We start from the raw sequence: 72,089 nt of genomic DNA on the forward strand, positions 1-72,089 counted from the left end.
TATGTGCAGACTCCACGCATGGCTGCAGGCAGGCGTACACATCGGTGCCTATAACGTACATGACGAATGCATGTACGACTTACCTTGTCATTGCACACCCATGCACACGCACGTAAATGCATCTGCTTGCACAGGTCATCAACTGAAACTACAAAGCTCGCGGAGTTTCACCCGATCGGTTCGGCGGGTATATAAAGTGACATTTTCCTACGTCCAAGTGCAGTGCAGCTCATATTGTGAACATAATTGTCAATGGTTTGGGCCAAGAAATTCTCAGGTAGATCCACGTCGGATCATTCCGAAGAATCGTCATGGACCGTCATCTCCTCTCATCTGCGTTAGTCGGGAGAAACACATGACCAGAATAAGGAAGAAGCGGTATAAGAAATTGAGAATAAAAATGTTGTGGGTACAAGACATCGTTTTGTATCCTGGAATCGGCTTCGAGGTAAACGGGTTTGACCCACCAGAGACCCAGAGCTGGCCCGTCTATCCTAGAATCTTATGGCGCACCTGCGCACCCGTGGTGCAGGTATTGTACGTACATGGATGCATATTATTTCTACAAGTACGCACATAGGTCAGGCTTATGTAGGTCCACATGCGTGGAGAAATTACATTTGCGTACCCGAGCTGGTGCAGCGAGTATTACACGGTCGTGTCTCCGTTATATATTATAAATTTTGCAATTCAACGTCTATGCGCGGTCGAACGCGTATGCAGCACGCGGGCAATCCGAAAAAAATTGCTCCCCACCCCCGCCTCGCGCAGCTCCCGCCCTCTCTACAACCGCGACTGGAAAGTTTATCGTATAGCGACATTTTCCCAACCTACGCAACAAAGTTTCTCGTTCGATTTCACCGAGAGGTTGTATATATATACACGGTTACGTGTACACATAGTTACCGTATTACATGTATGCTGTATATCATATACGCTACATATATACATATATATACATATGTATATACATGTACACAGGAATAAGGAAAAGAGGCGAGAAAACGCCGAACAAGAGGAAAGTAAGAGAGCGAGACGGAAAGTGTGCGTATGTGCGCAGGATGCGACAGATCTTATAGTAGGTATAGGAGAAAAGGCTAGAAGGACGCGTATACGTATACAATATGAATGTAGGTACGTACGAACGTGGTGTATGCGAAGTAAAAGGTGAAAAATAAAAAATCAATCGACGTTATCGAGGCACGATCGAGTTCGGTAGCGAACGAGAGGTGAACGGGAGCAGCGGGGGCGCCTCGCGGCTGGTCCCGCCTCTCCTAGCGAAAACTTAAAAATGCCGCCGCAGAGCGGCCCGAATCGATATCCGCCGGCCGGGTCACGTGACCCCGCGTCGCCTCGGCCCCCGCCAATCCGGCCTCCGTCCGACCTGTCCCTGGCCCCGCCTCCACCCCCTCCGCGCCGCTCTGACCCCACCGCCACCTGGCCGCGCGCCGCGCGCTGCGCTCGCCGCCAAGTTCGAATGCGGAGCTTAAACCGCAGTACGCGACTGGAAGCGCACCCGTTAACTTCGGCGCCATGTCGCTCACCCCAATCCACGACGAGTGACCTCGCAATCACTCGCATACTCGTAGAGATCGCGCGTTTCTCTTCCCCGTTAATATATGTATTTTTCCTATCCGTAGTAGCGCCGCTTGTGTTTGTGAGTTCTCGCAGGCGTAGTTGTGTGGTCGCAATTCGATCGGTTCCGTCGCGTCCACCTGATATTGTATGACGACGTGTCGTGTAACTCAACGACGAGTGGTTAACGTGACGACGACGCGACTACGTGAAACTCGGCCCATCGCCGTCAGTGTGTCTTCGGTGTGTTTCGACAGGTGTGCGAAAGGATTCTTCTTCTCCCGCTATCCCACGATCAACGGAAGTGTCTACCCTTGTGGTCTGTTTTTCACTGTGCAGGTTCGGTGTCGGGGTTGGAAAAAAACGTGGGCCAATCGTCGTAATAGTGCCGTGTGTCGGGTCCACCTCCGATTTAGCTCCGTCCGTCGCTGCGGCATGCGAACGGGAACGACACCCGGATAGCTATATAGGCATAGCAGTGATAATAATAATATTCGTACAGTGCCGGATGTTTGAGTGTTGATCGAAAGTGACCCCCCCCGGATACCGGAGGTGGCGTAATTCCGCGAACGGCGACGGTCCGCCTCTGAAATGACCCGGTGAATACTAATCTGCAGCTGATCGCGGAGGAGCGGGTTGTCCAGAGACCGCGGTTATTATGCACGGGATAGACGGGAACCGGCATCGTTGCTCCCTGCAGCATTGAAGAACGAAGATGGAAGAGGGTCAGCTGTTGCTGACCGAATTACCGGCCCTCCCGCCCCTGAGAGGCTCGACGGTATTGCATAGGCCTCAGTACTACCAGCTCCACCAACCCCACCTCGCCCTTCCGACCCCCCACAGTCAGACGATACAGCACGCACCCTCGAACCCACCCCACTACGGCACCGGGGCGACGAATCTTACGACCAACCACCAGGGGATACCGAGGCAGCTCCCTCCCGTCCCGAGAGGAACGTCCGCGGCGAGTACCCACGTGTCCAGCCTCTATCCCGAGATCCTCGCCCTGATATTCAGCTACCTAGACGTCAGGGACAAGGGACGAGCCGCCCAGGTATGCGCGGCGTGGAGGGACGCCGCCTATCACAGGTCCGTCTGGAGAGGCGTCGAGGCCAGGCTGCACTTGAGGAGGTCGTCGCCGGCACTCTTCGCAAGCCTCGTTCGCCGCGGGGTTAAGCGGGTCCAGGTCCTCTCCCTGAGGCGTTCCCTTCGCGACGTTGTCCAGGGGGTGCCGAACCTCGAGTCGCTCAACCTCTCCGGATGTTACAACGTGACGGACGTAGGTCTGGCTCACGCGTTGATCCAGGAACTTCCATCGCTCACGGAGCTCAACCTGTCCCTGTGTAAACAGGTGACCGACACGTCACTGGGGAGAATCGCGCAGTACCTGAAGAACCTCGAGGTTCTCGAGCTCGGCGGGTGCTGCAACGTCACCAACACCGGACTCCTCCTGATCGCGTGGGGCCTCAAGAAACTCAAGAAGCTCGACCTCCGGAGCTGCTGGCACGTCATGGACCAAGGCATCGCCCATCTGGCCGGTCTGAACCGCGACACGGCCGACGGCAACCTAGCCCTCGAACACCTGGGGCTCCAGGACTGCCAGAGACTCAGCGACGAGGCTCTCAGGCACGTTTCCGTCGGCCTTACAACCCTCAAGTCCATCAACCTGTCCTTCTGCGTGTCCGTAACGGACTTGGGGCTGAAACACCTCGCCAAGATGCCGAGCTTGAGGGAGCTGAACCTAAGGTCCTGCGACAACGTAACGGACATCGGCATGGCCTACCTGGCCGAGGGCAGTAGCAGAATCTCATCCCTCGACGTCTCGTTTTGCGACAAAATCGGGGACCAGGCCTTGGTTCATATTTCCCAGGGTCTGTTCAACCTCAGGTCCCTCTCCCTGTCCGCGTGTCAAGTCAGCGACGAGGGCATCTGCAAGATAGCCAAAACCCTCCACGAACTTGAAACCCTTAACGTTGGCCAGTGCAGCAGGCTTACGGACAAAGGACTCACCACCATTGCCGAGAGCATGAAACATCTGAAATGCATCGATTTATACGGTTGTACGAGGATCACAAAAACCGGATTAGAAAGGATTATGGAATTGCCTCAGCTAAGTATATTAAACCTTGGACTATGGCATCTGCGGTGATGGCATTCCCAAATGAACACTAGTGTCTAAAAGGAACATTTCGCTTAAGGTAACACGCACGTTCGTTGAAGGGTGAAACGAAAACGGAACAAACAAACAAGACAAAGAAAAGATAAGAAGCACCTACGCGACTTGCATCGTGATTATTATCAATTAATTATATTTTTTATTGTTATCAAAAACTATTACCTACCCGCTACATCGTAACCATTATCATTGTACTGTTACAACCGCGCATCGGTCACATATGTATTAATTTCCATTGAACTAACACCGGAATTTCTCATCGTGCATGCATACGTATGATAGACGAAACGATGAAGAATAGTATAATATTAAATAGTTACTCTACAAACAAAGAAAGAGAGAAACGGTGAATCACGGTACCTATCACTCTGTCATGACTCCTTATCGAGGCACCGCACACAATACCGTACAGAGACACCGACGTTTTCTCCTGTCTATTATAATCCAACTACATATACATATATATATAAAGAAAGATACCTCTTACACATTTACACGCTCCGCGGTGCAAGGAACAAGAACTCTCTCTACGTATTTTGCCTCGAATTTCAACGTGCAATGTGTGTCTGTCCCCCCACCCCTCGCGTTCTCTCTCTCGCTCTTTCTCTCGCTCTCTCTCTATCTCTCCATCCGGATAGCTGCGAGTGAACGTATCATACCTACCATAGCTCTGAACAAACTTACGATATGCACCTATATAGATGCACAGGCATATCCGTATACGTGCATAGAAGGCATAACACACGCGAAAACGTTGATGGTTGCGCGCCTACGTCCTCGTCGTACATCTTCAACCACCCCGGTAATGTATAAATATGTATAGCTTGTACACTATGTGTACGTATACACGCATATGTATATATATGTATGTGTGTATATGTATGTATACAAATGTATATCTGCTCGGTAGCGTGCGCGTGGTTGTGTGCATTTACGCCGAAGCTACGTACGGCGCGTAACCACAGCTACGTGAAGATACGTAGCTGCGTGCATGCATACGTGTACGCCGGGGATATGTAGGAGGAGGAACGATATTGTGAAATCGATTCGACTGTGTTGTACGTCCGTACATACACTCCACCCACGCTTTAAGCCGTTTTGCCACGTTGGCAACGCGACCCAAACTCTCCGACATTCTCCTTTTGTTCCACCTTCGACACCAGTTACCATCACTATCGTCAGTTGCTGCTATCCCGAGTCAGTCAAGGGTCGGGAGTAAAAACGTATAATATACATTAAACGTAGTTTCCAGGGATTATTCAGTATACATGTCGAGTCCGATTTGCTGTGATAGATAGTTGCATCCAGCCTTTGGCTAACGGAAACCAGCTTAGGTACACTCATTATGTCCACAAAATTTACCAACACTTCGAGCTTTGTTTGAAACATGGTTAAACGACTCCAACTATGCCCTAGACGTGCGTTTTCATGCTGCTGTTCTTTCATACTCGATACCCACCCCGATCAATTTCGATTCATCTTGGTGTATTAAATCATGCGGTTGGGTTGTCATGACGTATTATAAGCGGGCTTCTATGCCATGTATTAGATACCCGGTGAAGATACCATCGTCAGTAAAACAATATTAAGTCGAGCGATATCCGTGCGAAATACAGAAATTCAGCTCCAAGTTGGGCACAACAATATTTTGGGATTAACGGATTAACGGTGCTGCCTTGTCCTGGAGGTCATCTATATTCTCAGATTTCGAAAACAGTACAATAACCAAAGCCTCGCATAGAAACGCGTAGGGTTTTTTTTATCGCGTAGGATACAAACGCTTAAATCCGAGTCATATATATTCCCCGAAATTCCGCATACCGAGAGTCCTTTTCAAAATTCAATACTTTCACCTAATTATTCAAATTTAAGTAACAAACGTCTGTATTGCTAATCAATTTGATAAAAAAAACAAAACGTCTTCTAACGTACCGAATTCTCTATCATTGTGCGAGCAAATAATCCGAAGGTCTTTCGAAAATATTGGAATCTGTAGATGTTTGAATTTTAACAAGGAAAATCAGAAAAAAGACAGACTTTTCCACGCGCTTTCGACATATGTTTTACGACATACCTACCCGCACAATTGACATTATTGCAGATAATTGTGACAAAATATTGAAACCTGCATGTATTTTGGAGTTCTCATCAGCCGTCACAGATGTCCATCTCTGACAAAAGTTGACGTACAGTTAAATAATTTGTTTTCGCTTTCGTAACGGTGAAATGACGACTTAGGGAAGATAGCGATGGATGTGATAGTGGTAAATAAAATGGTAAATCGACCAATTTATAGTGTAGGAAAGATAAGTAATCATGGATTTTGATCGCGTATTGCAGAGTCGCGGTGCTGGACGGACACACGTGCGTTCGTGTACCTCGTGTTTATATGCGTGTGTGTGTGTGTGTGTTCGTGTATGTTTACATACGTACCCGGGCGTGAAGTAGAAACGAAGGAGGCAAAGGCTCTTACCCGTCGCGTCAATGCTGCGCCAAGGTGTTAGGTACTGTTGCGTTAGCTGTACATACATAAATTTAAAGCGCAGTCTACCACGCGTGTGCATAGGTACTACGCGTGTCATTTCCGAATCGGCATTCGAGTGTAACCAAGTTTTCGAGTTAATATCAAACTCGGCATGCCTGAAATACAACCTGAAGAGGCTTTATAGCTCAACCTTTTGTAGGAACAGTGCGATGAAAGGAAATAGCGAAGCAAGTTCCGAACTGAAACAGTTACACTTAAAGTATCACAGATTTGAGCCGGTTACGCAAGACCGAAAATGGAAAATCGGGCTGACAAACATCCGATCAAGCCTTGTCCAGCCTTCTATAGGTTCATCTCAAGATCGTACTTCAATATTTACAAACACTTCTCACGCTCATTATCTCATATTTTCGCCATTTAATTAGGGCAATTCTTCTCTTGTATCTGGCGGTTAAGGCTTACACGTAAAAAGTAAAAGGCGATCGGAAAGAAAAGCGTATGTATTGCGGCTAATCGTAAATCGAAAAGAGAAGGAATCTGAAAACTTTTCCGAGCGACTGTACTGGAAGCAGAGTATATAGTATATATATATATATATATATATATATGTAAGGGACCCGTCGTCCCAAGTCGAGCCGAAGGGCACCGGGCCAAAGAAGGGCTTGCAGCAGCCAGCCTCTGCTGGAAGTTCCGAGGAGAACCTGAATTTCAGCCGAGCTCGACACCCGTATAACGCCCGACGTACACACACACGCAGAACTTCGGTCACCGACTGAATACGTGCCTTCTACCTGGATACCCGACAGCACTTGGGCCCTAAAAACCCGAATCTTGGGGCCCCGCGCGTCTCTGCACGACGCGAATATAAAAATAAAACTGGAAATACAGGCTCGCCTTATTCCTTTGGAGAAGCAAAAATTGCTTTCCCATACGGGTAGATATGTATTCATTTTGTACGGTATTATTCTGAAGGAATTAGACCTGGTTGTACTTACGGAAAAAAAAATTCCACACACTTTCCTTGTTTGTGGCTTTGAGCAACAAGCGGACAAATATTTTTCCCCGATTCGTTGCCATTAGTAATCCACTGACGAGAAGATTTAATCGATTCTTTCCTGTAACTTATCTTTATCCGTATTAACATCCGTTCATTTTATTTTCCTTCTTTTGGTTTGACGTACCGGGTCTCATACCTATAACCGTCACGTGACTGAGAATCAAAATCTTTTCTTATCGTAATGAAGAAGGAAAAAAGACGTTCGACGAATGGGGCAAACGGAATGATAAAAAGATCGAAGAAACTGAATTTCGATCCAATTTTTAAAATAATATTCAAGAGACGCGAGCCGGGCGAGAAGAAATAATTTCAATCTGTTTGCGCACGAAAATGAGCATTTCGAACGATGAAGTCGGGAACGAACATTTGACTAAATATTGTTTCAATCGCCGTCGGTGTACACAGGCGAAACCCTCGCACAATAATTGCTGATGAGGATTGCTACAAGAAATATTGCGCGAAGTTGGAAAGCGTGGATGAAGCCGACGCCTATCTCACACGAGTATATCTGGATGTATGATAATTGAAGGTTGCACTTCGAAAAATTATAGCTTCTATGATAATTATATGTGTTGTATTTCCGATCCGTTTTACCCTGTCCCAATAACTTTTTGAATCGCTTCTACTTTCGATCGATTTATAAGTTACACCTTTGTTTACGCATAACATCAACTGTTATAATACACAGACGGCGTCGAAAACTGATCGCTTACCAACGCTCTCGATGTTCATAAATATAAATCTTGCTACAACGGAACACGCGTAATTCTTTCGCCTCCATTTTCGTTACGTATATAATCACATACACGAAGCAAAATCCCTCGCTGTATCGGGATGCGACGCCATTGTACAAATGCTCAGGTTCTTGCGTTCTTCAAGTTTCTTCGTTATAAAAACTTTTCCCCGTGCCTATCGTCTCCGTTTTTCCGGAGGCGAAGCCTCCGCTCCAAAACCTCCCGTTCTTTTCCTCTCTTTTCCTCCTCCTTTTCTCTCTTCAGCTCCAACACGCCGCCCTCGCCTCACATTTTTTATCCTTTTTTTTTTTTACGAAAGTACACCATGAATTTTACCAGGTTGAAATTTTTGTAGTTTCTCCCGCGCAGCAAAACGGAATTCACTAGTGCTGAATCAATTCGATACGCAAATTCTAGAAAAACAAGCATCTTGATTGAATCGCTTCAATAAGACTTTTCAACTGTTTACGTGACCTAAGTAAATTTCATCGAAAATAAAATCGTTTTCTAAAATCCATAGGAATTGCTATCGTTTTGTTTGGCGTAGGTGTGCTGAAGAGAATCGTACAACTGAAACGAAGTTTAAAGTTTCAATTTTGTGTCATCGAATCGATTCGTCGGTCAATTTTTTCAAATTTTTTTATGTGAAACTTCCGTAGCGGGTGTATCTACGAAATGATGTGAAACGCAATATTTTGCAATGCTCTGCTATGAAACGCAATGTTTAGAAACGCTCTGTTATGAACCAGAATATTATAAAACCCCCAAACGACCCCTATCAGCGGTCGTTCCTCTGCGCGGATCTTCGTGCCCGAACACACAAACTTATTTGAGTAGCTCAAGTTACGGTAAATTATTAATATAAATTTCAGAAATTTCACTTCTGCCTCGCGTGATTGCCGCACACTTTTTTTACAAATATTTCCCGACTCATCTCAGTTTTTCCTTTATCTGCGCTATATTCCATGCCTGCAAGCATGTGGATCTGAATAACCCTTTTCACACTATAGTTTGGATTTTGAAAATATTCTGCTGTTATCGATCAGCGATCATATATCATCCAATCCATTAATTCACTCCTAAATCCTTTATCGCCCGGCAATACGATCTCACATTTCACTCTCAACAAACGAAAATTGTCTAGGAACAGAGATAAATAAAAATACCCGAACCACTCGATTTTCGATTTCGATTTCGCATCGTGTAGAGAAAAAGAAAAAACTGACTAAAGAGAAAAATACAAAGAGAAAGAACAGGATAAAAAAGAGAGAGGTATAGAAAACAGGGAAACGAAATAGTCAAATTAATAGCGTTGGTCAGGTTCACGTGACCTGGCGCCGCGGGGGTGGATGTAGCCTCGGCGAGGGTGCCGCGAGGATAGAAGTAGGAGGGGTGACGGGGCGACGGGGGGACGGGGGGACCCCGCATGACGAGGGACAGCGTTGGCAAAGGCGAGGGAGTCACCCTCCGTAGGCTAGGTGCTATTGTAATCGATTGGAGACGGAGGTAGGGTGCCGAGAAAGGGTGTGTTCCCTAGGCTCCCCTGGCGGTGGTCCCCTTCGCAGCCCCGTTACTCATTGTCTGGCCGCCCCATCCGCGGCGGAGGCCCCAGACCATAGCCAGACCCTCGTAGACACTGCCTAGTGCAATGCTGTATATGGGTGGGTATAGGTGTGCGATCGTAGCCACGTTTCCCTTGACGTGTCGAAGAATTTTCCGCCGGATGTACCTTCGCCTAACCGCACGTTTCATTCGATCCGCAAAAATTTCTCTTGACAAATTTTCTAAACGAACGACGCGGTAGTTGATTATTGCCGTCAGAATTTCATCACTTTTTTATATTATCACGAATTCACGACATCGCGTTCAAGCGGTCGTTTTCTTTCGATTTGAAACTGCAGTTCTGCACAGAAACTATTGCCGGAATCGTAATTTCGATTGTATACGCGTCGTGAACAACTTTTTATTAGGGGAAATTATTGAAATTAGTTATGATATTTACGTTTCAAAGACATGCTAGAAATTAATATGAAGCAAATATGAATAAGACTTTTGAAAGCAATCGGGAAAAATAACGTATTTCAAGTATCCGAATTTAAACAATAGAAATACCTTAAGAAAATCTTCAAAAAACTTTCGTTCACTTATTATTTTCAGCCGTCAAATAGGAAAATCCTCGTGTTTGCTAATTATGTCAACGAAAGATTTCTGCCATGGTAACTCGATGTTTCGAATCATGCCTCGCAATGATAAATTCTTTACACTGAAATGTGTTTTTTCGCGACAAAATCTTGCCATTACTATAATTGAGAGCAAAATACATGAACCGTTCAGTACGAACAAGTAACAAAAAAATATATAAAAAAAAAAAAAAAATTTCCCCATTCTTTCGTTAACGTTTCAGCCCAGGTGAGGGCCCTCCTCAGAACAACATTTTATTAAGTAAGTTGCGTCTGTTAAAATTGACATGAAAAAACAAAAAAAAATTTTATTAACGAAAAAATGGAAAAAATTTTTTTTTTTGTTTTCCAATGACCTTCATATTCACGAATTAATATTCACAATCAAGAATCAGAGGTCAAGAATCACCACTACGAAAAAATATATACTTCAACGCAGATTTATTCAATTTTCTTGATTGACAAAAAAAAAAAGAAACAACACCAATACCTCGTTTTAATTTCGATTCATTCACTTCGCGGAGCCTTGGTGAAATTCACTGTATCTTTCGTTGACATTTCGAGTATAGAGTATAAATACTGCAGCTGAAAGATGAATCCATGAGAAATAGCAATAAGGAAATAAGATGAAGGTAGAGAGAAACTGCCCGTGGCCCAGATACCAAGGGGCTTTTTGGCTTTGGTGAGGGTGAGACAGGGGAGGAAAAAACTTTTGGATTTTATAACTTTACGACAGGGTGAAAACAGTTGAGTCACGAAGGGAGGCTATCGGCCGTCGGCACTCGAGGTGTACCACCCCCTTCTCCACCCCCGCCCCCATCCCCACCAACACCACCACCGAACTCGTGTAAACGGCCACCTCTCCAACTATAATACCGGGCGTCGCAAAACTTTGACCCGAGGCGAGCAGGCCAGGTTCGTTGTCACCGACGGTATGGGGCAGCACCTTTACACGACGAACTTGGCCCGTTAAATATTTATTTCTCTTCGTTTTAGGGCAAGCTCGGACTCCACGTGTGGAGAAAGCGACACCACGGCGTGAAAACCCGTCACTATAACTAGGTGCCCGAACCTAACGGGAATGTAGCTTTTCTTTTCTTGACGAAAAACAAAATTGACAGAATCGAGTAAAGGGCACGACCCTTCCTTCCGTTTCGTCCATTGCTGAGAAAAGACCGGAACAGCCATACAAGCTTAAATGAAATCTGGAGCAGTTTTTCCTTTTCGTAAAATACAATTGAGTCGGACAGTTTTTAGTCGTAATTGTAGCTGCGCGGTTATCTAAGAACCTATAAGATAAACTCAACGCACTCACCATTGGTGAGATCATCGTTTTTTAAGCACTTCAAGTTTTTTTTATACCTCTTTTTTGTGCTCATCTTGGATAAAATTCCAGCGACTTTCCTTGAGCTGCGTCAAAATCAAAATTTATGTATCCGGTTTCGTTTTTGCGCTTAACGGTGGATGTAGAAAGGCAACTTTCTTGCTATTAGGAAACCTTGTTCTTATATACTCGTTTTAATTTAATGTCCTCGGGTAATGACTGGAATTATTGGTACTGTAAAATGCCCAACATCTGAAAGAGAACACCATTACATCCAGCATAGCTGTATCGATGAAAACTGATTACAAAACTATTGTCTTCAACGATGCATCGGAGTACGCACTTAAGCCAGCATACCATACAAATGCCAATTGCTTGCCATCGTGTTTTTCCTCGAACATCGCACATATCGCGAAGTAAACATGAAAAATATTTGGCTTTCTCAGCCAAGGTTTAAATATCGGGCTTGCTTATCTATGACGCGTTAATTAGTTGTCTATACTCTAACCTTTGGAAGTACAACAACCCATTCGATTATCTCAGTAGTATTTGACTATGTTGAAATAACTTCGAGCCGAGAGAAAACTATACCCAAGGAATATATACGTGAAGCGTGAAACGAGTTGATTTGGCAAATTAAATTCCCAATTTTTAGGCATTCGTCGAAGGTGAAATCGTAGCCCAACTATTTCTACAGTCATTTTGTTAGGCGTGAAATGTGAAATATCGCTGAATAACTCACGGATGCTGAAAATGATCGTATAGCTGGAATTAAACTACGAGTTTTTCAATGGCAGCCACACCGAATTTCTACCAGCGTTAATCGAATTCACCTATCGAATATTCTACAGTTTCGTTGTTTATCACAAATTAATTTGACCAAGCTGCACACGACTCGCGCTACTTCATACTAAACATTTCGACTGACGGAATTGAATTCTCGCGAATCTATCATAATACACATATAGGTACGACTCACTATTAAGGCTATACTTTACGCGCGAAATTACCATCATTGCAATTTTTCAAATTCCTCGTAAAAGGAAACGTGAAATAGATGTTCCCTCTCACCCCGGAAAGCTTAAAACTATCGAAGCCGTACAACATCGAGGTATTCGGTAAAATCAATTAAAAAATAAAACGTTCGTGTCGCGCAGCGTTAGTCCAAGGGTTCGTAATTCCTTCGGCCCTGATGTTTAAATTTTTTATCACTCATACGGTATCGGCAAAACGAAAAGATTGCCGAGCTTGATATTTATTGAACACTCACCTGTTAGACACACGCGTGTGTCCGATACGTAACAGCGGTAACGTGTGCGCGTTATACCTTCCTGCCTGTATATACAGTATACACGATATAATATATATTCTCGTACAAAGTTCCACACACACGATAGGCGGTCGAGCGAAGGCTTGTAGATTTATACACGTGCCTCTACGTACCTTGTGCATCCGTGTGTGAAATTTCGTCACGATACCTGCAGAGAGTTCGGGCGGCCATCATGGCTTTACCTGCTTGATAACTGCTATCTAGCTTCTAAGAAGGCGACGGCGCCGCGCGCCCTTGGTTGCTTCGCCTTGCTTCGCCTTGCTTCGCCTTGCCTTGCCTTCAGCTGCGGGTCCCGCATATCCGATCACTCGACTCTTACTTACGCTTCGTCCGTTATGCGTTTTACGTATCACGTCTGATGCGGGACGCGATGCAGAGGAATAAGAAATGAGGCGTACAAGCTGGACATCTGATCCAGTCGTGCACGGTTCGCGCTACACGATACTCGACTAAATTTTATACCTACATCACACGCGGCGATACGAATACATTTCTTATATATTATATATCATGCGGAATTTGCAACATCTCTGTGCCAGTGAAAGTCGAACGCTCAACAATCTTATCACTCGCTACATAGACAGAAAATTCATGCCTTCGGTGTTAACGTGACAACAATATTCAGTATCTTCCAAGGAGTCGTAGGTAAAATAGCAGTAGATGAGAAATAACGAGTCCATAATGCGTAGCCTGCACGTTGCAGTGGCTGGGCAGTGCTGACAGAGTGCCTACATTAGGTGTGTTATTATCAAAATTATCATCGGGACCGGATGCTGCGCGAGCGAGCCGACATCTCCGGATGCATCTTGTTAGGCAGAAGTAGGATTTAAGCGCCGTTTTACTGCTGCGTGGATCGGGCAGCAACGACCAAGCCCAAGTATTACAGACCTCGCCCTTCGACGCCTGTGTAACGCACGTCTTTGTTCTTCGCGAAACCTCATTCCTTTGTTATGTAAGCATATCCACCATTTCATTATACAACGAGGTTAAAATACCCTAGTTTGACGTTAGCTTGATTCGTGAATTTCTACCGAAATCCGACAATTTCCCTTTGATCTGCTTTCGAAAAAAATCTAGTAGATACCCTCAGACTGCCGTATCAGAAATGTTGAAAGCATGGTGATTATCCGCAGTTTCTTCAGAGATGAATTACAAAACTAATATCCGTAGAATTAGTCTGTCTGTAGAAGTATAAACTGGTATCCGCTTCGCTCTTTTGTTTTTAATACAATTATTCGATTACCTATCAGTGTGAAAGAATGTCAGCAGTTTTTGCTTATTTTCGCGATTTACTCCCCTTCTTTAATTTCAAAAATTTCTCTACGTTGCCGACACACGATATACTTAGAGGAGATGGTGGAAGTAACGAGGCTGATCGATTAACTGCACATGCGCAAAATAATTCAACTCTATTGGTCGATGAGATCGTACCCTGCAATATTTTCGTGCGCAGAGCAGGGTCGCCAACTTACTCGGAACGCAAGACACGAGCTTTCAAACTCTTGCGCCTCAAGCGGCGAGTTGAGGTTAGGTTGGAAACATAACATGATACATCGTAATGCAATAATTCGTCACTTGACAGTAAATATTTGACAAAAATACCTGAATTACTAAATCAGTTATTTGAAATTTGCTTAACGCAAAAAAAAAGAAGATAAATCGCCGTGCTTACACGACGTCCATACCTCGCGTTTGGCAGCCAGCATTACAAGATAGTAAAGATCGCGTTTGCGCAGTCAACCGCTCAGCCTGCTGATTTTCATGAGGTTAGAGTTCGTAACGTTACTTCAACGTCGCAAGTTTAGAATTTTTTGAAATCCAGCTAGTAAATCATAACAATGAAAACATGTTCATATTTTGAAAAGCCAATCCTTGAAAGTCGTTCTAAAACTGTACGACGATTTATTTCACAATGTTTCGTCACGTTAACGTTACTAACTTCAGTCTTGTTGATTTTCACCATATATCCTCTTGGTATACAAATATACCGACGGAAGGACACAGGGCTACGATGCTAATTAAATTTGCAACGCATAATCGTGGGCTTACATATACACATATATTGACATACACTGTAGAAATAGGCGGCATTGACGCTGGTGATGAGACTGGTCCAGATACAAGATGTGGTGCCGTGGTACCGTCACCTGTATTGCACAGTAGGTTCTCCTCCTTTCCCGCCCCCTCCTCAAACGAAGCAACGTAATAGTACATATAAATGCATATACATATACAGTCCGACCTCTCAATAAGAACGCCGAATCCCCGGAGGGGAAAAGTTTTTCCCCAAATTTGAGTATTTTTCGCGGGCGTTCTTATCAAGAGGTTCACTCGGGAACAATTGGAACCTTCAGGTTGAGTCGGAGGGGGGGGAAGTGCGCGAGCCAAAAACTGGGGAAGCGTTCTTATTGCGGGAGTTCTTATTCAGAGGTCGGACTGCATTAACATGAAAAGACGCAAAGTGAGTTATTACTTATTATTATCATTATTGTCATTATTAATTATTGAATAAGTTGAGTAAATGTACCTCCTCAAAATTAACTATATCGTTATAGTTCTGTATCATAGCGGGGCGCAGCGTCTCTGCAATTATACGATTATAATTATGATGATGATTATGTACATATTATATATACTATATATATATACTATATATATATATATATATATATATATATACATCTTGTATAACGTCGAAATATTACAATGTGTAAAAAAAATTTTTCAAGTTTCTGTTTGTAAATATATTGTTTAGTTAGTTTTCGATATTACAATTATTATTATAACAAATATTATTATGACTATTATTATTATCATGATTTTAGTTGACCATATCTAGGGAAAGTAGTGCAACGACGATAAATTTATTCTTTTTCCCCTGTTTGTTTCTCTTTTTTTCACCTAATGGAATTGATCCCGAAATATTGTAAAACAGCGAAATTATTTCATCTGTAATATCAAGCAGCAATATTGTACTTTCCAATTATGATATTGATCTACTTTGCGTTTTGTCATCCGTCGATTAAAGTTTTTCATACGTAGGTATTCGATGGCAATTACAAATTTCCGAGCGCGAATGATTTTCAAAAAACAGAATGTATTTCTATATGACATTATTCGATTTGCGTGATTAATAGATTGTCGAAACCTTTTTTATTTCAACGATGTAATTCAACGCTGAGCTTGATTGTACACGCATATGTACGAATTGATCACCGAACAAGGTCGGCATACCCTTGTTTAGCTGTGTACCTACCACATATACCTATGCATATACAATTTATATGTATGAAAAAATATACCAGCGAGACACGAAAACACGTATAATAACAAACACCTAATTGACTTACTATACACCTACTAATTAAGCGCATGTACTCGCTAAAAAAAAAAATATATATATACATATATATACATACATACATATATTATACATATGATTACCGCCGCCTGAATAAAATTGAAATTAAAACAGAGCTGCATGAATAAAAAACGAAAAGAATAAAAATTTTCAATCAACAAACATTCGTTGCAACGCGACACGCACCGAAATCATATTGTAGTTAGATTACTTTAATTGTTCATTGTTGTAGATTTTTTATAAAGAGGAGTTGAAAAAAAAGGACGAGAATCAGGAGTGCGAAGTGAAGTGAAATAAGAAAATAAAGTGAAACGAAATTCTGGAACGGAGTGCTTTTCATTTTTTAGCGAGTCGAATTCGAGCCATGGACGTGCGGCGGAAGGAAAGGAGAACAGAAAGTAGGATCTAAGCCGTGAACCTTGCAAGAAGTGTGTGCGTTGTCGTTCTGCCACGTCCCTCCTTGCCCGGCGCACGTCCTTAGAATAGTAAGTCAGACCTACGCAAGCAGGGAATTCATTCAGAATAATAGGTGCAAAAGAAAACTCAAATGTGAATTGAAGCAGGAAGTATAAAAGTTATGTCAGAAGATTTTTTTCAAAGGCTTCTTCGCTCTGCATATTCTTTGCTTCATTGCAGGACAATGTCATTTTTCTCTTTGCACTAACCTGTAACGAACAAGAATTTGCTGAAAAGATGATTGCCTTTTGCAGAAATATCTTCTCCAGCTTTCTCGCAATTGTTTCTACTTTTATAATTTATTTTCATATTTTTGTTCAAGTTTCAAATCTTCCCGAATTATTTGTATAATCTGCGTAATTGGCTTCGTGTTTTACGACAGCTTTCTTCATTATCCTGTTTCTGGTTACAGGCATCAATTATCATAATACTTTCTGCGATCAAAATTCCTTGTGATTTGTGTTCTATTGTGTTCTTAGTATTTTATTTCTTTCTACCGTTTCAAGTTTAGACATTATCTGAAAAATTATTCAATCAAGTACCTTATGTTATCCGAAGAAATTGATCCAATTTCGCGTATACATATGTAGACAAACACGAAACGTTGAGTATACACGTAATGAGGCATAAGTTATAAATTGAAGGAAAAAAATTAAAAGAAAATGCCAAATGTTAGCTTTAAGTAAAAACGACCTCAAGTTTTGTCTGTTAAAAATTGTTTAAGGGATTTTCTGTAAACTGTTCAATTCTCCTTAACTGCAGCATACGACATTTATACAATTCTTCACGAACGATCGCGCACAACGTTTACTTTTCCACACAACCTCGATTGTTACGCTGTTATTTATACTGCATCGTTCGGAAAAAAAATTTATTCTTTTCTCGCTTATGCCCATGCCGACGGCATACGTTTTATGGGAATAGAAAAAAAAAATTTCATCCGCCGCAGTCGAGTCACCGTCGATAATTCTTTGAAGCCTAATTATAAAACATAATTTCAATATCTTTCCTTTTTTATGCATTCGTACAAAGCGCAATTTATATCGCAGAAATTGCTTGAATTTCAAATCCAATATCAGTTCACATTGATTGAGAAAAGATCGTTCGCGAGTAATTTTTAGATGGCCAATGAATCTATGATAAAAATCATAATAACAATAATTATAACTAAACGTATAGAATATTGTACAACGCTGCAATATATGATAGAACAATAGTTAGCACTAATATATTATACCTGGAAACATTTACCTTACTGCCGCTCTACAACTTACCCACATACCTGTCGTAATTAACCGAATAACTGTGAAACTCTAAACACTTTAATCATACCTGTATATTCATGATCCTAGCTCTATGGTACAGAGCACAGAATATCCGAGTACACTTATTAATAAAACGATAAATAATTGAAAGAGAAGGAACGAAGAATATTGATAACATTTAACAAAAATACGCTTCTCGTATACGTCTTATATAGTTTTGTGAATATATTATTTATAGGACTTGTATATATAATATACATATAAAATTTCCCCGTGAAAATTTTGAGATTACCAACGGTAATGTAAAAATTATACCTAGGCCTTATAGGTGAATAATAATCACGCAATCTGCAACGCTCTGATCATGTTCCGTGCAAGCGATACGTTAAGTATAATTTACGTGACTTGATGGATTTTTTAATAGCAAATTTCTTTCCCTATTGATCATTGATCGCCTTTCTTCTCCTTATTTGCCATATTTTCATCGAAAAACAAAAAGATTTACATTAGTTATGAAAAGACGTACAGCCTGCACAGAATGATCAAGAGCATCGTTTGATTTAAAAAAATGGGGAATATCTCTGTAACCTATTGTTACGTAACGTAAGGGAATTCGACCTGCTGATCACTCCGTTCTCGTCGCATTGTAAAACTAATTTTAAAAAAATATTGTAAATACTCAAGAACCGATAACATTATAAATATAGGAAAATGATATGTTTACGGAACACGCAATATTAAAACAATGAATTGAAATGAAGAAGAAGATGAAGAAGAAGGAGAAAAAAGAGTTGTAAATATAAACGAAAGATGTTTGTTAAATATAGAATATGTTACGTTTTTTAAACAACCCCGCCTTTTGTTATTTTCTCCATCCCTCATTCCACTCATTGCTTTCAATTTTTCTTTACTCACGCAACATCATTTGTACGTCGAGTGGAAATAAATTTTCTTGAAAACATAACAAGAAACAGATGGAAAAGTGAAAAAGTACGGAAGATTCTGTAATATTGTTGCGAAACATTGCACACCAGACGAGCTTACAATCAGCTTACGTACAAGTTCCAGGTTCCATGGCGGAAGCAGAATCGTTCGTTTGTCGACATTAGGTGTTATTTTACACGCGGTCGTCGAGGGCTCGACGGAAACTGATAATTCTTCGTCACCTCTATTTTTTGCTCTCGCCTAATTTTTTCAACAATTTTTCTTTTTACCCGCCATCTCTTCCTTGCCGGTACTTTTACTCGGTGGAGTAAAGAGCAATCTTTTTTTTTTCTTCGTTCTTCATTTTCATTGCGCCTTTTCACCCGGTGTGCCGGCGTTCTGGCTTAAGGCCAGACCAAAGAACTACGAGAAACTCTCGACTCCATGTATTCAAGCCGCTTCTTCTTATAACCTACGCGCATCGCCTTTCGTTTCCTTTCTCATCTCAAATGACCTTCTTTGACTGATTCATTTTTTTCAATACGCCGTTTAAGGATAACTGCACAAATCTTCTCATTCCGTTTTGCAGCAAGGGAATAGTGCTGCCAATACGAAGGCAGGTTATGACCAACTTCGATTTCGCCGAACTTTCGCAATGTGATTCTGCACTAAAAATGACTCGATACGTGTTTTGACTTACTCTACCAAAACTCTATAGTTTTCAAAATATTCACGTTTCAAGTTTCAAACGCTCCTTAATTTTGCGGTCGTGCATTCAAGGCTCGGCCGTAATAATTTCTATTTTCTCTCTTTTTTTTCACAATTAAAAGTACGCATGAACGTGTATACACTACAGAAAAAAAATGCAAAACTTTATTGTACGTATACGATTCTCTGCCTTAAATTGTACAATTGTACATGCACAATACATTTCAGCAATATAATTTTGCGAATACTGTGAAATGTTCAGGTACTTTCCATTAACTTCTTCTTGATAATATTTGACTGTTGAAATTCAAACGGATCTTTTGTATATTTACCTGGAAGGTCGGTCAGATCCCCTTTACCTGCGTTTCTATGTATAGTGGTTCCCAACTACGGTGGGGCTATACCGAAGGTCACTTTTGGCACGCAGCTGTTCACGAGGTTATTTCACTTTGAAACTTTAAAGTATACGGAACGTATTATGGAATCTATTGCAAAATTTGCTGGTGGAAATGTCCGGTTCTGTGTCTTCTGTTAATTATAATGTGGTGGAAGCGATACCGATTGTTGAACACCAGTGCGAAGATGAACGGGAGGAGTTGACATATGCCTCACAACGCCATTTCGAATATTTGTCGCATGAGAGTAAAATTGTGCATTTCAAATACCGTTTCTGATACAATCTTGCATTATTTAACCGTTTAATTAGGATACGTTGAACGTTGTGGGATTTGTGGAAGAAGTGGAATTGCGTAAACCCGATGAAATTATTGCAGAGCAGATTATGGATTTGGAGAAGGACCGTCAGACGAGCGACGAATTTTCCAGCCAAGCGAACAAGCGAACCAGAGAAGGGTAAAGATAATATAAGCCTCACGTTCCTTAAGTTACCACAAAGACTTACAAATATCAAAAAGAGTCCATGTCTTTTGAATAATTACCGTGCAAAAATTTATTTTGTTTTTATTAACTTCACAATAAAATAGCACAACCACTAGTGAGATAACTGCGAAGGGTTCACGGTTGGAAGTTTTTAATGGGACTGTAATCCCAGATTCGAAAAGTCATAATTTCTTTCTAAGAATTATAAATCGATAGGTATATATTGGTAATTTTCCTTACGACATCGTTAAATACGAATCTTAGAACTCTGTAATATTTTTTGCATAATAAAGTAGTACCTTCTCTTACGGTCAATAGTTTGAATAAAACACTAATTTATTTAAACTTGGTTACTTCGACCGACTGATCACCAGACCTGACGGACAATTCGCGCTTCGATCAATACTTTGCATAAAAATATGTGTTTTATAGGATTTAACGTTGTTTTACCAGGAGTGTATGAAGTGGAAAAATTACGTTTTCTGTTTACTAAAAACTTTACACAAAGTATGCAAGTTCCTCTTAGGTAATTTCGCAAAATGAAATTTGGTACTAGGAATTCGCCGCCGATGATCAATTGTAGTCTTAATTCAGTTGGACCCCAAATTTATAAAAATACTTGAGAGTTATGCCCACTTCTCACCGACACGAAGAATAACTACTAACGGTTAATCACGGAGGCTTGTAAAAAGCAGCGAAATTTTCCGCTAATTAGTCGCTAATGACCCATGGAATTTTAGAATTCCCGGGATGTGAATTGAAAACAGAAAACAACCGACGGTGGTGCTGACGTCTCTTGAAAACAGCACGACGTGCAAATTCTGCATAGAGAATTGATTGTGAGAAATTGTCCTCTGTGAAGTATTCGTAAGTGGCAGTTTCATCCCTATGCGATGTTGAATTTTCTACCAAAAGATGTTACAGTGATTAATGAAAAAATCAAGAGTGCAAACTTTCTTGTGCTCTATCCGCTGCGCCGACGCTACCGAAGTTAAAGAACGCCTGGAACTGCAAACGTAAATATCTCGAAAACTGTAGAGTCGTGGGAGGATAAGCCAAAAGACGTATCGAGTCATTTTTAGTGTAGAACCACCCTGAGAAAGTTCGGCACGATCGGAGGTGGCCATTCTCTACCTTCCCCTTGTGAGATTTTCCAATGAATTGTATACACCCGTTGGACCCAGGTACACTGTCAAATTAATTCTTTCACCTATCTACGCTCAAAAGTCCCAGTCTCCGTTGATCTCGACGTTGAAAAGGACAATAGTCCCAGTTCCTAGGTCCCGCATAACGTTCCCCTTCCGCCACGGGCTCTGATTTCGTTTTACAGAATTATGGTTCGCAGGACCACAGGCACACCTGTGGATTTGAAAAAGTATAGAAAACTGGTGGGAAAATTTTTGACGTGGCGCGTGGATGAAAAATTTTGAATGAAACTGGAGGCGTCTCGTCTGGGTTTGATAAAGTTTTCATGGAACAGCCGTAGACCTAGGCAGCATTGTGACGGACAGGTAAGTATTCGCTTCTATCCTGCAGCATACACCGGAGTTTCGTACAGGTATGAGAGCATAAGGTACCCAAGGAATTCGTACCCTGCAGCACCTATGGCACCACGGGTTGTGCATAGTCATCTATGTATATATTCGTATGCAGACAGGCACAAACACACACACATTAAATGTGCGATACACGTATATATAATATACCTGTGCAAGGTACGAAGCTTGCACGCTGGGTACAGGGACTATTCTGAGCGGGCATTGTCCTCCTCCCGGGGGCACAAAGGACCTCCAGATCCTGAGACGTGACACGGGGTGATCCGTAGCTGCGTGCGGGGCTGCCATGCGAACTCCGTTCGGAAACAGGTAGGACACCTTCTCTCATTTCACGCCGCGTTTACCTGGCCAAACCAAGTATCAAGACTGACCCCAGACACCCCGTCATTCGGACGTGCGTGTTATTTATTTTCTTTCGATGCCCGGGAACTCGGAAAATTTTTGCTCTTGTGGGAGGGTGTTGAAAATTAATGGTCACAAATTTTGGATCTTCCGAGAAGTTTGCTTTGGAGGAGACGGTCTTACTTCGTAGTTGGAAAAGGATGAAAATATATATATACTATTCATACGTCTACGATTACGGGTGTCCCGAATAACGCATTTTAGTCTACGGAATCGTGGGAGACATTCTTGATACTGATCCTGAACTAAACCATACAAATACCACCTTACACCGAAAGGACTCTGAACATTCCAAGGCAGTCCATCCAAGCATAAAGTACAGAAGGTCGGCGTATTTTAAGAATTCAATCTCTGTTCTATGAGAGAAGTCACGAGATTAAATTCTAGAGAAGATCAACGGAAGAATCGAGATTCGTCTGGTTCTATCCGTGATACGGGAATCATGTCTTTTCCGATAAATTGTCCGACCTCATGGGATTCGCGGACCCAGAAATGTTCGCAATGCCGTTTTGATGCCAACCGGCAATATCCATAAATCAACTTCATGATAAAATAAATGTAATATGTACTTCACCAAAAGTCATCTAGGTCGGTGTCTCGAGACGCAAATGTAGCCACCGTCCCTTCCGTCGTGAGAAGGTAAACCCGAAACTACGAGCCTTAAATCATTCGAAATGGATTTTATTAACTTCAGTCACGATTTTTACACTTCAAAATCGAATTCTAACTTTTTCCGATCAAGCAACTACGAATTTACGTTGGAACAAAATCAGTTCTCTCGACATATCGCTGGTGCACCTTAAGCCTCCGGGTACTTCGAGTGCTCTAAGCCTTGGCAAGTCAGGTGAATATCAGCAATTTATACTTATTCGTGAGCGTATAGCCCAATGAATGCATAGGACAGTAAACTCCATTTAACGGCAAGGCAATTAAACATTTTTATTAAATATATTTACAGAATACATAGCAATGGGGACGAAGAGCGCGCAGAGCGTAGCAGACCCATTGGAACGGTTAATTTGTATCGCACAAAAGGCTTCAGGCATTTTTATTGACCAGACTAGCGATCGTAAAGTTGCCTGCAAACAGGTATATATTCACATGTACATAGGCATATAGACATCCGGCAATTATATTGTATAGGCTCAGTTTAAGGGTGACTTGTTAAAGGCCCAGGTTTTTCTGAAACCTTAAGGATCATCCCGTCGTCTCCTCGCTGAACCTTTGTTAAATTTCAATTGTCAGTAACAAGGGTAAAAATAATGATATGTACTAAAGTATGGAAGTACCAATGTACCTACGCTCCTGTCAATGCCCAGCCCAATATACAATCTCACGCTTATCCTTCCAATCCCGACAATCAGCTGTTAACAAAAACCCGACTTTGGAACGCAGATGTCCTTCGGAGTAGAGCTGCGAAATGGTAAGAATGGTAAGAAGGTATATAAATACTTACAATTGGCGGCACGAATTGACCAGTATTGTTTTTCCCTCGTGTCCCGACAGAAAACACTGTTTTAACGTTACGAAATTGGAGGTCATTACATTTTTTCATTGAGACATAAAAATTTCTCTGAGATATGCTATGCCGGAGCACATTCTCCACTGTAACGTCGCGTAGCAGTTGTTAGGTTACATTAGCTTTAAGCCCTCCGTACTACTCCCTCCCTCCGTTCCGATGTCTGTCTCGTTCGTTTTCTGTCATCCTTTTCCTCCCCCTTTTCCTGATACCTCTCTTTCTCTCTGCTCCGTCTCTCTTTCGCTCTCTCCTACTGCTAGCTGTACTCTACACATAACGGCTATCGGGCAGCTGGTTGTTTTTGGCGTGGTGGCTCAGCGTTCCATGCTCGCGGCTAAAACGATACCATCTCACTCATGCACCAGCCAGCCAGAGTTCCTAGCCTAGCCCGAGTCACCACGCATAATACTCACGATTGTGTGTGCAAGCCTCGGAGACTCTGGTATAGAGGTACGTGTACATGCACGTGAAGAGCAACATACTCCGTGTTTGAATATCTCCAGTACTGGAAATTATCGTATGATTGTCATCGACGCGCAGGTAATCAGAAATCATTTGCGAACTGATGGACCCGTTGGGAATGCCAAGGAATGGTCTAGAGCTTGAACTGCAAAGAATCAGACCAACCCTCGACTGAGATTGGCATGGGAAAGACCGAAGGGTGAAAGTAAATAACACCAATGCGGAAACCTTGAGATTCTGGTGAAACTGGGTGTAAGATTGCGTACTATTTAGTCGTGTAGTCTAATCGAGAAACAACTACGTTGGGTGTGTCCGAGAATGGAGATAATTTTCTAGTGACTCTATTCGGCCCGAAACGTTACGTGCGAAACAACTTCAGACTCAAAATTTAAGCGGTTTTTATTACGCATCCGAAATTCTCAGCGCATCACTTGGCATACCGGAAATCCGCCTAGTGATTCTTACAAATTTCGATAGAAATAGAATCAAATTGAATTTATTAGTAATTCCGCGCGTAAGATTGAATGAGAGTACCAGTATGAGGTAATTCGTACGAATGAGAGTAACACTGATTACAGTCAGGCTGCAATTAATTCCTGAAAAAACTTGATTTTGCAAACTTGTGTAAGACAAATTTCTTCTAACCGAGTCACTCGTAGTTGCCATATATCAGTGTTTCTTGAAATCTGCCAATATTTTCCAAAAAGTACAAAAGGCGCGGCTTAGTTAGTTTAGTTTTCATTGCGATATCTAGACGCCAAAAACTTTTTGCCTCAGAATCGATTGGTAGAAAGTTTCTCCCATTAATTGGACCCTTTATAAAAAGTAAACAAAAACAGTAAGATTATTGTGGGATAGCTAGCTTTAAAAATACAACGAGATTCTTTCGTAAAATGTGATCAAGGGTTTTGTTATAGAACATAGGGCATGAGCTTACTCTTAGGAATGTTTCATTGAGAAACCGGTATCTAATAACACAATTGATTTTAACGTATCGTAAAAGATCTTGTTATCGTTCATCTAACAAATCAAATCGACCAACTGAAACTATGAGTATTACCTAGTAGAGCACGATTTTACTAATTTCCCTAAAGTATCAAACCACCTAGTTACGGCGCGGCCAACTATCGACAATCAAATCGAGATTAGTGTGTCTACGTATAGTTATTGGCTATATATCTATATATATATATATATATATGTATAAGTACAGATGCCAGAAAATCGCGGGGTTCTCCGTTGGAGGATCTCGCGCGTGGACGCGCGTGTCTCGGCGATCTTCTGAACAGTGGCACCAGGCGTAATGAAGCACGAACTCTCCTCCTCTCCTTGGGATACTCCCGGTACCGTGCTATTACTGGGATGATAATGGCAGGACATCTCTCTGCGAGCTTCTTCAGTAGCCAGGGGAGACTCGTGGTAGCTCTGGTTCGCTGCAATACTTGCTCTATCCTTCTCTCCCTTGTTGCAGACTCTCCCGTTCCTCGAACCTCCCTCAAACGTGTCACTTCCATTTCGAGAGGACACGCATGTTTCGGTACCTCTTCCGGTGACATTAAATTCCTGCCGAAGGCACAAGACAATGAAATGAAAAATATTATGCAAGTACCTTCCTTGTTGTACCCTTCAATTTGACGTTAAAAGGCGCTTGTGAAGCTTACTATTCCTACCGTATTTTAATACTGGACATGGATCACGTGCATGCTATGAACTGTTACCAGACCTTCGAGGAGCAAGATTTTCCTTACTTCAGGAGTGCGTAAGTTCTCACACAAATTACTAAAATTTTTATACTAACGCAAATATTCTACGAGATTGCAAAAAATGTAATTATATATCTACGAAGAGTTCGCAGAGTATTTTGACAGATGACAAGAATTGCAGTTTCTGACGTGTTCTAAAACGGAAAGGCATGAGAAAATCGGTGGGTACCAACGATTATATCTTACAATTAGTAAACGCAGGATTGATTCCGACCAGTTTACGGTCAAAACGTCAGTTCGTATCCATGCCAAATAGCTGTGGGCCAATGAGAATCAATCTCGTGGAGCTCACATCTAACTTTATTGAAAAAATACGAGTTATTAAACTCTAGATAAATAACCTCTTTCAAAAGATTACAAAGAGGTTTCAGTCACCCGTAAATGACGGATTGCGCTGTGGACGAAACACTGCAGCAAATATCGACTGCGATTGTTCATATGTTCAATCACTGCTGATTTTATCTCATGGTTGTTTGAACTTTTAAGTACAACGTTTGACCAAGAAGCGCTGATGGAAAAATCAAGAATGTTGCGTCCCAGCTGATTCCCACGGTCTTACTTGCGTTCTCTTTCCACAGCAAAAGTGGTACATTTTATAATTGCAGTTAAAGTGCGCGACTCTCATTAATCAGTATCGAAAATTTCTACGTAATTTTCAAGAATTTTCTGCAGTCTGTCGAAACTTTAATAAGAATGTTTATCGTTTTACACATCGATTCTAAACAGAAAAGTTTTTAACCGAGTACCTAAGCCTCTGGAACAGTGACTCGAGATCGTTCGATCGAACCCAACCGAGTATAGGTATTCTTGTTGTCCATTGGCTTATTTTTGCCCGGACTACCGTGGCCAGTATTCAATTCACCGAGCTTTCTTGGCCCTCGAAGATACGCGACTTCGGAGATGAGATATTTGAAACTTCGTGTGTGTTCCGGAGTGAGCCCCGGTGCAGCGAAGAGCCACCATATAATTATAGGATGGAGAGAGGATAGAGAGAAGGAGCCTCGTCATCGGAATTACGGGCTCATTTTTGTTACTCCACACTCCTACTACTCCCTACACCAGGTCCGGGTCTGGGCCAAATGAAGATCTCCCGAAGGCGGGCCGTGGCAATCGCGTGCTGTGCTCACCGAAGTCTGGATCGAGGCAAGTAGGTACCGTGCAGACTCGCTGCACACGAGCAGCCACGGAACTCGGAGATGAAACTTCGGGCTTCTTTTTACCCCGACCTCACCAAGATTGAGGCCCGTCTCGTTCTTTTCCAAGAAACCACAAACACGCGTGTCTCGCCCCGCCTTAATTCCTTCGAAAACCGATCTCCAGGCCTCGGATACGGCTGATCAGCAATTCGCGGTACAATGCTACAATAGAGCTTCTTGCTTCTCCCTGCCCCCAGCCCCTCCGCCGCCTTCCTCCATCGATATGAAAAAAATGTAGTGATGAAGAAAGGTTACCGGCCAATCGATTAGGAGCAACATGCATTACCACGCGTATAGTGGGGAGAGAGAGAAAGGAAAGATGAGGAATGCTCGTCTGTCGTAAAAAGAACCAATTTCTTCAAAAAGCAGAAGCACTTTTTTCTGCTGTGATTTACTCCAGCCGCATGACGACGTCGGGAATGACTGAAGATTTGTATGTAAGATACAAATCTTACAAGTTGAAATAAAAGATTATTTAGTTATAAGACGCGTTACAGATTCCCGGATTTTTCTAGTAGGTAATGTCATCTGATTTCCTCAAATCGTACGATTTAAAAAAAAAAAACACTTTCGTACCTTTGGCAAGCCGCAGAAACGATTCATTTCGAATCGATATTCCAAGAATGTCGCGTAACCGACCGGTGGTACCTTGATTATCAGAAAAAAGGGAAAACGTGGAGGAAGAGAATATCCAGCATGGATCCTCCCTTCCCGCTCTCCAACCTGCAGTATACCTCCGAATCTTCGGCGGGGTTCGGGTTAGCCCAGGATAGACCCCAGGGGGAGGCTGATTGCCCCGGAGGCGGAGGCGGCCCTCGAGAAGGAATCCATAAGGCCTGGTCGTTTTGGGTGGAAGTTTTTTTCCCTCTTTCTCAAAGGATGTTCAACAGAATACCGCCGAGAGCTCCGCCGTGCCGTCTTCTTATAACGCGGACACAAAGAGACCCGTGTCTGTCGGCCGTCGCCTACCTGAGTTCCCTGCTCAAGACCTTGGGGCCCTTCGGCCCTTGGGCCTGCTCCGTGCAGGAGGTGATCGGCTTCGATCTTCTCCATCGTAATCTCGCTTTTCCCCTCTCAACTTTTAGATCTAGCTGCTCCGATGCACTTATACCAACAGAAGATCCAGAAACTCGTGCATCTTCTGCGACAAGTTGTCAGGCAACAACCCTTGAGGAATTCGCCAGGCTGCACCGACTGTCGAGTCACTTTGTACACGGTGTGCGTAATATGCCCGAGTATTGAGATTCGTAGCCGCATGCGGAGCTTTCATCGTAGTTTTTGTTAAAGATCGGACCTGCGGAGCCCGTCAAATTTTGATTCGACTTTTTTTTAGCCTCTGCATTCCACAATCAATAGTACCTACCTACTTGACAAGTAAAAATCAGCCAGAGAAATTGCATTTTTGGACTTATCAAACCGTCAATAAAAAACAGAAACTTTTTTTCAGGTGCAGCAATCCCAACTCTCATTTATACAATATCCCCCACATATATTTATAGTTTGTAGAAAGAAAATCGGTCATGACCGCGATCGTATCAGCTGTATGCACAAGTATGTCAACGGTGGATTGCCGCCGAGAAGCATTTCGTCCCATGGTGTGAGGCGCTAGAGCCAGACGGCGACGAGTTGGCTGCCTGAATCTTCGCAGACTACAGAGTCCGAGATGGTAGAACACCGGCTATATAACGCAATATATTTTATCGAAAGTCTAAAAAAGAGTATATGACGGAAGTACGAGAAGGATCTGGCGCTGTTCCAACTGGAATTGAGAGATGCCTCGTCCCGAAAGAGATAAAAGACAAAAAATAAAATAAAAAAAAGAGAAGAAAAGACGAGAGAAACGGGAGAAGAGGAAATTGCAAGACTACTTCGCGCAGAGACGCGAGAAGAGCGCCAGGCCGGGGAGAACACACTGAATTCTCAAACTTCCGTAGCTGGCCAGACTAAAACCATCTGGTCCTTGGACCTTGGGTATATAATCATCGCAGGTATCCGGATAGCTCAAGATACAATCTGTATAACAATTTATCGTTCGGGAGAATTTTGTCTGACAAACCAGAAGCACGGAGCCTTTTCGCTTACTCGAGTTTCATTGGTATTGACCATAACGAGGCTGAGAATATCCAGCACTGTTTAAAGCTTTCTCCACGTACGATGTCATTCAACGTTCATGATTTGGTGAACATACATACGTCATATACACGGGGCACTGATTGTGAGTCATCTATTTGGTCACTGCGTCATCGTTGGAAACCGCCTATACAATTTACGGAATATTGGGGGATTATTCTTCGTTTACTAACGAGTGGGAATTACCGTAGGAAAGGTTAAAATTGTAACATAAATGTAAAGCGTTTGCTCGTCGTTGAGAAATATTTTTCCCCAGATGACCGTAGCGCTGCAGGTGAATAATACACACGCAGAGATGCGGAGCTCACGAATAGTTAGCGAAATGAAACTGTTATTAAGGTAATTATATAGACAGCATCAACTCCTGATTAGCATTACGAATGGCTTCGCTGCATGCGGTTGAGGGAACTTTGGCGTACAGACACTCATAACAAATCTGCGGTAGATGCATGTCAGTGTTATGCCTTGTACAATTATGAAATTCAGTATTTCTACGAAATATAATATACGTACTCCATGATGCAGATTATAGTTGAAATGTGGCACAGGCGATTATTACTGCAAAGCGGAGGAGAGGCAAAAAGTTATTAGAGTTCTACTGGTTGAGCGGAGCAATATTGGACGAAATTATTATTGACAGATGGACTCTATCAGAAAGCACAATTTCTCGGACGTTTTTGAAATTCTGAACTAAAATTCAATTACTTGTGCACTAAAAATCATCAGTCAACATTTTCTTCGTCCTTACGACAGAGTCTTCCCCTCCATAGAGTTGAATACTTATCATCTTAACTGATATCAGATGAATCGTGCGTTCGTAATTCGTTAATTTCCAATAATCTGAGTGTGATGCAGTTTGTTCGGATGCTTTGGATGTTTGTTTTCTTGCCGTTGATCCTGAATTTCATGCCCACCGTGGCCCCTTTAAGGAGGATAAAACGAGCTCGAACACTGGCCCTAGTGCCCCATTTTTTTTCTCGATTCAATCTCAGTAAATATTACAATTGTAAACCAGTAAGGTTGATACTTAAGTTGAAAAGTACCAAAGTGAGAAAACAAGAGGTAATCGGAGCGGGTAAATCGATCGCATAGAATTAACGGGGAGGCATGGAGGTGGAAGAGGAGGAGGTGGAGGTGGAGGTGGAGGTGGAGGATGGAGAATACTTCATGTTCCTCGGTCGTCAAGGTCTCGCTGACCCGTTGACAAGCCCGATAACGGGCCGCTAACGTGTCGCCGAGCGAGACCCATTCGTCTTCGGTTCTCTTAACTAATGGCAGATCAAAGTCGTCAGGAATGGCTGATGCCTGTTGCAGCAGAGGCCGCAGCGGGTACCGTCAGCTCGCTCGCTCTCCGCGGTGAGATCTTCGCCCTGAGCACAGCTGGACGTCGTCGAGGACCGCGGCTCATCCTAAGACTCACCGGAGGCGTGTATAAATATTACATGCGTTTAACGTATGATGCTTAGATATTAATCATTCCCAGCCGGGTATTGCAGCTGACCGAGAAGTCACGATTCCGAAGTTTGACGGGCAGAGCCGAGTTTCTTTGGTACTTTGTTCTTTTCCCCCTTCCTCTTTCGAACAGTCTTATCTACTCGTGACGCGGAATGCGCGAAGAGTGTTTAAAACTGCAACGATGACGCGTATCGATCGACGTTCGATGAAAATATTACCATTTTGTATATTTATCGATATAGCGATGTATAAAAACAATCGTTAGCGAGTCAGAGGCAATACCGATAGAAATCATTGGAAGGAAAACAGCTAGCTAATTATTTGCTCGATCATAGAATTTCTGGCGAAGAATTAATTCTACATACTTTCTATTTTTCAGGATGCTGACGGTTTGCGAAAACTATTTGATTTTTGAGTCTCAACGACTCTTCCAAATGCTTAAATTTCGTGCGATATTGAACCCATGAAGCTGTAAACATTTAAATTATCTTCAACACTTGAAGATTTCTAATATTTTTACGTTTCGTGTTCGATGTAGATATTCAGAAACCCACACCCTGCTCTGACACACGCACACACACACGAGTAGTTTACGTGAAAGTAGACACTTTGAGAAAAAATGATGGGGAAATTTTTTCAATCACAATTTCATCGCTTGTCGAATGTAATGAATCATATTACAGTCTGGTATCAACTGTCATGTATCATCAAATAACCGCTCGTTTCGTTCTCCAGAGAACAGGTGTGACACTGGATGTGTATAAATTGTACATATTTTTCACCGAATTAAAAAATTCAGCACTAAATTACTCATTTGCTATGTAGTTTAACTCAGTATGGTCTAGTTGACTGATCATCATGGAGCAATTTAGTATCTTCGCGTAGCCACAAGACATTCTTGAAATCTGATATTCCCGTCGTGTGAAAAAAACAAAAAGATATATAGATAAATAAATAAATAAATAAATAAATAAATAAATAAATAAATAAGGAAACTTATGTACACCTCTGTCGGAGCAGAGTGATGTAAGCTCGCGCGATTCAGAGTGTCGCGGACGCGGCTTAAGAGTGTCTCTCCTATCCGGCGTCGTGTCCATCGGTACTTTGCTTCGTTGGCAAAAGAGAAACGATCGCTGCACAAGATCCCTGCCCATCGCAGCGGCTCTCGAGGAGGATAGAGAGCTGGGTATAGAGAACATGCATACATACACACAGGCATACGGAGACCGACCGGAGAGCTAGAGGGGGGCTAAAATCCAAGAGCAACTTGTCAACTGTCAGAGGGGCCTTTGGGAGCAGCTCGCATGAGGTAGAGGAGCGGAGTTGCGGGGCTGCGGGGCGGCGGGGGTGGGGCCTGAATTCAGGTATACGCTTCGCTGGTGCCCGGAGATCCCATGGGACATGAAACGGGCCGCCACCCGTATTGCTTCGTGCCGGGGCCCCGAGGAAAAGAGGAGGAGAAGAGACGAAGAGACGAAGAGAATACGAGGAGAAGAAAATAAGTCCTCCTTCCCGCCTCGGTACCCGTCCATTGTCTGACGAAGCGTAAGCGCACATCAACTCTATCCAGGCTCACCCACCTGCAGTATTTGCCGTCAGGCACTTGCGTATGGGTAGGTACCTAGGTATAGATCGAATCTGAAGATAAGTAAAAGTAATGCTTTTGTTGCACTGTCACATTTCCAATGAATTTGCCGAAATTTAACTCATCTCGACTTTCATACCTGAAGAATTAGTTGCGAGCAAAGGTCTGAAAAGTTTTGTGGAATCTGTTCATCGACTACGTCGGACGCTGATTTCAATCGGTTCGTGAAAAATTTCAGAAATACGATATAAAAATTTCAGGAACATGCGAATTGGCAACAAAGGATCAAGTGGTTTTTGGAAAAATCGTTGCTGTAGGAACACACGGGACTGCAAAGTGAGGCAATTTCAATTCCTCTAAAACAATGTCTGAGTCAAGTTGAAGAAACTTTTTTTTCATTCTTCGGTAGCTTCGGCACCAATCGACGTTCTTAGCAATAAGGTGTAAAAGAAAAAAAAAAAGAAAAGAAGAAAATAAATTTGAAAAGAAAAATGGCGCTTCGTCTAGCTATTGTAGACGTATTCGTGCTATTCGTTAACGTCGAAGTACCTACTTTTCGCACTAGCGAGCGGCCCGGTCTCCATAGATCGATACCGAGGCTTCGCTGCGGGTTCCTTGGTAGTCTTGGGCCGCGTTCTAGAGAGAGGAAGAGCAGCGTGTTGCGTTTCGTTCCCCGCGGTGAATTCCGCACCCCGGGGTCGGCCTGCGAGTCCCGGTAGGTTATGGTACACTGACAGGGTCGTGCCGCCGCCATCCCCTCGCCCCCTCACATCCACACGTAAGGTACTTGTAGGTATAGCCGAGCCACCTCCTGTCGCACGTATTTCGGAAACGCTTGGAATCCGCGCCCCGCCACCCAAGGCATTTCACCGAGGAATCTTGTTAAAGACGGTGGAATTCCCGGCCCCCTCCCCCTGCCACTCCCCCTCCCCCTTCCTCTTTTCTCCACCCTCTTTCGTTCTCATTTATTCTTTCTTCAATATATATTCCGCACAAGAAGAAACAACCAAAAAATAAAAAAAAAAAAGACCAATCTCACAAAGAATGTCCCAAGTTACGAATCTCAAAGGGCAATCCGAAGTTTACCAAATCCTTTTCTTTTTTGTGACTTCGTTCGGGCTGCAGTCGTCTCGTCACCCCGAGATTCTTCATGTAATATTTCCAATGTGCGTCGATCGCAAGTAAAGGATAAAAAGTGAATATAATCATCAAGAGCTTCGGCTGTTGAAATTGGTGAGCAAACTTATCTTACTCGATTACATTTCCCAATGTTATTTGAATACGATTTGTCAAGAATAGAACCGGCTAATCCGAATGATTGAATCTTATTTACCGGGATCTACATTCTGCGACTATTAGAGAGTTATACTCGTACCTTCGAGTACCGGATAGACGTACGAGACTTGAACTTTTTTTTGTAGCAACAGCAGCAGCAGCAGCGCGAAGCTAGGAACTGGAAACTTTATCTTTGCTGCTCTCTTATCTGTATAATAGTACCAGACTTTCCAAGATGAGAACTTTGAGATACGTGGTTCAAGTTTCGTTCGAACTTCGAAGGTCTTGTCTATATTTTTTCCTCTCGTTGTCCGTTGTTCAGTTCCTCGCTCTTTATGTACCTGTATAAATGAATGTAAGTTTAATTTGTAATACGAATATCAAACTTACAACGTTATTGCATCAAAAAGTGTCACCTCCGAGAATTCACGTGAATGAAGTAAAATTTTAACGACGCGACAGATGCACCTGCGTGTATTCGTAGTGCGTCGAGTTCCAAGTCAAAAGGAAGAAAGATGTTCGGGATAGATTTGTGGATTAAACAAAATTGCAAATCTAGATTGAGCGGGGGCTGCAGAATTCTAATCCGTAAACCGGGAGAGTTACGCGGGCGTACAGAAAGCTCATTCGCTCCCGGGCGCGTGGGGAACCCCAGAGCTTTTTGCGCGGGAATATTTCACCCCTACTGCCGGCGGATAATTATTCGTCCTGCCCGAAGGGTTGGCACCCCACCTGCACCCCACGCCTACTCCCGTGCGATTTTTCACAGAGAATTTTAACCAGACGCGAGGATCGCGGGGTGCCTGAGTGGCTACTGCGCTGCGCTGGCTACACCTACTATGGATTAGGTTGGAAATTTTTACGCAGAGGGTGCAGGGTAGGCGGGAGGAGGATACTTCCTTAATCTCGCAGTCCACATTTATCGGACCGAGGAGAGAAAGGCCCGGCGGGCGGATGAGGAGGAAAAGGAAGAGGCACGAGGACGCTTGTCGATAGAACCGAGTGAGGAACAGTGATAAGTAACGGGAGGGAAGAAGGAGAAGAAGCCTAAACCGACAGCATCATCCTCGCAAGTTTCCAATTTTGATTCCTTCTTCGATATACCGCTACGGGGTTTCCATCGTCGTGTATCCATTTTCGGTAGATCGCAACTAACCGTGTCAATGCGGAATTTTTCAGCATCGAGCAAAGGCTTGGTCAAATGTTAATTGGAAAGAGACACGAGTGACAAATAGACCAGGATATCCATATAGAGATCAATAAGTGTGTAACAAGGCATTCGTACGTGGACAAATTCGCGTATGTGTGTTCATGTTTTACATAACAAACATCTGTGAACCTCAATTATACACATTACAGCTATACAATTATAACCGAACACCTTATGCGGCTGTGCGAAGTATTATTTGCAGTGCGATAACCGGAAGTAAGTAAACAATCACTGAGAAACATTCAAAGTCAACGAAACGTCAAATCGAAGTATCAACAGTGAAACGTCATCGCGGCAGTTTAATGATGAATTTTGCGTGCAGGGCTAATAGGAAGGTTGAACTGAAGCCCCACGATTATATCCTTTCAAACTCATACCACATGCCTGGGAGGAGAAGATGGGACCACAAGAGAACCTCCAACTATAAACATTTCATGCAGATCACACGAACGTTTGATGAGATAATAATACTGCTTCAAAAACGCATTTTCTCGTGCCGTTTTCAAGATCTTGGCCTGTATAAATTCGGCTTCTGCTAGCTTAATACCCGTTCCATGATTTGTTTCGGGTGGTTGTTTTGTAACCATATTTCACGTTGAGTCTCCAGAGTTCGCTCGGAGTCCATTACAATACGTAGTTTGAAATCATTCCGCTTTGCACAAAAAGTAATCTAACTATGAAACCATGTATCGAGATGGATGTATGGATGACGGGCCGCGTTCTATAAGTAGAAATAGATCAAGCAGTTCTGCAATCAAGTCTCCGAGTAACGTCTCGAAAGTATTCGACCGTCGCTGTTTCATTTCTCAGGGATGTTGATCTTATTCTCTGCAAATCAGAAGACGCGGTCTCTGGCTCATTGTTTCAGGGCTGTTTTCTTTTAATTTCCGGATCGCAGCTCCGTGTTAATTTCATAATTCATATCTGGAAGAGCCCGTGGCATAAAGGACTCGGAAAAATGTCACCAATGACACAAGTATGCGATTATTAAAATTTGTAGTAGCTGCAACGAAAATATACCTGCTCTGCCAAACTGACGGGATTCGGTCGACCACAGGAAACGAAAATCGCAAGCTTGAGGTAATCAACATGCGCCGTTATTCCTCGCACCCTCCGCGACTACACCTACAGGTAAAGACTCCTCATATCTGTTGGAGAATGTGTGTGTCAGGTATGCGTTTCAAACGATCATTGACAGATTTGCGAGCAAGTGGGATGAAACAAGAACCATGTGCACGACGCATGACCTTTCTTCTGCTCCACTAGCACAAACAGTGACGGGAGCAGGGAGCGGAGTCTGAGACGAGGGACCCTTTTTGCGAAGGCATCAACAAGTGATCACGCAATGAATTAGTAGGTACAAGCTTCACACGTCACGTCCATCCTCACCGACTGGAGCCGACCCGAATCTTTGTCCCTGTTACTCCCCCTCGCTCTGTCTCCCCTTTCTCTCCATTTTCGACTCTCGCTACTGGGGCAACGTAGTCGTCAGAGATGGAAAGGCTTAGTTCGCCCTAGTTCTATATGTATTCTCCTCGATTGATACAATCGTTTCTCCGTTTACCGTCATTCGCATCCGAATACGGCATTGCGGATCTTCACACCTGAACAACCCCACAAAACGTTGGTCCCAAATTGCATTCGCAAATGTCATGATGAATATTTCGCGATTCCGGGTAACGAGCAGGTAAATATGGAACTTCCCGGAAGTATCGAGACTCGGTGCGTCTACGGGGGTCGCGGTGGTGGTGATGGTGGTGGTGGTGGTGGAAGGCGGCTCCGTGCTCAAGTCGGACTCTGCGGACCCGGTGGACCCCGCGGCAGTCCCGAGGGAGAACCCGGGCCTCGAGCCCAAGCTCTCAACACAGCAAATGTTGGTTCAGCTCTCGGAGCTGCCGCGGCGCTCTCTATCCGTATAGACATAGCTGCCCGCCCACGTATGGGTATAAATCCAACACCGAGCCACCCCGAGCTGTCCGTGTGTTTGCCCACGGGTACATACTTATCGGGCGGAGCGTCGAGGGTGGCTTCGGGTACATATTTAGTGCACGCTCACAGACCCGCGAGTCCCGCGTACGCGATGCACATGTGTGCCTAATGCCTATAGGATATATATTCTTTACGATTATACCTACATCGTGCACGTGTGGGTATACATATGTACAGTGTATATATGTATATACAGGTACCTATACATGTTGGCGTGTATACCGAAACGTGCGTCGAACGTGTTGGCGGGTTCTATATACCTAACCTCGTTACGCACTCAGGTGAACGTGTGTAGTGGGCATACATATATGCATACCCACAAGTATTTGCTGACACTTATGGTGTAAGGATTATAGATAGGGAAAGAGGAAGGATCATTTGTTTTCCTACGCCCGGTATTTCCTCCTCAAATTTTACCACCGTACTAAAGATATTTTCACACCGTTGAAAATAATTTGTGTAAATGTTTGATATTCGGTTATTCAACGCCCAAATTTTTCCATCGAAACATAGAAAATCAGGTAATTCTTGGCTTGGAAATTTTTCACTATGTATATATGTCGTTCAAGTTCTAAGCTATCGTCGGTACGAAAAATCTATGATCAGGTGGGATGTGATCGATGAGGTGGATGTCATGGAAAACATTTTGAATAAAGAATCGTTTATCTACCGCTTCAATTTCGAGTAATAAAGTTGAAATTTCTCATTCCATGTGATGTACGGATTTATAAGTACCTAAAAATTAGCTGGATATACATACAATCCAGAATTCCTGATTCAAATGTTTGAATGTAAAAATCGAGTCGACATTCTGTGAAAAAAGAGGCAAGACGTTACACAGCGTAGCTTTAAAATGCATTGCTAGATTTTTGGCGGATACAAATCGGCTAAAAGAAAAATGCAGCACGAGAAAAGCTAAAGGACGCGAAATGCTGAAATTTTTTAGTAAAAACACCATTATTTCATTAGCTTGCGCTATTTTCGAAGAAGGCGTGCGTGACGCAGTGAACGTTGTTGAATTCGCACGGCACGGCGTGCAGATCACGGGACTGCATCGCATCGGCTTAATAAGGATGCCAATTATATTCGTGCGCTCATCGGAACCGACGCAGAATCAGCAGGAAATCAGGGCGGATGTCGTACCGGTGAAAATACGGTTAGAACGCGGAATAAGCTGCGATGGGCGATAAGCTAAGCTGAGTTTAATTGTTATCAAGAAAGGGTTTCGACGGAGATACAGTTTTTTCTAATTTTTCACGGAGCTCTGATACCTTTACTTTGACAAATATCTCTCATTATTCAAAAATCCCTGAGATGAATCTTGCTCCGACCCAGCCAAAGATTACGCCATTACGTAACAATCCAATCCCATTCACCGTCTTCGAATGATTGTTGAAGCGATCGTGTATTTTTTAAGGACTTAAAATTGACCAAGTTTTGTAAAGAATTCTTAGCAGTTGCGAAGTCACACGTTGGGAATCGATGATCTTCGACTATTCACATTTTCAAACAAAATTATTCAACTTTTTTAACCTATTTCGTTTTTTCCAATATTTTTTTAATTCAATTTTGGTTTCTTCAAACGTAAGTACCCGAAGAAAACGTATATTGACAGGTTCTTTACCTTTCGAAGCTCAATTTTTCCAATGCATTTCAATGATTAATTCGCATGACTTAAAAACTGTGAATCCTATAGAATCGGTATTACGGCATACGCAAATTTCACTCTCAAGCTTCTCAAGTCCTCGACTTCTCGGCGTTGCTATAAAAAGAGTAACAGACTTACCGATTCGAGCCCTGAAAATAACAGGCTTGGTATCAAAACAGATCCGTATTACGTCATCCGACGTGATCGCACGAAAAAAAAGTATTCAAACCAAGAATTGAAAAAATCCAAATTTCACGATTCGAGCAAAAACACGTGACGTTTATTCTTTGACTAACGAAGTATGTACTTGGAATGTCGATTTTCCAGAATCCCAAGCGTGAAAGAAGAGGAGGATCGACCTTCACTCTAGCTCACTATAAATTCTCAAGTTAGCCGTTCTTCTGCCGATCCGACGCTCTCGAGGGTGCAGAAAAATCAGCATTAAGCCCCGAAGAGCTCGAAGGTCCCGTTCGAAATTCGGCATCGAGCAGGTTGAAACTTTTCGAGCGATCAAATATATATCGCGAAGTGTCGGAGCTGAGGTAAGGAGGGTAAAAGTTGGAGGTGGAGGGCGGCGATATACGCGTATGACTCGCAGAAGGGCGGGGGAGGCCGGGGGTGTGAGGAATGCTCGAGATCGATCGTCCCCGCTCTATCGGGGTTCCTCTCCTCCATTCCTCGCCACCCTCGCCACCCTCGCCACCCTCGCCACCCTCACCTCTCGTTCCCTATCCAACTCTCCGCGCCTGCACGTTGCCCTCGCCTATACTTATTATGTCCCTCGCCTCCGTTACGCCCGCCATTCGCCAGAGGCTGAGACGCGGCTGAGGAGATAGCCGAAATGAAGGAATAGCATCGCAAAATGAACGGAATCCGGAACGGCGAAGGATCTGTCAGGTACCCGCGGTTTCCAATCTACCTGCGGACTAATGGCCGAAAGGCCGCATCCGCTGTGACATAACCCTCGACGGAATGGATTGCGGTCACAATTCTGAACCAATCAGTTCAAACATCTCACAGACTTAATATAAAACGTCGTAATAAAAAAATAGATCCCTCGCAAACCGAGTCTTTTCGAAGCTACGGTACACTGTTAAATATTTTGGTTCCTGTTTAACACATTTACTGTGCAAGAGAATTGTCAAGTTACGAAATCAGGTTGAAAATTGCCATATTTGGTGTAGCTACGTGAATTACAGTAAAAAAATTGATTTTTCCTTAAACTTACAAGAAAAACACAAAAAAGTAATTTGAATATACTGAATTATGTGGTAAATTTATTGTATTTGTGAATTGATCAACCAGAGAATGTATGATGAATTCACTGTTCCGAATCCAAATGAAACTTCGAATACAGTGTGCCATACAGAAGTTTTTAACAGTGTATACTTTTGACTTTTTAATGAGGACGTAATACGGAACTTGCAGAGAGGGAGATTCGATAAATTACTGAACATCAGCTAGTTGAAAAGCATCGTTGATTAAATCGATCAAATATGCTTTTCAAGTTCAAGATTTCCACTTTGATGATTTATTTTTAAACCAATTCGTAGATTACCTTCCGTCCTGTTTCAGTCGAAAATAAACCGTTCAAGAATTTTGAGCAAAGTTTTGGCAAAATAATTTCTTTTATCTGAAACCTTCAAAATAAGCTATGGATGTATTCAGCGACCACGGATTTAGCAACAAAAGAGCCGCGATTTGTTTATTCCACAGAGGCGATTATACCTGCCTACGTCTATTTTAGCAAAGATCGTAGTTTCCGATCGCACGAAGCTGAGCATCAGTCGAGCGCCTCCTTCTTGAAAGGCCGGCTGAGTAGCCTGGGAAAATTATGATCCCGGAATTTGGGCATTTTGAGCAAATGATAGCGTTCGCGTTCCGAGGAGACGTAGGGGCGGCACGACGAGGGAACAGACGGAGGGCGGCAACCTGGTATTATTCAAAGTAGCCGCGAGAATAATTGCGCAGGAATAAACGATCTCATACCCTCGAAAAATTCGACCATCAATTCGATCGGCATTAAAATGTTTCCTCCACTGTCGGAGTTTTGCAAATTGTTGATAAAATTTACTACACAGACACTCTCGTTATTCGCAATGCCGACGTATGTATGCCCACATATTCGCACGTATAGTGGAATTTTGAGCTTTGATATGAAATAAATTTTAGCAGCACGGCGAGTGGCGATCGAACGCGTTACAAAAGCTCGTTTTTATATTAGCCACGAGTTTAATATTATATATAATTCAGTGACGTCGGCGGTCTCCGCTCGTTCGGTATACAAAATTCAATATATATTGTATATACGAAGGCTAAAAATATATGTTATGCAAGAATGCGAGTCGCGGACAGGACCAAGGTTCACCTTCGCGAACTCTCTCCGATCCGCCAAAGATTCTCTCATCCTCCTCGTCGCCAGCAGGCAAAATTCAGAAACATCGAATATGAACAGTAGACAGATTGACTGAAATTAAAACGAACCCTTTATCGAACTTTTGAACGGCATTTGAAGATTGAAATACCCACCTCACGGGTAAAACGAATTTATAAAAAAAATTGTCATTTGAAATCAGCTAAGAATGATGGAATACGAGGTGATGTAGAAAGAGGCGACTAGCTTGCTTCGGATCCTACGAGACACCGGGTATAGCTGATGAGCCACGAAAGGTCTACGGCCCTTTATCAAGGCCCTCTTTATCCACCATATGTTTGAGCGGATGGTTTTTACTTTCCCGTTGTTGCGTGCGTGAGTTCTTCTTTCTCTTTTTTCTAGTTTATTTCTATCCCTATCCCTCTTTCTACTCTTCTTTTCCTCGTATCCCTTTATTTTCACCCTTTTTTTCTTTTTCTTTTTCTTTTCTCTTACTTATCCACATTTTCTTCTTATTTCCTCGTGTCTCCGCTTTTTACGAATATCGCCGTCTGGCGCGGATTATAGTTTTTACCAGGAACCATGTAAACCTCTTCGCCGTATCACCGTGTGCGTGTTTGGATGTAATTTACCCGTATACGTATATTTGTGTGCATGTGCAGATATTCGCGCTTATGTACAAACTAGTACATACATGACCGCCGCGGCGTTTCGATACAGCTCGTCGACGAGGCGCCAGCAGAAGTAGAAGGATACGTTTTGGGACTTGTCGCATGTCTCGAGTGCTCTGAAGAGAACCTGCATCTCTTGATTCAAGGGTGGATATTTGCACGATTCGGAGACATTTTTATACCAGCTTTTCGCATCGAGAGAGACGGGAAAAGTTTGTCGACCTTAGGGTTTTACAGATTTTTCTTCACCGGTTCTGGAGGGAAATTAATAATACATATTCCCATACATCACGGGGTTAACTAATGAGAAAAAAGTCCTCAGTTATTAATTTTCATGGGTCGTGGGGCGTAAAGATATGATTAACAGAATACCTGTTATTTCATTGGCTTGTCCGTGTAAAGCTCAAGGGTTCAAACGCGTTGGATTTCAAGAAAGAAGACGAAAATCAAGCGGAACAAGACCAGAAAATTTTTCAGTTCCAGTGACCACCTTGCCGCAGGCATCAGCCAGGCCAAGACCGTGCACATTTCTCCTCGCAAATGACGGAGAAAAATAAAAGAGCGAATCTTGAATCTCCCGCGTTTATATACCTACGCGTGTAGACCTACAATATACCTACGGAGAATCTTGAAGCGAGATCTCCACTCTTCTCGACTTGGGGATGATGGGGTTGCGTTGGCGAGACTTTTCGCCGGTTTATCTTTCTCTTTCGTCTTTCGCCAACGTACACGTACATCCTAGGCTACGGTGAGTTCTACGTGAGTATACGACGAAGAACGTGCACGGCACACGGAAGGCTGCGTGTGTTAAGGCGGATTATCCGACGCACGGGATCTTCCACTCCCTGCTTTCGTTTTAAACTTCATGTGGTAGCGTTATGGGTTATGGGGTAGTTTAATCAACCTCCGCTATGTAAGATACAGCCGCCAAACCACCTTTTACTTACACATCCATTCCAGTCCGCGGCCTAGCGCGTCTACAACTCGCCATCCGGGTCTGCGCGAGCTTTCATATTCATAATAACACATTTACTCCTTTCTCTTACTTTGGTATGGCAATGTGGATTTTTGAATCGCTGGAAACAAGTGGAGGAAAGAGACACGACTATTGACCGGACAACTGAGTACTGCGTTGGATTGATGGATCGATAGGCTGACAATAAGATAGAGACAATAAAATAGAATTTTATACCTATATAGGTGTCAGGGCTAACGTCGGCTTCAACGTGACGAGCACATTTTTCAACCATAAACCTGGGTCCGAAGGCATGGTGAACCTGCGGCTTCCTTACCTCGTAATACTCGGAGCCATGCCTCGAACCGCAAGCGCTGCTCGCAGAGACAACCGCGATGCTAGGCTCCTGCACCACGGATCAAGTTACCAGACCTTTTTCAACCGCCACTGCACACATTTCTTCCCTGCAGCTTCGACTCTAAGATTTAAATTTTCATCATTCTATACCTACACTGTTACGAATGAATTGTGCGATAGCAAGTTTCTTGGGTGTTCAAATTGTTGTGCTTGAATCGAGATGTTTTCGCAGCTGCCTTTATATTTTTTTATTCGCCTGTGAGGGTCACTTGAAGATGAGAATTTGAAAACCTTAATAATTCCGAACTAGCCAGCTTCTCAAAATCACTTCGGATTTCATCGGCATTCCTCTATGATATTGATTATGTTTTACCACGTTTGGAGCTGGAATTTTATTCTACCAAGTTTAAATCATTAGATAGTCGAATTGTAGTACAATCTCTTTAATCCGTGATTAACTAAATATATACTCGATTTTGTTGTTGACCACTCAAATTGGACTCGTTTTCTTAAATATTTTATTCGCATCACAAAACTGCCGGCAACTTTCGTAACCACTGCAAGATCAAATTGTTGAATCTTCAACAATGTTTTAATACCTGATTCGTTGATTTTCGACATCAGGCGTGTGTTTTGAAATATCATGAATATTTCAGTGTGGCCTTCTGGCATACTGAAAGAATATGGTAAAATCAAGATAGTCCGGCTACCGTGTAATAGGAGATTTAGCATTCTCTTGCTCAACATTTATATATATTCTACGAATAGAAGACTTGTTGGTCCGGTATATAAATTCTTTTTTTTTTACCCTGGCACGGATTACTAATGGTTCAAATAATTGACGTAGACGATGAACAGATATTAGACATCTTTAAAAATTGAACGAAGTCTGTTTTTATAGATTTATATCAATCTCTTAGGCTAACTTGTAAGTTCGAAAAAGAAATTTAAACGCTTGTACTGCAACGTTTAAAAATCGGAATATTAAAAGTTCAATACATGTTGCTCCCTCACAGATTTGTAAGAGAAGTAATGAATTTTAAATCGTCACAGGGCTGATATTGTTGGCTTTTATTTTGAGAGCGCAACCAATGCGATCAAACTGGATCATTGAAAAGATCCTTTTCTTTTGTCTATTCTCGATTGTCATGATGTAAGAATGAAGTATTCTCACTCTGGAATTCAACTTGGCCTCAAAAAACCATATTTCCTGATAAAATTCAAGTGGAACGAAATTGGTAAAGATGGGCAACAAGGGCTTTTTGCACTGACCAATCAACCGTATCTTTTTTTAGTAAAGAACATCCCGCCGAACGAGATTTGTAGTGGAATAATACGCGAGATCGGTACGCAATGATGTTTAGAGTTTACAGACAGAGTTTTCTGCCATATCGAACGTTATCGAGGTAGTTTCTCATGCCTCGCCTGACCACAGATCCACTTTAGCGATACTAGGTCTTGAAAACCGACAAATACCTATTTTCAGGAGTAGCACCGATGATTGAACAATTACTATGCCTATCCTATACTAATTTTCCCAGAGCGTACCAGTAACGTGCAGAAGAAGGAGGCGATGGAGGAGAAAAGAGAGAAGGACAGCAGTACGCAGCAGAAGAGCATGGCAGGTGAATCCGAGGAGCGACAGGTTGCTAGGTTCAGGTAGAGACGTATGACCTGGTACACCTCGACTATAGACAGGCAAGAAGCAGCTTTGGTATTTCAAATTCAGGTCAGTCGTTTAAAAGTCCGCGGGGATCCGGGGAGGCGACGAGGTGCTCGTAGGAAGACACACTCTATCGTCGTCTGCACAGTCCCTCGGAGCTTTGGAGGGGATCCGAGAGGGGGGAAGGGGAAGAGAAAAAATAAGAACGAAAGAAATAAAATAGGTTTGGCAACGCTGCGGCGGGCCCATGTTTCGGACCCTCATCATCGTATCCTGTCCCTCCGACTCTGGACTCCGCCTGGCCCCTCCTCGCCGTACTTCAACGCTCTACAGGGTGTCCGAAGACGATTTGATGCCGCTCGTTTATTCCATTTTTGAGTTTCGAGAACTCGAATGAGGCAAGGATTGAAAAATATTTGGTGCTGCTACTGTTGGTGTGGCAATCTTCACCGATCAGTCCCCGTATCCTTTAGCCTCGTTCGAAAATTAATGTAACAACGCATTTTCAGATTTTGCATCGGACACGTTATAGTGAAGCGAATGCTTATCATAGCGATGGCGCCTCTACCATGAGCGCGAGCGGTCCACCCATTTGTGTTCCTTATCACCGTATCCTTCTAGAACTTTATATTTTGGCAAAATATTTTAGCTTGTGTAAGATAAGTGGGTTATCTGTTGCCCAGAATCTGTGGGTATGTTTACTTGCCTGGTCAAATACTGTAAGTAATTGTAAGTCTGACGTCTTTGACGTATTTTTTTTCCAAACCATGATGTTACTTCCGAAGATGCATACTCCAAAATTGAGTACGTAACACCCGGTACAGGTTTTCCCCTCTCTTTGTGTCTTTTCTTTCTCCTTCTTTCTCCTTCTTGTTCCCCGGTCTGTTCCTTATGGACGGCGGAGCAAGAGGAGGTTGAGAGGAAGAAGAGGGGAGAGTAGAACTCCTCCAGTTCCCGAGGGAGGAATTCTAAACAGACTCTACTTGAGACTCTACTTCTATAGAAGCCGACAAAAGCTCGGGCAAAGATCTAGTCAAACTGAACCACCTCCGCTATCGTCGTCATCGACGTCATCGTTCGCACGACCACTGCTGCTGCTGCTGCTACCGCTGCTTCATTCGCATTCGCAAAAACTTCCTAGCCTTCCAAGGGGTCCTAGGGAGTCATCTTTCTCTTTTGCCTCTCTCCTCTCTCCTCTCTCCGCTTTTCCGCTCCTTGATTTTCTTCGCATCAGAATATGATTATATTGTAGTGAAAAGTACACTTACAGGTTTTTACTGATTGAATCGATTATAGATTGAAATTGATTATTATTGAACATTGGTCTCCGCATGCACGGATCTAAATGGGTATCAGATACTTGCCCTGGTGTCGAAAAAAAAGTTCTACGTAAACTTGAACAAAATTTACTGACTTTTCGTTGACAAGACCGCAACTTGTTTCAGTAAAGTTCAGTTTATCATTCGGATTAATGAAGTTTCGAAATTTTCAAATTTGACTAATCAAAAATTCCACAGACCACACAAACGTTCTCCAAGTTATCTCCCAGAATTATATTTGTTCCTACGACGCTTGCAATTACGTGATTTCGATCTGGAAAGAAACATAACTAGATACGTACTTATTAATGTACGAAGCAGTGAAGACCGAACTATCCTCAACAAGTGACTGCGGCTAAGTTTGAATACACGCATGTTCAATTACAGGTAGGTGAGAATAAGGTTGAGACACTTTTTAAATTGCAACCAAAACCACGTTTTTTAGTGCTGATACATTTTCCTCATTCCAACGAAGGAGAATCGTATAAATTTTGAACGGTTAAGAAAGTGATGTGCCCCCTTAATATGATCAAACTGAATGCGAATAACAGTGTGGTTGCGCCTACCGCATGGAATCGAGCACTAAAGATCGTATTATCAAGACCTTCCGAATACTGATATACAGGTCTATTTGCATATCGTGAGGCCGCACGTGTAGCGGACAATTGGACTCTTCACCGACTGGCCTTTCTCACGGTCAGCTGCCGTGAGGCCGCAGATTTGCGAACGCAATTCTAGTGGCTATTTCGTGGATTTATTAGATTCGTGAGTTGATTTCAGTTTGATCTTATCCAACTTTCCGTTTTTTAGAAGATTTTGAAGCCTCGAGCAGCCTGGGCTGTGTCACTTTCGTACAACGGTCGCTCGTCGTGTTACGTTCGAAGGTCGCGAGAGGAAGAAGAGAGAGAGAGAGACGGCGAAAGGGGAAGCCTGCCTGGATGAGGAATTCCTTCGAGTTACAGAGTTGGGGGGAATCCTGATAAACAATGAAAACTTTGCGGTCCCCTCGGGGTCCAAAGCTTTGGAACTTGGAACCTGGAACCTGAACATCTAGCGTGGAAATTGGCTCGAGTCCGCGGTGCGGTACACGCAGGAAATGACGAGAGTGAGACGGAGGGATAGAGTAGGCGAGAGGGAGGAGGAGAGCGGATGAGGTTGTTGGTACAATTTTTATAACGAACAAAACAAAAGTTCATAAAAATCATCGTTAAAAGTTTTCTGGCTCTGCCTCGAAGGTGGATGTCCACGGGGAGGACGTAGTAAGATGCGCGAGACATTAAAGAGAGTTTTAACTTTGAGATGGGAGGACACGGAAGAGAATGAGGGAAAGGAAGAACTGGAGAAGGAGGTGAAGGTGGCTCGAGTCGAAAGCGAAAAACGCAAGATAAACTAAAAAGATTGGAAATCGGATTCTGACGTTACTCTCTCCCTTGGCCTCTTCAAGAGCCTCTATATCCCCCACTTCCGTCTCCCGGCAGACGAAAGACTCAAACGTAGGTGCAGACACAGTGGAGCAAGGAGGGAAAAAAAAGGAACCGAAATTCGCTCCTTGTTCTCCAGCTTTTTCCCCTGTCGCAAGGTTCTTTTCTCTCTTCGGCAAAGCAGCCGGGGTTACGCCTCGGTGCCAGGAGGACAATAACACATGACACATATGCGCCCTCTGACCCCTAACTCCCCCCGTATTCCATATATTTTTCTCCTCTCCATGTTTCAGCTGTTCGGCTCACAGTCCCCTTCCTACGCGACGTCCTCCTTCTCTCCTCTCCTTCTCTTCCTCTTCTTTCCTGGTCTGCAAGGAAGGGTGGCCGACCAGCCAGCCAAGCCCAACTGTAGTCTCGGCCGAGGGTTGAGGGCCAAGGGCTCCCCCCTTCTCCGTCCTTTGCCCTCAACTTTCTCTCCTTGCTTCTCGGGCAACCACCAGCCCCATGACACCCGCAGGCACCTCTCTGTGTGATCCTCCACACGCGTGTATTCGTGCGTGTACACAAACGCCGCACACTGTCTTGCTCCTCGTGCTGTGCCCTGCCCTGCTTCTCCTCCTCTCTGCCTGTTGGCTTCTCTTTCCTAACCGCCATTCCTCTCATTTCTGCAACGTTTAACCTCCCTTTCGTCTGGTCACCTACCAGTTAATGAAATGTTATCGGTTCGTATTCTACTTCGATCTAACCTGACCCAAGTACCAAGTAACCAAGTAACCAAGTAACCAAGTAACATGAACGAACTCTAAGAAAATTGTACAAAACGATTTTTTACTAACATTTGCATCTGTCCTTGCAGTTCATGCACTTTTTCCGTCGTATTTCGATTAAAACCGAAACGTGGCAGGCTGTTGTATTATTGGAGAGTAAAACCAATGTAATTCTCACATTTATTGTTGGATAGTTTCTATAATATGTAATGTGTGTTAACACATCGCGTGCTGTAAACCTGAAAGATAACGGAAGTCATGAACTAGTTGGACTGAAAACGATGTGTCACAGAAGTACCTTCAGCGAGTTCCGATCTTCCGTTGCTCTTGGAGGAATGATGCGGTTTTTTTGAATCTTTTGACTCGTCGACTGAGCATATTGTACTTCGATACGGTGAAAGAAGAGTAACGAAATAACGTTGTTGCACTGAAATTTCGAATGTTCACCCGATGGCCCGGTCATGTAAATAATAAGACAGTCGCTGCAGCTCCCATCACCGACGTGGTGCACGAGGCGTGTGCCGTTGTAGGAGAAACGGTCGGGTAAATATGACGCTGGTATACATATTCCCCGCGTGCCTCCTGGTTGATCCCCTCGAGAGATAACCGCCGCGGGACGAATTTATCATTCCGGACAGAAGATATTACCGACGATAAAGAAGCCCTTCGTATGTGCCCCGATGCCTGCTGGTGGGTCTACCGTCCTCCAACGGTCTTGGCTTCTGGCGCGAGTGAGCCTCGTACCGTGCCGTTTTCAGCTCGTTTGTTTCTTGCGTCACCGACTCGAACGACTCTAGGATACCGACGTCTATCCACCGATGTATTTACGCATCTATAGAGTACTATAGTTATGAAAATTGGTCACCTGGAGATGGAAATAGACTCGTACCGTTGTCCACCGGACCAGTTCAATGCAAAGACGGCTGACAGTTGTGTCTGACGTGTCAAAGAATCGTGTCGTCCGCCGTGCGCTTCGGAAGGGATGTCTGTTTACTCGAAATAATCTGGTGCAAACCAAGCTGCTAACTTTTCTCAGCACTTCACTTGTAGACCAATGTTTGTTTATGTGAGATAATTGATGAGGATTGCTTTGAAAGTGAGCTAAAATGCGAGGCATGAACTTGGCCATTTGAATACGGGAAATGCGAAGAATTGTATCTCCGCGTATTATTTTGCGTTATAGCTGAGGAATATCTTGGCCCGTAGGAGTCACCGAGCGAAAACTAAGTTATCCATGGTATTCCTATCATCTGGGGTATTCGGGGTGAGGCTCGGAGCACGTCGAGCGCGTACGAGGACGCGGAAGGGCGCCGGCTATCCGTAGCGTCCCGGGGGACGCGGCCATCATTCAACTGCAGTCAGGAATTTGAAACTTTAATCCCCCAAGTTTAATTTCGCGCCAGAGGAGGGCTTAGCCTCACGTGCTCCCCTTATTCTCCCACTTTCCGTCCACCTCCTTCCTCTCTCTTACTCTCTCACCATCTCTTATTACCCCGCATGCGAGCAGATATTCGCTCCAGGAAGTGGTGCTTTGGCGACGGTCCCATTGTCCAGATTAAAATATCCGCTACTTTCGTAGCTCGCCGATGATGCTTGATAAGGAAACACATGCGGTATCAATTAATTATTCAGCTTTCCCGTTACCAGAGAGGAGCTTCGACAGAGATTCTACAGTACCTCCTTCATTTTCTTTTCACGTTCATTGCTTTGAGAGAAATTCCATCGACCAGAAGTTGGTTGCGGCAGGCTCAATGAGACCTCATTGGGTCCTGCACCTGCGGTAGTATACAGTGTCTACATCCGTTACCTTTCTGTATAGGAACGAGAAGATGAGGAGAGATAGACTACGAGGGAGATAGGAGAGATGCCGTTCGGGGGCTGAGAGTGACGGAAGATCCCTCCAGAGCAATTTCGTCTGACAAATGAGAAAGCCTGGGACCTGTGACCTTTGACCTTGAACCTGCCGCTGCACTAGGAGGTTCACGCTGGTTTGATTCACGCTACTCTCCATTTCGAACCAAAGAGCCTTCGCAATGTAAGATACCGCTTCTTCTCTCATTTGTATTTGCATTTTCTTAAACTGCTGACGTGTGCCGGAATTGTACGAAATTACGCCGGTTTTTCAGTCGGTGATTCCGAACCAGGTGCTTTGAGATATTTGGCTCGTGAAGGGGACACGAATGGAATGTACAGGCGAAGGTGCAGCTAATACCTCAGAACCATTACGAATAGTATATTGTGTACCAAGGGCTCTGTTGATTTTTATTTCCCGCAGGTTGTAAAAGGGCTACTTTCGTCCCGGATTTTGGATGGGACAAAACGAGAAAAACGCGCTCTTGTCAGAAAAAACAGTTAACGAAAGTATGATATTAAGATCGAATAAAATGAAGGTAATTTTTAAAGCGCATCCTGACATAAATCTATCTATATATAATACAGCCAAAAAAACTAAACCTGTACAAATGTCTTGAGGTAAGTAAAATTATAAATTTCAGGCAAAAGTTGATGAACTAGTGTCTGCGACAAGAATAGTAGGGTTGTACTAGACATATATCTGGTTTATCAACAGCTACAGATGCAAGGTCGGAGCATGTACCTCGTAACTGCATACCGAATGCGCCGCAATAGAAGTTGAAGACTGAATCCCTTTGCTCGCAGTGGGCTTGTGCATCTGCACACACCTGGAGACAAACTGGAAACATAAGTGCGAAGCGTTTCACGAGACGGTGTAAATACACGTATAACGGTATGTCATTAGGACAACAAAAAGACTGCTTACAGATTTCTCTCTCTCTCTTGCTGACCGTCCCGGGCTGCATGCGAAATTCCAAACTGGCTATTTTTGCTCTTTTCCCCTAGCTTAGCGTCTTTCTACCTCCTAAGCATATTTATCTAATTTTTTTTATCATTCTCCCTTGTATTACTTTTACATAAGGTTTGTTTTATGTATTCTTTTGTAACTTTCTTTAATCTGTCCAATATCGACATGGATATAATAATGAAGTATTCATCCATCTATTCAAATATTTTTCTCTCTGCCAATTTTCCTCCCTTCGTCCAACTTTACGAACCCAACTTGTCTCCTCGCTGCTCTCCAAAAATCGGGGCCATACATCCCAGATTATCTACCCGAATTACCCAGTCATCTTTGCCCTGTAACTTGCTTTTTTAAACAAGCTCCATGAGCGTGGGGAAAAAGTAGCAAAAATGAAACGATGATGACGCAATGTTCCGTCGCTTTACGCTAAGCTTGCTCCAAGTCTAATATTTGTAAGGGAAGGTTTTCCGCATTGACCTGCAGTGCAAATTTTGACGTTGGAGGAATGACCTCTGAGTTTTTCTTCGCTGCCATCGAAATTATGTTCAGACTAGACGTATGGCTGGAGAGTTTGCCGGAAGGTTCAAGGTATTGGTCCGCCGTTTGCTCCGTCCCCACGGCTCTCGGATGGCAGGGTGGCCTGCAGAGAGGTGGACGGGTAGCATGAGAGAAAAGTTTTTAGAGCAGACAACAGCAGGGGTGCGATGAAGGTGCGAGGCGGAAGGCGAAAGACGAGAAGGAAGGGATGACGGGCGAAAGGTGGGAGAACGAAATCTCTGTAAACAAAGGATGTTGTAGGACAGGAGAGATGAGAAGCAGGGAGATAATCGGAGGACTGGAAAGGAGCTGCTCCCACTCAGACAAAACCAGATAGTAAGGCTGATGTTGAGGTTTTCGATTTTTTTAATACACCTTATCGTTCGTTTTTTGTAGATTGAGGTCAGATGGATCTATTTTCGAATGGATGCCATTTTGCAAAAAATTGATGTTAATAAAATTTACCACGAGATAAACTAGATAATTGTGTTGATTATACGTGTGCAAAGTTTAATTTTGATCGGCTCATTAGTCTTTACCACATATCGGACCCCACGAAAGTTGTTTTCGAAAATCAACTAAATCGCGAAATCGCTGCTGCTTTATCAAATTTAACGACTTTGATACGAAACTTACAGAATTTGTAAATAGGAGTGAATAATTTCGAAAGACATGCTTATTTTTCACAAAAAACTGCGCACCAAAAAAATTTTTCAATATTCACCCTTACAGCCTCGTAAGCATAAAGGAAATCAAAATAACTTTGTACAACTGCAGAAATCGTCTACACTTACCTGCAGTGATTTGCGCTGCATTTTTTGATATGCAGCATATATATATGTATAATGCACGTAGACATAAAATGTGCCTGCATGGTACACGCAGACTCGTCCTCATTTAGGCGTAAATGGGTGTGCGCATTATGCGTGGTACGTATGTATATGCATACCGACTTCTCCAGCGAGCGAAGGCTAGTCAAGTCCCAACGCATATATCAACACCGTCGTGCCACTTTGACGTTTATGAAACCAATCAAACATTTGCAACAAAAATATTTCAGTGGTATTCAACTCGTGTGCCCTCGCATGCAGACAGTTGGAAAATTTTGCGCCTAGCTTTTTGTTGTTCGTTCCTTGGAGCAATTTCGTGAAATCCGTCTTACGCGCAATACTTTTCCTTTGATACGATACAGTCAATGCATAGACGTTACGGGTTCAAAATTTACGAGGCTTTGATATTTTTATGAATCGATAAATTAGGCAATTTTGGGTGAACTATTAATTATTCCTGATGAGTAGAAGCTTTCCTTGTAACTTGTCAATGTCGTCGTTGGTGAAGCCAAACCTATGCTGTAATCCCGAAAGTGTCTCGTGAAGTCTCACCTGGAATAAGAAGCCTTCTGCCGATATTTCAGCGTAAAATCTCTACCAAGTAACTCGCACGATATTAATTATCCACGCTAAAATTATCTGGAAGCTTTCCAAATGACCGTTCCGGAATAATGCGGCACCACGACCTGGCGGTTCCCTCTGGCTTCTATATTTGGTAAGGTGCCAAAGACAGGGGACGGTCAACGGTACGGTTCGGTATACCTCACGGCCGAAGTAACAACCTTTGAACTTCGGAGCATGAATCGCAGTCTTCCTGGACCTAGCAAACCATTCTCGGTTCCTAACTCTAAACCCAGACCTGCTCCAGGAAAGTGTCCACAGAATTATAATCAATGAGTTCCTGATATTACGCGTGATTCCCAATCACGTTCGTATCGTCGGGAGCCTGGATACCACGGGATGCCACCATCTTACTTAACTTGCATATGATTCTAATAAGCCTTTCGCACAGAGAACCTTGGTTCGAAGGTAGAGGGTGAAACCTTCAAAAGCTAGAACCCCCGCGAAACCATAATCAAACTTAATAACGGCATTAATTCCGTCCTTTCTGATGAAACGGTCTACGAACTTCCCCGCAAGCTGGAACCTGCATCGCTGTTTTGACTTTGAACCGGATCTTCGGGTTTGACACGATTTTAAGGCCACTGACACTGCACGTCTTGGTAAGCCTGCGCTTACCTTTGGATGCCCTGATTGAGATAGTGTTAGTTTTTGAGATGCGATAAATTTTCCGTTTATTTAGGTTCTTTTAAATGGAAATTGACTATAAGCATTTGATGCTTATGCTAATTGTTTTATATGTGTAAAAGGGTAAATCTATAAGGTATTTGATGATTTTAACACGATTGGAGTATCAAAAGTTCTTACAAGTATAAATATGTGATGAATTTAAAGGTGTAAGAGGTCTTACAAAGAAGTCCAAAACTAGCCATACCTACACATGGACCTGAACGAGCAGGCACTCGCCTATCCTTTGAAGCAGTAACGGGCGTGATGCTGAATGGAGACCAAAGTGTGTCTAAGGTATAGAGTAGCTGAAATAGACTGGTGAAAGAACTACCAGAATGATTCCCAAGAATTTTATAAAGTGCCTTTCCACGTGCGTTGTACGTACGTGACCGTGCAGTTCACGATACGAAGAGAGCATGGCAGGTATTCAGAGTATATATACCTGTTATCAGTAGTTCAAGGTATTAATTGAACCAGCTTTGGCGCAACAGAAACGAACTTTGTCAGAGTGTATTCCTCCGGAATATATTCCTGCGGAAATAAGCCGTGAAAAAGTTGAGGGCATAAAGCGAAAGCAGCCTAGACTTGAAATTTCAATTGCTACTTCTTTTAAGAGCAAGAGCAGCTTGCGTTGTATCCTCGTTCAAGCCTATCTACCTTTCACCCCCCATCGCACGCTCTCTGTTTCCCTCTTCCGATTTTTCTCTTTACTCTCGTTGTGAAAATCCACCGGCTACCTATGCGCTTCAGGAGTCAACTCTACGGGGCAAGCCTTTAGAAATTCACATCTTTTCAACGCCGTCACGGTACCGGCAAATGTACAGGGCTATCGCCGTAAGTAAAGCGCGTTCAGCTCCACATACACCAAGGCGCACGTGTAGGTGTACGTTTCGCCTACGTCAGGTACGTGGCATTCTCCAGAAGATTCTGCAGGAAAAAAAGAACCGAGCCTGGTATTCACTATAAAAATGAATCGTACAGCTGCTTCGGGAATCCCGGTGCAACTCCTTATTTATTTATTTTCATTCGTTCGCTGCACATAAAATGACTCATATGGTACATATATTGCCAAATTATTGAACTCTACTGAAATAGGGGAATAAATTCGTCATTCAATTTCAGACAGTTTTGCGAAGCCGTAGGAAACTGCATTTTTCTTCGTATAAAAGTGATTTCTATGTAAAAAAAACGTGCGACTACGCAAAGAAAAATAACACAGCATGCATATGGCTCTGTGATTAAACAGGTGGCGGCGTAGATAATATACATTAGAAGGCGTGGTAGGATGTTGCTTCAATGATATCGGCGATTGTTGGTTTCGTCATAGTCGTACAAGCGCTCTGGGTTACGTAACCGAACGTGTTTGATGTTTGTATTGGCGAATGCCGAGTAGTTATGTACGTATCTTGGTATACGCAGATATAATTATTGTTGCATGAAAGCGATCGCAATATTACACCCGACGAAAAAACACCGTCGATAATATCTGTGCGTTCACGGTGAGTAGGTCACTCTTCTCCTGATTCGGTTGCAAAGTTTCACGAAAAATGAATACGCTAGTGCAAACCCTGTCGACTTTGATTAGACTTCTTCGCCAGTCACGACAACCATTACTTGGGGTTTCTTTTTCTCGAAGACCATGATGTGCGAAACATACACATTTATTAAATCGCAAAACCCCGTTCGTCACGACCAATCTAACGAAGAGCGATGACCACCGGAAAATGGAAGAGTGAGAATTCGCTCAAGTTGGTAGTGAAGGTGGTTTTCGCATGGCTAGATAGCTACATCTGGGGTCCCAGCCCATCACGGAAGGCTGGCAATACTTGCGGAAAGGAAGTCGCGACGGGGATGGCAAACTCGAGGAATATTGGACGGCTCCTTCCAAGTTTAGAGCGGCCATCTCGCGTCTAGATGACGGCGTCGCGGAACCCCTTATATCCGCAATATTAAAACTATTCCACCTAGCCTCGCCTCCGAGTCAGGAAGTACTTCTCATACACACGGCAGTGAGGACTTGCATGGTATACACCTATGGCCCTCCTTTCAGGCCGTATCTCGCACACCTTCCGCCATCTCCTCTCCCATAATCACTTGACCATCATGCACCATAGATTAAAACTAGATGTAGTCTGGCCTCGCCGTGCTTCCTGATGAATTCTCCTTCCGAGATATTGACCGTACAATTCTGCTGAAAAATTTCAGTATCTTGCAAAAGATCTTAGACCACCGAGCTGAATCGAATTTGGCAATGCCATTTAGCCCTTATTCCGTCGGTGGCGGTCTGAAAATTGTTTTTTAAATCCTCGAGTTAAAATTGATTCCGCGTCTGCCTGGCAAAGTTAACTTAAATAAAGCAGAGGGACGTGGGCGCAGCTTACGAAGCGACGCGAGCCTGCTACGGGGACTTATAGAGAAGACTCAAGGAGAAACAGGAAACGCGGAAGACTGAAGCAGGCAAAATAGAACTAATGGAAAACACAGAAAATGTATTGGGGCAGTTATCTTCCACGAAGCAAGAGCTGCAAGCACCATAAAGTACCTACCATTCCGACCAGTCCATTCGTTATCATACAACACGCGACTAGAGACAGGAAAAATGATCTCACCGGTCTTAAGAGATATGGACCAAAGTCTAAAACTTTTGACCACATTTGGCGAAAAATGAAAATTTAAACGGTAACTAGAATGTTCGGACCACTTTGTGTAGATATAATCATTCAAACTGCTCCTTGCTGCTTACACGTTCATTTTATAACTTTCTTACAGTCCTTGACTTAAATTTATCAATCGCATTTGTTATTACACCGTAGAAACATTAATGGCTGTAGAGCAGGAATATGTATATTCCCATGCCTATGCTACGAATGTGCGTTGTTTGCAGCCTTCAAAGAACACGGGAGAAACAAAAGGCTCTCATCGTCACCTGGCCACATAAAACACCGGTGAGAGTATTTCTCGGAGAAGGATGCGATAGAAGACGCGGACGTCCAGGATAGGTACATACGTACACGCCGATTCCAGTATATCCGTAGCTGAGAACCTCGTGCGCCCGCCTAAGCACCCAATAAAGCAGCCGATAAAATGGTAAAATGGCGCGCAGACAGGACGCTGTCTTATACGAGAGCCTTTATCCTGCTATCCCGCCCCTGCAGACCGGAATCCTGCAAAGTCTGCCAGAGGCTTAACGACGCACACCGCGGCTATCCGCGCCTCTTCCCCTTTCCCAGTCCCAGACTTGGCCCAAGTGTCCGGTGTCATCGCCTTCCTTCCGCCTTCTTTACCATCGGATTTCTTTCCTTACGATATAAATATACCTACGATCTTTGTCGTAAGGATCATTTTGAAAGAATTTTTGGCTTTAAGTTAATTGTGGTTTTCCCAAGATATAGAATTTCAGTTTTACTCGTTGTCAGTGTTAAGTGGGTGACTGCAGGTTCGAGATGTGAAATCCGTCTATACTTGGAATGGGGAAATATTTGCGCTAGCGGTGGGAGTTGAATCACAAGAGGCAAAGAAGAAAAAGAGCAAGGAACGAATGGAAAAAACAGTGCAAGAAGAAATATTTGCTAACGACAGGACCGTACGTGTTCACCAGATTTGTTGAAAGTTCTGGAGACCCCGCGGAGTCGAGGATCGAAAAACAACCGCGTCTGCTGCATCGCTGCAGCAGCAACAGCACTATTGCAATGTTTAGTCTGGGTAATTTATTGAACAACAAAGCACGTAGCTAGCAATATCCAGTAACCATGCAAGTGATTCGAAAATGTAGGTTCAGTCACGTTATAATTGTTTTCGGAAAAACTTTTTGTTCACCACCTCTGTACAAACGTCCAACGTGGTTAAATTTGGTTTCTTCTTATTCCAAAGTTAATTATGGGATAAACGGATGAAAAAAAAAACATTAATGCCTTCTCTAATTCTCTTTTTCCTTTGAAACAGAGCTCAAACTTGCTGAAAGTTAACGATTAAATCTGTATTCTTGCATTAATTCGAGATTCGTGCGACAGCTTCGGGTGATCTCAACGAACGATGTGCGCACACCACGCCCATTATACCCACATGTATCGTAATATCCATATTTTAGACAGGCAGGTACGCGGACGTGAGTAATAAAAAAGAAGGCTAACGATACTGTTGCACAAAAGGACACGCATGCAGGATTCGTGCGAGCGTATACGTCATCGGTTGATACGCGATACTCCTGTCGGCATCGAGCACCAAGAGCGCCAGCGAATGACGCGGTGGCACCGAATGGTCTATACTGTTATACAGGTGCGACGGGGAGGTGAGGAGCGGATGACAGAGCTATGACAGAGAGAGGAGCAAGGAAAACAAGCCTCGATGCTTTCCATTAACGGAATTTTATCCCCGGTATTAGGCATTAAAATCCAGCGGTAACCTACGGAGGTATCCGTAGTCGCTTGCATGCACCAAGTTGGTTGGTATCTAACGCACACGCCTCATCCGAACATCAACTAGTTGCCTATATATGTATACACATACCGTGTATTGCACACATTCACGAGAGTTTCATGCGTGCTTGGATGCCGATCGTGTCTGTCGCGTAAGTGTGTCAAAATGGACCCGCAACTGTTTTCCTTTTTATTGTTAGCTGCGAGCTGCGACTGCGTTCTTCTGACCCACTTACGACCTCCCTACTGTCAATGAGAATGGCAGATAAGAAGCCCTGTAGAGGCGCGAAGACCCCCGCCTAAATATTGACAGGAAGAAGGAGTTCGATTATACACCAGAGAAATTTGTTTGTATTTCATTTTCTTCGCCAACTTATCTTCACTGAAGCTTTCGCTATGGAAATTAAATTATCAATAGCAATAGAAACATAGGCTGCATGCTAGCTGATGGGATTAACTAGAAATATGTTACAAACATCAATCTTTCGGCAAAAGAGATCAAGTCGATACTGAGGCTAATCGCATCCGATACAGAATCTCTTTTTTTATTCATCGAACTTAGCTCGCACTTGGTGCTCTTCGAAGCAATAAATACTCGCTCCATTATACGATAATGACACATCGGCATGCGATGATTTGATGGATTAAATCGACTTACGGTGTATGGGTTGAATGTCTAGAGCATCCAGAAACAAACGGACTGTATAGAAAAAAAATTATAGAATAGAGAGCGTCTCATAAAGCATTTTATAGAAAATTATGTGGATAGCGACAAAACTAAAAATTCTTTGCAATCCGTTGACCAAGCCTTCACGATTCTTTTGAATGTTTCGCTTTGACCGTTTCAGACGCTTTGAGGATCGTCAACGAAGAGACCAGAGAAACCACTGTGAAACATTTTCCGAAGTAACAGCCTGCGTGAAACACTCATTGTGATCATTACAGAGCCCCGGCGTCCCTTGGACACTTTAATCCTCGGTGAACCGAAGCATCGTATGCCAAACTCGAAATGTGCACGTGCGCAGCGTATTGAAACAATTTTGAAAAAAATTTAGCAAATCAATAAGAGAAATTGATGATGATTCGAGTAATCTTCCGTGGTAATGAAAAATTCTATTGGGTAAAAACGACAGAAGGATCATCTCTAAACAATCGCGAACCAAAAGATCTAGGAGATACGAAAAGTCGTTGATCCGATTCGTTACGACAGCCGCCTCTGCTTTGACTGTATCTTCAACTGTAAGCGATGACGTCTCAGAAGTCTTGACATTTACACGCGATCTTACTTCAAAAGACTCGTATAGTCAACAACTGATGTGATAAAATAAGCTACGGCTCCTTGTCAAATTTTTTTTTCCTTCAACATACCGCGGTTCATACTCGAACGATATGCACCGCCTTGAACCAACTGGGCTACCGCAATTCATATTCCAGATCCTCATGTTTGAAGGTATTTTCATTTGATAAATAGTCTGGTCCCGAGTGCACCATCATTCCAATATTCTACCGCGAGCTCCCAGCTCATTGGTAATGAAGTTAACAAGGGTATCGAGTCCAACGTGTGCTCCACGTTCTACATCCAATTCGCAAAACGGCTACCATCCCGAATTAAATTGCCAATGGTATTGTCAATTTTACATTCACCAAAGGGTGCTACGTCCAATTTGTATTCTGATTAATGAATCTCTGAGAGAACGCATTTTTTAACTGTGTACAGTCTTTTACATCGCAGCAAAATCATAATAACCGCTCTCCTAAGCGCGGCAGTATCGGATACCAACAATTTCTCGGATAGTCTCACTCTTCTTCTATTGCTCAGAAGACGCAAGTTACCAAAGGTGCTCACGTGTCTCTGATTGAAGCTGATACGTCCAGCGGTGAGCGACGAATCCTCGATCGTTGATCCTCAGCAAAGTTCTTTCTCGTACCTGAAACTTGAATGAAACGAAAAATCCTGTTCACGAAGCACATCGCATACCTATTTCGAATCTACCTCCGCGCAGGTGGGTCTTTGGTTCCTGGCTGCGCAGACGAGCTTGAGTTCCGTTTCCGGCGCCTCTTCTGGGTCGTTTCGGGCGAACCCCTCTCGCCTCGGACGTAAATAGATATTCCGAGCATTTCCAGTCCGCGTGAGTCATCTACCCGTGGCTACATAATCCACACCACAGCTTATCGAAGCTCCCGAGATTCCGGCTAAGTTCTAGCACGACGTGCTACAATGCGTGACGCAACACCTCATCGCGGGGAGCAAATTTTCCGCATTTCATCAAGAAACTCGATTTGAACTTCGAAATATGACTCAGTAAACGCTAGATGCCCAACATTCAGTTGTCGAAAGTTTCAACATTTTCAGACGACGGATGAGTTCAAAGAAATTCTATGAATGAAAAGTGTAGGGAACTCCAAGAGTTCATTGAAAAACCAGCAAACGCACAAACAATTTTTCCGCGAATGCATTTGTGAGCCTTCAGCGAAGGATCTGAATTCAAAAACTCTATCACAACGTCTCGGTGTTTCCTTCCAGCTCCCTCGCGCGATATTCGTAATTGAGATCCGTTGGTATTCCGATGCGTTTGAAATCCGAACGTTTCCATTTTGATTTTTTGTTTTTTACTCCCGCTGTGGGGCGTGGCGAAATCACGTCCTACTTCATCGTCAGCGGTGCTCGTTACGTCAAAGATAATGTAAAAGTAATATTGGTCCACCCGAAGCAGAAGCTGCGCCTTCGCGTTCGTCTTCGTTTTCGCCTTTCCGGCCGCTTCCGCAGTCGCCGTTCGGCGTATCCCTCGACAATTGTGAGAGCGGTGGTGATGCCGGGCATGCAGGCATCAGGGCTTCTTCCATGTCCGATGGGCCAAAACATCACCTCGGGCCATCGGTGACTGTGTAGCCGTGGCGCTCCTGCAGGCGCTACGTTTACATTGCAAACAAATATTGGCCGGGGATAAATAAACCCGAGTAAAGTTTATTACCCTAGATTACGTAATAAAATAAACAACGGCGAATACCCCGGCATGTGCTACAGCCTCCCTGCAGTGAACTTCTCTCCGGTCCTCTATTTTCACATGGATTTTCCAAGGCGTCGAACCTCTCGAAAAATTTCACTACTCTGGTTCCATTTTTGCCACACCAAATTATCGCTGGCTGCAAGCACAGCGAGGATACAAACGGATAAGAATTATAAGTAATTCCTACAGTGCAACAGATGGGCGAAATTTTTTGACAGCCAAAAAAGAAGAATGCAAAATTCGTGAATTTGTATCGTAGCTATTTTTCGTAATATCGAACTCATTAAAAGTCGTTTTTCGCGTTCACGTAAGTATTGAAATGAAACTTCGATACTTTGGTTGTATCTGTGAACACCGAAACTTGTGACGGCGCGGCATTTGGAATGGTAAACGTGACGAAGGGATTAGTAAAGTTTGAAAACAAACTCCAGGCCATACATACAAGGATTAGGCGGGCGGATAGGTGGAGATACCTGCGGGTGTAGAGGTATGTGCGGCACGGCTGGTGCCGCGTAATGCGATTTAGAATAATAAAAATAAAATACATGTCCCTAACCGTGGCAGAGTGGCACAAACTCGGGGCAATCACTCGAGGGTCAAATATACCCGAGCATTGTTCAATAAAAACTGCAAAACCCTCTCGTCCAAAATCGTCCGGTTGTTTCACGGTCCCACAGTTGCAGTTACATTTTATATTTCAGGTAAATTTCGCATAAATCATCCACGGAGTCGTTGTTTAACAAAATCCTAGGTTCCTCCCCTAAGATTGTTAGACACTCCGATTGAACCGTATTTCGGACTTGACAAAATGCTTTGTGAAAGGTACTCACCGTGCCCCATAATTTTCATTCCTCGCGTTCTTTCGTAGTTTACATCCTGAACCTGGCTCAATCGTCAGTAAATTTTTCAGCGTGGGGGGCATGCGCTTATTTTTTAATAAAGGCAACGCGTTGGCCGGAGTAGTTACCCACCCAAGTACGTGTATAAACATTTTCTGCACTTTATCGTGACTAATGCATTATTTACAGATGAACAAATTACACACAAGCTTGTGATCGATGAACGGTACGAGTAGGTGTATACAGTGGATACGAAGGTAGGTATATATGTATACACAGCTGGAAAGGTGGTTAGATGAAAACAATTGCGACCGTCCTGAACGCTGCATTCTCCGTTGACAGACGGCGTCGCGTATTCCGAGCAAACAAATGGTCGATAGCCGAGGAATTATTAATTCCTGATTTGACAAATCCCTGCCGCGTGTTCCGTCAGCCGATACCGGGCCAACGGTGCCTCGGGAAGGCGGCAAGAGGGAGGAGGTGGACGACGGCAGGGGCAAAGGGGGGCGGGGGGCGGGGGGGGGGAGCGGATTGTGAAAATTTCTACATGTGTACCTGACAGTCGACCGGGGACGAGTTCCGCAACAATGGAAACGATAATTTGACGTACCAAAGGCATTGCGTTTTTGACTTTTCGCCAAATAACAGGTATGATGGTGATATTATGCCAGGCAAACTCCGCTGTGCCTACCTAGTCGAATACACCCGGGGTCGTCGACTGACCGTAAGAGTAACTCAGGTATATTGTGGGCAGGTATGCATCGTTGCAGGACACGTCGCTTGCATTGTGTGCACTCCAAGTTTAATACACCCCACGTTGTAAAAGAAAATCTTTAGCCTCTCTCCCTCTGACCCGTAAAGTACAGCTGCAGCTATATTGTAAGGAAATGTGTAGGCAAAGTTAAAGGTTTTATAGTGAAATGGAAAATCCTGTACATGATCAAGATTGAAAAGTAATTTCGTAATACATTGGCCGTGACAAATCTTGGGGTCAAAATACCAGTAAAAGAAATGGAAGATAATAACAGCAGCGTATGTTCGCATGGTCGGTATATTCGTGAATGAATCGGCTATGTGGCGGCAACAAGAAAAAAAAACAAAGTGAAACTAGGGGGATGAGAAGTTGGAAAAAAGAGAAAGGCTCGGAAGCGGGAAAGCCGACGAGGAGAGAGAGACAAACGACGAGCCCGAGCCCGTATAGCTCGTCAGTTTCAGCCCCGGTAATATTATAGGTGGTGTAGGTGGTAGGTAGGTACGCGATGCAGGGTTGGGGTGCGGCGTCACCCTCGGAACCTCGTCAACTACAGACGTATATCTTTAATTCTGTGTATCGGTTACATCGACTTTGATCTGATCCGTCAATTCGGATGACGTCCAAGTTCCCAAGTTCGGACAACACCTATCTCCAGAAATATGCATATCTTTCGGATCGAACAATCTGGTTATTCGATATACCTACACTGGTTATGCCAAAAATGACCGGAAAACTTGGGAAGCCAACGAATGTCATTCATTACTTTTTCTATTTTGATTTCAAGCGAAATTTCTACGCGTCGATAAGCTGCGGACGGTAAAGTATAAACGAGTACGTATGGCTATACGTATATCCGTCCTTCCGTTCCATTCTATTTGCTCATTTCTTTTATTTATTTTTTATTTTTTTTATAGATACATTTTTTTTCTATCTGTTCTTTGACATTTTTTTCATTTCATTCTTGTTGTGGCGCATCTTCCATTTTCTCCTTCTTTTTCTCTGCGAGTGTAGGTACCTCCTGTTGGCGAGATTTGGCTCGATTCCACGTCGTAAAATAATCCCTGAATACGTTGCCCCTGCTAACACGCGACCGGATCCGAAAATTTTAGTGCCCAGGATCTAACCGTATAGCTAGGCTTACACGTTTCACTACAGAATACTGAATTTTAAATTGACCCCATGCAAATGAGATTAGCGATTTCTATAATAATTTTTGGATTTTATCACGCCTAAATGAATAAGTCATAAGTATACACATGTACGATCGCGTTTTTTTGAAATTAAAAACTACAGCAAAGTTCATCAATTGAGTAAAGTTTCTGGCTGAATACTTTGCGCATTTTTTTTTATACTTTCTCATAGATAATAAGCGATACGTGAAATTTGGTCACGTCGTTACAAAAAAAAAAAAAAAATTAAAATATGAGCAATATAAGTAATTAAAAGTTTGCTAAACTTTAATTTTTCGAACACTTGAAACGTTTAATTTTATTTTTAATAACAGCCTGCATCATTTTTTCATTACTATTCAAAATTTATTCATTGCTATTTATCAATAGCCTAAAACACCGCGATTCGCTGCAAATCCTCATCTGTCACTCAGATCAATAATGTTTTGAACGATATGCTTGTAGATAATTTAGGTTTTTTCTGATGATGATAATTTTCCCGATTGTCAAGGTCAACCCGAGATGCCGATCCCATTGTAAAAATTGAACGAATCCTTCGGTTTCTTCACAGGAGCGAGCAGGTATGTCACGCAGCGCAGCAAATACTGTAAAGCGAAGCCTCTTGAAGGGCTCCCTCCCGTCCCCCTCACCTTCGAGCACTTGAATTTTTAGCGATAATCTGGGAACATTCCAGCGGAGCGAGAGCCTCTCTCGAGTCCGAAGCCAATTCAACTGTCAAGTGTCAAAGTCGTACGACCGAGAATGAAATCTGGTCCGCTTCCCGCGGCGTGTAGGGAGGAGTATAAGGCAAAGGGATCACGAATCACCACGAGGTTCTGCAGAGTATCTCGGCTCCTTGCGCCGCGCTGCAAAGCCCGGCATGCGTGCATGCGTGCCTCTCGATAGTGAACCGACGAAACGCTGCGCTACGCGTGCTCTGCATAAATTTATGTATGTAACACACGTTGCATGTGCATAGGTATAATACGACGCCAATTAATCCAACAATGAGCGTCGCCGATGCAAGTAGCGGTAACAAGTATCGGCCTAATTGTCCCTCCAGCTCCGGCTGTCTACCTACCGCTTAATTCTCCTTTAATTCGTAGCGCTTGTATACCCACACTTGCAGGTGCGAGTATGTATAAGAACATGCGTATCGGTATAGATACACAACTAAGGCATGAACTTGGAACTCTGCGATGCACCGTTAAGTCGCGCTCGGATCTTACTTGAAATGGATACGAAATGCTTTCATCGCGATCATCATCGTCATCGTCGTCATCATTATTATATTATCCTAAAAACTTTACTTTCAACGTTGAGAGTTGAAGGCAGGCGAGTGTAAATCGATTTGCCGAAAGACGAATGGCGAAACGCCTCGTGAACCTTGCGACAGCATCCCGTTATCCACGTAAATTGCATGACGACCATGACCATCCATGATGAAGAATATGAAAATTCTTCTACCGAGCAAAAGGAAACTCGGAAGTTGGAGGCATGCAAACACGATACTCCACCCTAGCCGTCGATCCAACGTAGCTGCAGCCTTTCATTCAAGGGGAAGTCCTAGAAGCTATCGACGATTTAGAGTTCTTCTTGGGGGCAAAATGCCGCGTCGATAACGTTCCGAATTTTGCATGGATTTAATTCAATCGTATACAATTTACAAAACCTTCCACGCAACTTTGATAATCGAGCAGTTTCCTCGGAATCTAAAATCTAAGATGATTGAATCGATCTCTACGTCACATGTAGAACAGCCCAAAAGTTTCTTCCAAAGTTAGAGGTGTTTTGATTACTAGCGTCTCTCAGGCTCGTGCCAAGGATACAGACGCAGACTCTGAACTTGGGAGGAGAAAGCTCGAAACTCGGCATCGAAATTTTTTGCCTCGCTCTGTTGCATGGAAACGTTATACGAAAATTTGAAAAAAATTTTAAAGAACAATGTCGTGAGTGACCGGTGAAGGGTTCTAAGTAACACTTCTCGTAACGAACAAATCTGAGATATGCTCTGTTTTCTTACAATTCCATAAAACTCAACATACGACGGAAATAGATATAAATCATTACTTTTCAGCCATACGGAAAAACGGCAAAACATGAATATACTCGTGTCGCACAGCCATCATTTGGTGTGAAACGACCTTGCTCGGAAAAACCACACCAGGCAAGGTTGCGAATGTGTCCATTGCGACAGCCTCCATGACCTGCGATTGAAGTACTACCGTCATGAAAGAAGAGATAGAAGCATATTCGTTACGGCCGTATTCTCCACTCGGCAGACTTCAAAACCCCCCATACCAATACTTCAAATATGATGGAAATTGAAGATTCGATTGTGAACCGAAAACGAAAGAATCACCTGGCTTCAAGTTGATTTTCCTCAAAATGTTGCGACGCCGTCTTACAATTAGATAAACACGTATCTGCAGTTCCACCTCTAATTCCACCCTTTCCCTTCTTACAAAACTCATAGGCCAACATCCTCTCCATCCAGCATAACCGTCGTCTATCAGGTATACTAGGGAAATAGGTAGACTGCGCGTATACACACACTGCGTTCATGCATGCATAGATAGAGACAGACTGACGAGGTATACAGAACGCGGGCCGAGCGAGCCGGGCTGGACTGTGCCTGGCTGTGCTGGCTAGGTGGGTGTACGTGTACACATGCACACACACACCCACGCATGTTTGTGTATATGTATGTATGTATATGTACCTGAGATACATGCATAGACACATCAAGACTGCAGACACGGAAGGAGAGGCGTGGGGTGTGTTGGTGCGGAGGAGGGGAGGGGGGGGAGGTATAGGACGTTGGTACCCTTTTTGCTTCTCTGTACGTTCTTCGGTCCGTTTTTGTGCATCTTTCCCCCACCCCCACATCCCGTGGATCCCCCCCTTCCGCCTCCACCTCCTCCTCCTCCTCATTCCCGTTGCCCCGTAGCCGTCGGCCGCCGCGCGCCGGTCCCGTTCGCTTTTTACTATTTTTTAACATTTTCTTTTCTTCAATGCCTTAAAATGCAAAAATAAACGAGTCCCGGGGCGGGGAACGGAAAATTATTGTCCATCTGTCAGAAGCGTTGGATTTTTCTATAATTACCATCGTAGGAGTAAAAAAGAAAAATTTTCTCTGAATAAGAAGATAGGGTAAATACCGAGGATGTCAGAGATAAATTTTGTTTTATTTAATAGGGGTAAAAATATGATAAAGTTTGAAACCCGGCGACACGCGGACAACAGAAAATCAGCCAGAGGTTGGAGCCATCGTCTCTGCCTGGTTCGCTCTCTCCGTCTATCTATCGTCTTTCTCGCACTCTCCTCTACCCGGGAAAACTGTTGACCATTCGTGGCGTGGAAATGTCGGAGAAATTTGATAAAATATTTCGAATTATCGCGGATCGACGACGCGTTGAGAAAATTCGAAGGATATTAACGGAAATGGAAACTGCGACCAGCTCGGACGGGGCCGAGATGCCGGCCTGCTTAGCCCCCGAAGTTAACGCCCCGGACAAAACTAACCCGATCAATCCTTCTCTGTCACTTTATTCGTCGTGAAACTTTTTATGTTGTGTATATTAAAGGGAACGTACCCAACGTCTATTCCGTTAAAGCGGATATCGTGAAATTAAGGAATTTGCCTGGATTCTGCAATGTATATTGGCCGGTAGACCCCGTTGCTGCAGGTTGCGGTAACCCGACGCTGCAGCGCCTCTACGGTGCGTTTACCTTTCCTCCACCCCATCGACGATCCATTTTTTCACTTCCTCACGATCATTCGAATTAACTTATTACGTTTCCTTTGCCGATCCCTAGTAGGCGAGGGCTAAACTAACCCTTCGGAGCATCGGCGCAACATTTTCGCTCTTATTTGAAATTTATTAGATTACACCTTTAAATTGCAAGCCGTGGAATAATCTCAAAAATTTCATCTTCCGTGACAAGAATGTTCCCAAGCTTTAAACTCAATAGCTCTTATTACATCAAGTATTATACCAAATAAAACTCCATATATACTGTAAGTGGCGTAAGAATCGATCACAATGAGATTTGGTCTGACTTTCATCCAAGCTGCCTTCACCCTTCTACTCTTTCTTTCACTTCTTCTCGATTATCAGTATAGCTTTGCGAATCCATATCTTCCGTCACTGTCGACTACCTAGCTTGAAAGATCATTAAAAGGGCAAGTAATGATTTACGGAACGAAAATCTAGCAGTAATTTAAGTTCGAAGTCTAGCTGTAAAATAGTTTTCTAAACTAAATGAATAGCTTCATTTAGGCATGAAAGTAAGATTGGCAACACCATACATATTTTAAAGCGCTGCTTCAATACCCATTGTACGGAGTTGTAAAATCCAGACACTCTTCACTGATCAAAGACACGTGAGTAATTTAGCCATGGATTAATGTATCAAACAATCACTAGTTGGTACATCCATTTTTCAACGCTAGAATCAATGAATAAGACACAGCTGATCGAAAATGTTACGAAATGAAAATCATAAAACGGAGTAAATTCAAAGTCAATCGAGTCGAAAAGTTCCTGGAGATAGTTTCTTTAGGTTTTTCATCACCGTCTGTAAATTTTTGCTTCGTTATTTCCACCTTTTTCAAAATCTAAAATGACCGACACATTCACGTGCAATTAAGATATTGTCCAACAGCACGGAGACGCATTCGAAGCTCGTATAACCTAACTGCATTGTTTTTGCAGATCAGCTACCAAGTGAAGATTGAAACAGTTTGAAATACAGACTTTGAGATTCGAGCCTCCTCCATGCAATGTTTTCTCTTGCCCTGATACTCGCCTCTTCTAGCAATTCCACTTATTCCCATTTTCGAGTCCTGCCAGTGAGACTCCGAGACTCGGCATAGCTAAGATTGTCCAAAGTACTTTTTCCTCGATTATAACCCCTCCCTTGTTACCCACGAATGAAGTCCGAATAAAATTTTTATTTTCCACGAGCAGACGAGACCTCGCAAATAGCAAACACACCCTCTAGTTTCAAATGGAGAGATGAAAGTGGAAAAATATTGCTATACCTTATCTTCTTCAGTACTTTCTTTTTTTTATTTTTATTTTCAGGTTCCTCCTTTCTTATCCCTAGCTTCAAAAATGTATCTCGAAGAAAGCATTTGATCGCTTAAGTCCTAAAGCTTGATAAAAGTTACTCAATTCTATCCAACTCATTCCATTTGACAAACTTATTACGCACCAATAATTCATTATCGCATCCCTCAAACGGACTTAATTCGGTACAAACATATACGGTGAGTGTTTGGGACAAGCATCTCGACTTTGATCACTGTACCTATACCTTTTGAATTTCGGTATTCTCGAATAATGCCCTTTCTCGGCAAAATTCACCTGTTACGACATGACAAATTTATAACTTCATGATTTTTTACATCCGCAGACAAAGTGCTAATTATTACGTAACTTCTATTACGCTCAGATCTATATGAATGCATGCGAACTGAACCATACACGACGAGTAATCTAATTTGTTGGATTGCGATGGTGCGGGACCTTCTGCATCAGTTCTTAAGACTCAAGCACGGTTTCGATATTCTTCCAGAACATATTCTGGAATTTTTCATAACTAGATTAAACCACTACTCGACAAAATATTCCTACCAATCCACATACCGAAGTGTAACATGCGTCAGTGGCTGAGAAAGAAAATGAAGTAGAAAAATGAGTAGCATAAAGTAGCTACAGAATATTCGTCAACGTACTTCTTGATATTTCAAGTTTACTCGGGGAAAATCGCGAAGGGGAAATTAAAGCTTGCAGCAAACAAGCCCGGGGGTAGTGGAAGCAAGAGTTCCGTGTTGACTGTTACTTAGGCACGCATGGCTGAGTAAACGACAACTTTTAACAATCCGAACGCGCAGCTCTGCTTAGGGTGAGGACGAAGCAGTCCACCTCGTGCCCCGTTAGCTTTTTTTGAAAGGGATGATAAAACTACATATCTCTTGTATACTTGTAAATGACGGAGGACAAATTTAACTAATTGTAAATATAATAACATTAACCATCTAAATACGGCGTGTTTCGAAAACGCTCGAGTGAATTGTCAAACCGTGAAAGTTATGGAATTTCAAAATAAATGTTATTTCCATGTGCTTGACATTTTTCATTCCATATTTTAAGCTCACTCCCCGCGTCAGTTTCTTCTTTTCGAAACCTCCGGCGATACGTATGCGTGTGAAAAGTAATACGCGTAATACGCACGTGTACCGTGTAATTCGCAATTTTCTAATGTATCCCATCCGATCCGATTGATTCCCCGGAGTAGCTGTTTCCGTCTGAATTTGCAGCGTGCACACTACACCCGCCTGCCGCATTATACGTATCCATATACGCGATAGCAACAACGTCTCGCGGAATGTTTACCCACCTCTCGGCGTCGACAATTATCAGAAAATTCTTATACGCCGGGAATCTGCTCATGCCGGGTTCCGAAGCATCGTTTCTATTATTTATATAAAACAGGGAACGGGTCGTAGCGATTCTTCGTCTCCCTCTTCCTCCCTATCTGCGTGGCTTTATTCTTTTCTTTTACACCTTTTTCCTCCCCCTCTTTCTTTTTACTTCATATTACATGTTTCGAAAAAAGCACGAGAACACGTGTCGCACGCTGTTCTGTTCCGAGATACGTACGTGATTACTTCGTTATCAATTCCCATCGGCCCAGAAATGGCGGGAGAAACAAGTGCTGGATGGAGGGGTTCGTGCTCCTCGTCTGACGACTGTATCGTTCGATATTTTACTCAAATTTTTTATACACTACTATAAAAATGCGAAATTGGGTCTCGAGACTTTTTAAATTCATTTCTCGAATCGTTGAATAATTTCTTAACTAACCTGACGAAGATCTTCCTAACTCGGAAGTGGACAGATTCCAGGTTTATTCGGTCCAGCAGACTTCGAGGCATGCGATTAACAAAAGCTTAAAACAGTACACCGTGTATCAAGTGTGGAAAGTAGGTGATTACGTGCCTGATGTTTCCCCCTGAGCGAAGCGAAATTCGTAGGCTAACCCGCCAAGGTCAACCAAATGACCTACATGTACTTTTTACGGACTGTACTCGAGCATTTACAGGAATAGAGACGGTTGTTCCCATATCCACGCTGTATAACTCGCCATAAATGAGTGGAATGTCTGAGGAATGGCGGTGCAGAACTGCAGGACCTTTGAGAAACATAGATATAGAGTTTTACGTGCCTTGGTGGAATATGTGTGGGTATATGGGTACCAACCGCAAACGCATGCAGGTATGTATACATGTATTATACATACCTATGCACGTCTATGCAGTGGTATACCTCCGATAACGCTGTGCCCGTAAGGTGGCTAATAGAATATTCAAGCTTGACGTTTAATAATAGATGCAAGCTCAGCGGACGAACGGATGGGTTCTTTTGTTAATGTCCCCGTCGTCGAGCAGGGCCGCCCCTGCTGGAACACGCTTGGGACACGCACCGAATCCCTAGCTCTGAATAACTCACAATATCGGATGCTGTCTCTCTTCCGCTTCTTCTACGCCTATCTGAATAGCTCGAGTCCGTTTCCTAAGAAAATCATTTTCTCTCACGGAGCAGCGAGATTTTTTTCAACGGATTTTCTACAGACGGAGAAATATTTCTGAAGACAGGAAATCCTTAAGATCAGCATTTGAAATGAATATGCTACTGATTGAAATCCCTTGCTGGATATCCCAATGGATACCCACTTGGAATTTCCGCATCAACAACCGTATGGTATACACTATACGTCATTGATTCAGCAAACCTGAAGCGAACCTTCGCCTTGAACATCAACCCATCAATCGAAAACATATATATATATATATAGGTAATAATAAACACTTTCGTTTCTTTTTCCTCTCCTTCTCCCGAGTCACTGTGATCGATAAATTGCCAAATCGAGCTGTTCGTTCGTTCCCTAAATTAGAGCCGTTTTTTCGGTGGGGGTGGGGAAAAATACAAGGAGTGCGTGTACACATGACGCGAGTAGATAGATCGTTAGGTGCGTGCGTAGATCGAGATGAGAGACGGGCTACTGCAGACTGCCGGTTAATTCCATTCGTTTGACCGGTCAACTGGGTACGTCATTGCGGTGGTGGTGCTCGCTGCTCATAATAAGATGGGGAGTTTTTAAATACGCGCGTTACTCAGAAGTATTAAAGTAGCCGACATGACAACGCGTGCGTCGCCCGTATGGTGTTATAACGGCAATGCGGAGAT

The 72,089-nt window shown here is 43.3% G+C and overlaps 1 protein-coding gene and 2 long non-coding RNA genes across 3 annotated transcripts; 2 read left to right on the forward strand and 1 right to left on the reverse strand.

The window, feature by feature from the left end:
• Positions 1–1,523: 1,523 nt before the first annotated feature.
• LOC124413113 (F-box/LRR-repeat protein 14) lies at positions 1,524–4,582 on the forward strand. The gene has a single exon (XM_046893489.1). It carries the CDS (start codon positions 2,291–2,293, stop codon positions 3,722–3,724), a length of 1,434 nt encoding a protein of 477 aa, XP_046749445.1. The 5' UTR covers positions 1,524–2,290; the 3' UTR covers positions 3,725–4,582.
• Positions 4,583–15,749: 11,167 nt separating this feature from the next.
• LOC124413128 lies at positions 15,750–37,364 on the forward strand. The gene is made up of 3 exons (XR_006929850.1): positions 15,750–16,751; positions 33,169–33,180; positions 37,353–37,364. It is a non-coding gene; the product is annotated as an uncharacterized LOC124413128 (long non-coding RNA).
• On the reverse strand, positions 16,991–17,367 carry LOC124413122. Its single transcript, XR_006929849.1, has 2 exons — positions 17,192–17,367; positions 16,991–17,152 (listed from the first exon to the last, which is right to left on the reverse strand). It is a non-coding gene; the product is annotated as an uncharacterized LOC124413122 (long non-coding RNA).
• Positions 37,365–72,089: the final 34,725 nt, after the last annotated feature.

The sequence above is a fragment of the Diprion similis genome, chromosome 2, assembly GCF_021155765.1.
Source record: "Diprion similis isolate iyDipSimi1 chromosome 2, iyDipSimi1.1, whole genome shotgun sequence".
Classification (NCBI taxonomy): Eukaryota; Metazoa; Arthropoda; class Insecta; order Hymenoptera; family Diprionidae; genus Diprion; species Diprion similis.

Excerpts from the sequence above, each read along its gene's own strand:
- LOC124413113 (XM_046893489.1), top strand. The coding sequence starts at position 2,291 with ATGGAAGAGGGTCAGCTGTTGCTGACCGAATTACCGGCCCTCCCGCCC.